This window comes from Pavona decussata, unplaced genomic scaffold (genome assembly GCF_977016875.1).
Source record: "Pavona decussata unplaced genomic scaffold, jaPavDecu1.1 SCAFFOLD_184, whole genome shotgun sequence".
Lineage (NCBI taxonomy): Eukaryota > Metazoa > Cnidaria > Anthozoa > Scleractinia > Agariciidae > Pavona > Pavona decussata.
In genome coordinates, this window is record NW_028145593.1 from 2636781 (window position 1) to 2693582 (window position 56802).

General features: G+C 37.6%; 6 protein-coding genes across 14 annotated transcripts; 5 read left to right on the forward strand and 1 right to left on the reverse strand.

The window, feature by feature from the left end:
• The first annotated feature begins 2160 nt into the window (after positions 1–2160).
• On the forward strand, positions 2161–8346 carry LOC146462954 (uncharacterized). Its single transcript, XM_085085201.1, has 7 exons — positions 2161–2509; positions 2950–2997; positions 3558–3769; positions 4596–4685; positions 5473–5806; positions 6832–7128; positions 8000–8346. Exons 1-7 carry the CDS (start codon positions 2161–2163, stop codon positions 8344–8346), a joined length of 1677 nt encoding a protein of 558 aa, XP_084941327.1.
• Positions 8347–14342: 5996 nt separating this feature from the next.
• Positions 14343–28631, forward strand: LOC146462955 (melatonin receptor type 1C-like). 8 transcript variants are annotated; one of them, XM_085085205.1, is made up of 3 exons: positions 14343–14467; positions 22738–22907; positions 25501–28631. In XM_085085205.1, exon 3 carries the CDS (start codon positions 25525–25527, stop codon positions 26551–26553), a length of 1029 nt encoding a protein of 342 aa, XP_084941331.1. In that variant the 5' UTR covers positions 14343–14467; positions 22738–22907; positions 25501–25524; the 3' UTR covers positions 26554–28631. The 8 variants fall into 8 exon arrangements, with proteins under 8 accessions (XP_084941331.1, XP_084941338.1, XP_084941333.1 ...); XM_085085207.1 differs by lacking the exon at positions 14343–14467 and adding an exon at positions 15754–15933; XM_085085208.1 differs by lacking the exon at positions 14343–14467 and adding an exon at positions 21639–21662.
• Positions 28632–32516: 3885 nt separating this feature from the next.
• LOC146462956 (D(5)-like dopamine receptor) lies at positions 32517–34505 on the forward strand. Its single transcript, XM_085085214.1, has one exon. It carries the CDS (start codon positions 33025–33027, stop codon positions 34048–34050), a length of 1026 nt encoding a protein of 341 aa, XP_084941340.1. The 5' UTR covers positions 32517–33024; the 3' UTR covers positions 34051–34505.
• A 3500-nt stretch (positions 34506–38005) lies between these two features.
• On the reverse strand, positions 38006–39127 carry LOC146462957 (melatonin receptor type 1B-B-like). The gene has a single exon (XM_085085203.1). It carries the CDS (start codon positions 39125–39127, stop codon positions 38006–38008), a length of 1122 nt encoding a protein of 373 aa, XP_084941329.1.
• A 6715-nt stretch (positions 39128–45842) lies between these two features.
• Positions 45843–48421, forward strand: LOC146462958 (G-protein coupled receptor 161-like). Of its 2 annotated transcripts, none has more exons than XM_085085157.1 (2): positions 45843–45906; positions 46599–48421. In XM_085085157.1, exon 2 carries the CDS (start codon positions 46627–46629, stop codon positions 47596–47598), a length of 972 nt encoding a protein of 323 aa, XP_084941283.1. In that variant the 5' UTR covers positions 45843–45906; positions 46599–46626; the 3' UTR covers positions 47599–48421. The 2 variants fall into 2 exon arrangements, with proteins under 2 accessions (XP_084941283.1, XP_084941282.1); XM_085085156.1 differs by lacking the exon at positions 45843–45906 and adding an exon at positions 45988–46444.
• Positions 48422–51871: 3450 nt separating this feature from the next.
• On the forward strand, positions 51872–53722 carry LOC146462959 (melatonin receptor type 1B-like). Its single transcript, XM_085085213.1, has one exon. The coding sequence runs from the start codon at positions 51966–51968 to the stop codon at positions 52980–52982; it is 1017 nt and encodes a 338-aa protein (XP_084941339.1). The 5' UTR covers positions 51872–51965; the 3' UTR covers positions 52983–53722.
• The last annotated feature ends 3080 nt before the right edge of the window (positions 53723–56802 follow it).

The window sequence follows — 56802 nt, forward strand, 5'->3', positions numbered from 1 at the left end:
GCAAACGTCAGATTTGTGTTTGCGTTTCCTCAAAATAATCTGTAAATAGACGAGAATAGTGCAAAATAATTCTCACCTTTGACGCCAACGTAAAACTACTCAACTTCACGTACAAACGGAAAGTGGCGAGCGAGCAAACGTAGGCCTATGGTCAGTCATGCTGTTTGTCGCAAACGTGATCCCAAATTTCCCTAATGTCTTCAATAGATGCATCTAGATCTAATGCCAAAGTTTCTTTTCTTTTACTAATAGCCGTTTTGTAAAGAGTGCAGTTTTGCTTTACGTCGGCAAATACGAGGAGAGAATTGGTTTAGTTTACAAGCTTTATGGCAAGAGCGAAACCTTCTTCGAGATACTTTTTTCGAATTCATATTGACCTTATTTTTAAAACTTTTAGCAGCCTTGATTCCAACTCAAGAGATTTGTTACTTCAGTGTAGTTGTTTGTATTTCTCTGTTCTTCTTCTTCCTTCTTTCTTTCTTTCTTTTCTTTTTTTTTTTTGGGGGGGGGGGGGTAGGGGGTGTAATTTTCCAGCGAAACAAATTTTGAAATTTTAATGTACGCAGTGTAATTGACCCCATATCGTTTATATTGACAAACAATTGCATGTGATATTAATATCTTCATATTTTTATAATATACAGTCACCGATAAACAGCTTTTGTAACAAAACACCCTGCTGTGGTTTCCACGCATTGTTTACAATGATCTGACCTTAGTTTGACTTCGTTTTGACTCATTTTGATGGTTTCAATCTGGAAAGTTTGATGTCTTATCTTAAGTACAAGAAAATAAATATATAGACTTTCTTTAAAGAAAGTAGCAAAAAAAAAAAAAATCGAGTAAAGTCAACTCTAGCCTTGCGGACACCTCGTTATTACGGACATGCCCTAATATGGACAGCAGCTACATCCAGACAAAAATAAATTACAGACGTTTGACTGAAATGAATTTCAAATTTTATTACGGACTCTCGCTATTAAAGACACTAAATCGCGGCCGTCCCGAGGGTGTTCGCAATAAAGGGAGTTGACAGTATCCTGACTTCCAGCTAAACAAATTTTAATTTACTGTGTGCGTTAAAGCAGGGTCCCAAAGCAAACTCGCGGAAAAGTGAAATTAATAATGCCGCCACCGTTTGTATTGTCCACCAGGTTATCTAATTCCTTAAACCAAATATCCTGCTGCGGTTTCCACGCTCTGTTTGCAATGATGCCTGCTTTGTATGAACAGTTTTGAAAGACATAAAAAGCCACGAAAATTGCTCAGAGGTACAGCAGACGGGGCAGAAAAGGATACGGTAAGGATCATTTTTCTTTTCAATCGTTATCGTTACTTTAAACTTTGATATTAAGTTTAGTTAAGTTTACTGACTTTGTTAATATTCTTCTGAAACTGGATAATTGTCCGGGCCCCCCAACAACAAGACTTAAGCCAAATACTTATATGCCTTTTTAATAGTGTCTTACCAAACAATTTAAGGCTTGACAAAAGAGATATTTGTGCAAGCTAGTGCGGTTTGTTCTGTATAAATTCTTTATCATGGATATTATTGGAGTCGAATTCAATTTTGTGTGCTCGAAGATCCGATTGGCTTTCCCAAAATGCTAGGTAGCCTTATATTTCGTACCCTAACCAAGAAAGCTAGCGTTAGCCCTTCGTAAGAGCGATTCACTCTGGCCAAGGCCCCACGCTAGAAACGTCAGCACTCGAAGCTCTTTACGGTGGCCAATTTACTCTTTGTTACAACTCTGTTGATAAACCAATCATTCGTTGGTATTAGAATAGATTGAAGAAGGAAGAAAAACTCATAACAGAAACAAAGCGTGAAACTTATACCTAAAGGTTAAAACTACAAATTGTTTTTGCCGCTTTGGGCATGGATTTCTCAGTACGCTGGCCAAAGGGAGATGAGAAGCTTTATCCAAAACAAGACAAAATCAGAATTTAATAACGAGCTATTGGTCAGGACACTATAAATGCTTCCTGTTTTCGGTCAGTGTGTACACAAAACGGAGGGCTACTGAGCAGGGCAATAGAAAAAATCTATCGATGTGTCCAATATCAATGATTTACTATGCAATCTGAAGATGTAACTAAAAGACAAGGTTTATAAAATTTTATCTCTGTAGTTATTGGTGTGAAAGTTACAGGCCAACCATGCATTCTTCCGTCTTCCTTATAATTCTTGGTGTTGCTGTGCTTAGTACCCATGCCTACGAGGACCCAAAAGGTCTTCACTTTGTAGGCGTCGGTTATAATCTGCTAGAGGGGAACCCAGAGGGTGGTGACGTATCAAACGGAGGTGTCGACCCTGGGCTGCTCTTCACCAGAAAGATCTTCCAACTGACTTGGGACATGAATAAGATTTCTGTTGATAAAAAATACCAAATACCGGATCAGGTCAGCTTCGCGCCTCGCGCGTCCTGTGTGAAATCAAACAAGAAAGACGTCTTCTCTGGTTCCAAGAGTTATCAAGAAAAGCTTAATGTTGATGTGGATGTCAGCGGTGAGTAGAGCTGTCTAACAGAGATAAAAAATATTTTTATGTTAAAGATCTTAATTAGTGTGAAAGGATTGAGGGGGTGGGCAGGGACTAGGCTGGGTCATATGGGTTAAATTTGTTTTTGGATCTCTTCCTCGCTTCGAAAGACGACTTTTGTTCGATTAATCCGCTGTCTTCCCTCCTGAGAACCCAACATTTCCAAATTTCAATTCTTTCAAGAGACTGTTCCCAGTTAGTGATCCAGGCTAAATTCATTGACAGTTAAATAAAGTAATTTCATTTTGAACTGAAATGTGACAAATAGTTCTGTATGAAAATCTAAGGTAAGCGACAAACCGGTTTGGCCCGGTTTGGAGACAGACCTTTGTAACCTTTGTGTTGACGAATGATCCTTGATTTTGCCCCACCTCAAATTTGTAATCTTCTTCTCATTCTTCCCGCAGGAAGCTACAGCTCAATACTGTTGAATGTTGCCTTTACGCAAAGTTCAAGTAAGAAAATTAATTCAACATTGTATTGATTAATCTCATTCAACAAGGTAGGCTGCCTGCCTTACCAATTCTCCCGCATAGATACATCCTCATTAATCGGACTCATCACACGAGACTCCTCGCCAAACCTTTCAACTGAACATATCCTCTTTTGCATTAAGTAAATCACCTATTTTATAAAAAAATGAGCTTATATTTTAATTGCTTTTTTTGCGTGTTTATTTCCTGTTTCTAATTTCTGAGCGTAAATAACTTGAGAAAATTGCTATTATGTAAGTACTGATCTATGATTGATTAAACGAATGAATGAATGAATGAATGATTGAAGGAATGAATAATCTCTATTGATAGAAAAGTTAAAAAGATTAAAAATTAAAAACAGTTAAAAAGACATCGATTGATTGAAAGCTCAGTTCTCAATCTTAGCAAAATAATCATGTCCTCACTTGCTCAAGGAGTTAACTTATTTCATACCAAGGGTTTGTGTTGGAGTACTGTCAATCATTTCCCATATTCTACCCTTGCAATCCAATTAATTTTTATACTGTTCTTGGTGCCAGGATTTGAGCAAATGAAAAAGGAGACATCGAAATATCACAACGTGTTTTATGAAGAGAAGGATGTCTGCAATAAAGGCCGGGCCCGATACCAGCTGGACCTGGCTCCAGTCAAGAAGTTTCCAGTGTCATTGGACTTTGCAGCTGCTGTTTGTGTTTTGCCAGAACAATATGACGAGAAAGCTTATTTTAATTTCATTGAGAGATGGGGAACGGTAAGTGTTTTGAATCTCTTTGTTTGCATGGAAGTAAGCTAGGGAGAAATTAAAGAAATAAGACGATATGTTTGGTTCTGCACGGCCTATTGCAAAACTGAGTGATTGGCTAATACAATTCCAATGTTCTGACCGGTATAGAGACCATGGGCCATTACACTATCTCCCACAAATATCGTAAGTAGGTAATTAAGCAACGACGGCGATAACGACGGCAACAAGAACGCCAAAAAAAAATAGGTAAGGAAAATCAATGATTATCGTTCTGCACAGTCACACGTTATATGTTTTTGTACTTTTCTTTGCCGTCATCAGAAAAATAACAACATGAAATGGCCAAATTCAAGGTTTTGTGAAGAACGGCAGCACACAATGGTGAATTTTTCATTCTCTTCAATTCCTTGCTTGAATGCCGTTTCATCAGTAATTTAGTTCCTGGATATTTCGCCCAAATTGTACAAGTTGAACGAATTGGAATAATCGCGAAGTATTAAAAGTAAAGCGAAGTTATATTTTCAAATGACGTTTTCGATGCCGTTGCCGCTTTCGTTGCTTAAGTTCGCTAGTGTGCCCGCGCGTCAGAAAGAGAAGAAATATCAATACGTCAGCAAGATTTAGCTATATTTCGTGGTTGTTATTAAAAAATATATGAATTCCACTCGTGCCTGTTGTCTACAAGGTGATTATAACCAACTCGGCTCGTTCTTTGTTATCCTCAGCTGAAAGTGAAAATTACAGTATGGATTTACTGCATTCAGTTGCATAAAAATAGTAACAAAACTTACAATATACAGATATGTCATTAAACAATTTTGCTTTCTTGCAGCACATTGTCGTGGAGGTAGACTTGGGAGAGAAAAGTGTTGAGCGCTTCAAGAGTTCAAATACTGAGTTCACCAAGTATGCGATGATGAACGTAAGAACCAAACTGTTTTATTTGCTTAAGTATAACTTGTATGGAATTGAGTAGACTTGGGAGAAAAGAATTGAGAACTTAATTCAAGATTTCAGACAACGAGCTTCATGATTCAAATATACCATGAGAAATTCAAGAAAATAGTTGTGTTTTATTTTCTTGTAATCGTTGTTTGTCGTTTAATAATTGTTCATATAATTGCTAATGAAAGTAGCAACCACCCCGCCCCCCTGCACGCCAGCCGTAGGCTTAACCTTTTCACTCCCATGGGAAATATCGTATTTTTGTAAAACGGCAACTGTGAACGCCTACACCAACTGTAATACACCAATTAAAAGTTTTTATCTGGGGCATTGTATAAATCATTCCAGCTAAGACAAAGGAAGTAACAGAAGAGAATGAAAAGTGTTTAAAACGAGAAAATATAAACCTTAAAATACATCTCACTTCTCGTATACACTGGGCATACCCCTAAACTATAGCTAAATTTGCAGATCTCAGCACATAGTTTGTTGTCAAATGGTGACTTGGTCTTAAAATTGTAAGAGGAAAAAGCTACAAAAAATGGAGGGGTGGTTAGTCATGTCTTATGTAGGAGGGGGATAAGATTTTATGCTTTCATTGTGTAGATCTCTCCAAGATCTGTTTGGTGTCCAAATTTGATACAAATTGACCCAATATTGGACATGTAATGACTATTTGTGCCATATGTCACTCTTGGGAGTGAGAGGGGGTAAGTTAGGATCGCTTTCAGATTACTTATTTTATTTTATTTTTTTTACTTCAGTCAGATAATTCCGTATCTGTGTCTGGAGGTTACTTGGGGTACAAGGCCTCCTTGAAGGTCGACGTTAAAGTGTTCAAAGAATCAATGTCACAGGGAACCAAATTTGGCGAGCACAAGGTAGTCTTCAAATCTGGAGGCCCCGAGTTACCAGAGCCCATTGGACTGAAGCTGGTGCCTATTGACGAGGCTTTTGATGTCAATTTTTACTCAGTCATTAATGCCCATCAGTCGACTCGATGCGCTCACTCTGATTCTCTTCTCAGAACGAGAAAAGCGAACGTTCAGGAGGCATTAAAGGAGTACCCACGTCTTAAGAAAGCTCAAATTCCTGTGGGTAAGTCGAATGGGCCCTTTGCAGCTAACTTTCACATGGTACAAAATCCAGCATGCTGGAGAGGGACAATGCAATGCAACAACGCAATGGGACGCCCAAATCAAAGAAAATTCAACTTTGACTGCATGAAGTTGCTTTGTTTAGAATGTCCCAGTGTGCAACTCTCTCTCTAGCAAGGTGGATTATGTACCATGTAACCGTTAAAGGGCCCATTTGTAACAGGTTTTAACAAGCGTTGATTCAGTGATTTAGGTAACGGACATACTGCAGATATTTGTAGAATCTGATTTTCAGTATGATTACTTAGAATCACCTAGCTTTTGAAATTTATGGTATGGATTGATGGCGATCTCAGCTGGGTTTATAAATTCAAGTTCATAGTCTAAAAACTTTTAAGAATTTGTTTATGCTGCTTGCACTTTCAGCAACTATTTTGGGTACGAAAGCAGCTGTACGCGCCGCAACCACTGAAACTCCAATCAAGTGAGCGGCGAAAATCTTACTTACTCAGCTTTAGAGTGGATTTATTTTCAGATCGAGCACTCGGGGACTAAAACTCGTCGTTGTTAATCATTTTCTAGCTCCTAGAGAGCATGTTCAAACCGCTTCATTGACGATAATATGGGCGCCATACGTTGTCTCTGTTTTAAAAACCAAGATGAAAAAGCCGGGGGATAAGAAAGCGCGTTTATTTTTTTATTAAGTGTGGATTGTGGATGGGAATATCAAGTTTATTGTTTAAAAACCGAATCACTGTGTGCTAATGCAATTCCAAGGATTTGATTGGCTTAGCAGCCGTAGTATGAGTCATTATATCATGCCCGAGAAATAGAGACCATTAAATTACCTTCTGGCTGTTTATGCAAAACGAAATCAGCAAGATCAACCACATTTCTTGATGGAAACAATTATTCAACACGCGCTTGTTGGATATGAGATGATTATAACCAACGAGGCGCGTATCATCTCATATCGAAAACATGCTCGTGGAATAATTGTTAAGTATATTTTTCATATAATTTCAGATCCTGAAGTACGTATACCTCTTACCTGGCCATTGGGTACCTACGGTCTTCCAATGCCAAAGGCGGGATGTCCGAAAGGTACAAAGGTCATTTGGCACGAGGGTACACGTTATCAGGACACCGAAGATGCCTGGGGAAAGAACTATTGGTCCAATCCCTATGATTTGGCTGGAAGGGTTTGGAAAAATGACATGGAACAGAAGTTTTGCATGAAAACCCTGGCCAAGGCGTCCGAATACAGCTTAGCTTGGCCTAAAGGGCAATACTGCATTCTGAAGAAAGGGCCTTGTCCTGAAGGTGAGTTTTTTTTTTGTTGCGATAGTTTTTTTAGCAATAGAAGTAAGAATTTTAAAATTGATAAAAGTTGCAATGTAGCTCGACCAGAACCACCTTATACATCGTATCAACTGAAAATCACGAACATACTGCTGATACCATTAATAGCTTTCCCCGCTTGAAATGGCCGTACTTAAGGATAATAAACGGCACCACAGGAAAGTACTGCTCAGTAGCTTCCATTTGAGTGGCCACACTTTAGGATTTTATTCGCGCACTAAAAGGTTAGAAGTACCTTGCACGGCATAATAGAAAGCACCACTGGAAAGTACTGCTCAGTAGCTTTCATTTGAATGATTACAGTTTAGGACTTCATTCGCGGACTTAAAAGAATTACTGACCTGTAGCTTTCATTTGATTGGTCTTACCTTAGGATCTCATCCACACACTCAAAGGCATAAGGCAGAGCCAAATTGAATAGCATAATAAACAGCCAGGGAAGCTTAAGTGCTGCTTAGTAGCTTTGATTTGAATGGTCACACATAGATTAGAACAACCTTGCACAGCATAATAAACAGTACCACACTAAATTACTGCTTAACAACATTCATTTGAATTGTCGCACTTTAGAACCACATCGAACAGCATAATAAACAGCACAACAGGAAAGTTCTGCTCAGTAGCTTTCATTTGAATGGCCACACTTTAAGATTTCTTCCACAGACTCAAAACGTTAGAATCACATTGTAAAGCATAAATGACACCGCAAGAAAGCTTTCTTAAATAGCTTTCATTTGAATGACCGGACATCCACAAGCCCAGAACCAAAGTGCACCGAGTCGAGAATTCGGTCCGTCAGTAAAACCTTTCAACTTTATAATTTTACATATAGGTTTCAATGCGGGATGGATCAAATGGGACGACCAAAATATAAGGAACGACAACTCCATCAAGGGCCAGATGCCAGATGGTTGGTATGACAAGAACACCAAAATAGATTACTGCTGCCGCCAGGATGGGCACGCTACAAATGCCATCATCCTCCCCACCGAGTCCCCCTTCGTCCTACTGAAGTCAAATACCCATCTGTGTCAGCATGTCAGAGGGATGAAAGTCAGGAGTGAATTCTTCCACTGGGACTGTGAAGATTGGTTCCCAGGAAACAAGGCTGGTGGCTCTAGACCCTACGCTTCTATTGGAAAAAATATCAAACTTGACTACTGCTATTACTATCATTAATGTGCGGCAGTCATAATATGATCACTCATTGGGATTTGCTGAGTTAGAAATGATTTTAAGAAAAGATCATTTGTTGGAGTCAACTGTATTGATTTATATTTAGTGACAATAAAGAAATGTAACCGTTGAAACTAGTTTCTTTGAATTTGTTCATGTGTATGTTGACATGCTCCATTAAGGTAAAATTAAAAGTACATTGGAACTCCGACATAAATAACCCATACATAGCTCCATATGACGAAGATCTTCGTGTATATAACGGACGTTATTATTCAATACATATTTCAAGCCCGTAGGTGTTTTGGGAACAGACTACCCGCGGTCATTTACCGCCTCCACCCCCTCCCCAGTCGCGGAGGCTAAGGGATTGTTTATATACGCATCTGTTTTCGATCGCTCTTACTTCAAAAACGTTTCTTTTTTTAGTTAGCTATGGGCCTTCGTCCATAAAAACGATTCGAAAACGGTAATAAGAAAAAACGCTGTTAAAAAAATTTAAAAAGTTTCCAAAATAGAGATTTACCCTTTGCCTATAGATGGCGAAAACAAATAAAAATGCGGTTTTACAAATGATGACGCACGAACATTAACAAAAGTCACTTGAAAGCAAGCAGCTTTTTCAATCGCTTTTAAACGTTTAAGCTTTCACAGCGAAAGGAAAGAAAGTATATACGTTTAATTGAAAAAAACGAGTTTTAAACATCTCATTTGTTTCCGCGATTGAAGTTGCCTTGCTTGTTAAATTCATAAAGTAAACAATTTTGACGCGAGCTTTATACGATCACAAACGAGCGCAAAAACTCTGTAGGTTAATAGAATATTATAAATACTGCGAGGTTTTCTATGTCTTTTTAGTGTTTCTTCACCTGCCATTCGAATAAATCATCGAGGCAATATTCAAATGCTTTGTTCCACGAAGCTGTCGGCAACCTTGAAGAGAATCTGACACTGACACTGATAATTCGTAAAGAGCATTTCATTGATTATTCATGTTTCCTTCACGAAAGCTTTAATTACCAGGTGTAATTTTTCAACAAAAGTGATAAAACATCCCTTCACGACCTTAAAAGACCGCAGATTAACGATCGATGAAGGAACTAAATTTCAACCAGGAAATCTCTTTTTTGAAAGGTAAGAAATAAGATAATCCCTATCATTAATAAATCGCGTCTTTTCTTTATTTTCCTGTAGGTCGAAAATATCAAGAGAGAATTAAAAATATTTAACTAGCCGATTTTTATTCCTTCAAAGTTTTAAAATATTACCAAATAAAAAGGCTTTTTAAACAGTTCTAAACTCTAGATGTCCTTATTGACAAAAAGAAAAAAAACTAAAAATATATTCACGTTAAACGACGATTTTTACTGAATTAGAATATATTTTTTGCCGTATTGAACGAGTTGTACCCAGCTGTATTTTGATCATTTGTTTGCTTTAAAATTTTTGCGAATAATCAAAAACATTAACGGTGCTACAGCAAAACGAGTAACAAGAAAAGTAAAATGAAGGCGAAAAAACCTCGCGTTTTAAAAGGATTTTTTCTAAAGAGGTAAAACCGTTAACATCCACTAAAATTTTACGTTCTTGAAAAGCCGGTCGACTGAATTCAACAAGGAACGTTTTCTATTTCAGTATATGTCATAGTCATACGAAATTTATACATTGGCGCAACGAATGATTTCCGTACGAAAAATCTGGGCTTCTGCTCGCGTTTCAACATGGACAAAGAACTTAAATATTTAAATAGTACTGCACTGACTTTTCTTTTCTTAATTTTTACATGGGGAACTGCTAGTTAATAGCTTTTATTCGAACAATCAAACTTTGTAGTTTCTCATCCACAAATGCAGACGTTGGAACAACACAAATTACTCTAGCAACTATAGCCTGGCGAAAAAATATCACCGTCTTGCTCAAGATATGGTCGCCAGTTGTCCTTAATTTGTTATATTCTTAGGGACTAAACACTGTAGAACATACTTCATTGTAATCATAGGCTATGGCAGGCTACAGAATCAGGTACAAGAAATAAACTACGCTACCCGCTTGCAACTTGTCAACCTAGAGGTATCTTTTCTTGGTAGAAGAAATGATAATTCATTTTCAACGATTTTGTTGTATAGCACCGAGAACTTGTCGTTTACTTGCATGATTTTTACACCGTTAAATATTTTCCTTTAAATTGACCTGGCTTTGTATTTTCTTTACAAATTGATCTTAATATTCGCATGTTCAATTCCTTGAGTGTATTTCGTGAATAAAACATTTATTTTACAATTAACTCGAGCATATCTTAGATTATTAGTGATTAATTATAATTATCTGTCCTATTTGTTTGGACGAAGACTCGACTAGCACAAGTTAATAGCCTAATGTTAAAGACAGTCGACGTACGGTTGCAGAGGGTCACTGTTCACAATTGGAGGATGTTTATAGAAAAGTTAAAAAATAATTAACTTAAACTTTCGGCGACGCCCTGTCTTTCTCAGAAAGCATTCTATCACAAATGCCGGCCCGTTGTATTTTTATTAAATACTTGTTCAAAAGTGTTTAATTTAGTCGTTAGCCTCTTTGGCGTTAGCAGCTATAGGCCTTCATTAAAAGAAACACGAAAAACGCCATTTAGATTTAAAATAGAGACCTTTAGGTTCTAGCTTGAGTACATAGGACGACTTCGAATTTTTCCAAGAGACAAAGAGCGCGCGCGAGTGAACCAGTGTCCTTTTTGGCGGGAAAGCGAGATAGCCTTCTGGTGGCGAAAACAAGTCATCGAAACGTAAGTGATCTCGTCATTTTGGAGACGCAAAAGGTCTTATAAAGGAAACAAAGGGAGATGTAAAGAATCGACGATAAGAGGACACAGAAAAAATCTGAACCCCAGATGGGATTCGAACCAACGACCCTCCGTGTATTAGATTGGATGCTTTAACCTCTGTGCTACTGAAGACTCGTTGGCGAGCAAGGGTCATTTTTGTGGGTTGGACTTGCGAACCTCATCACGCAGTCACGCAGTCCACCACAAGCAACACATTAAGCTGGCTTCACTGCATCACGCAGTCACATTAACTGCAAGAAATGCCTCTCCTATGAAGAAGCCTCCAACCAACCAACCTATGCCACTGCAGATATAAGTATTATAAAGGAAATAAAGAGAGATGTAAAAAATCAAAACAATTGCGTCAAGTTTGGCGCTCACAAAGAGTAAAATGAAGCTTCCTAGCCTATATCTCTTCTTAGTATTTCGCTTAGAACTTGAAATCAAATCTCGCATTTGCAGTCGTATTCGCAGTAGAATATAAATGTTTCTAATATAAATTCCTTTTAATTTGGCAATGAGAGTAAAGAACAGATTTAAAAAGGAACCGCAAAAACAAATTAACAATGTAAAAGAAAACAAGGGGACTAAAATAAAGGAGGCTTTTCACATTATCTGGGTACGTTAAAAAGATCCGCAACTTTCAACTGAAAATATCCACTTTCTGGAGCAGTCTTATGTCAAAATTTTTACAGTCAAAAGTCACTCTTAATATAACAGTGATTTAAAAGTTTTCACTCACTCAAAGCATGCTACATTAAAGTTGCTGAAATCTTCTGCTTTTTTTTCTGCTAAAATCATCAAAATTATCTATTCCTCTTTAAAACATATCTTTTTAATTGTTTATGGATAAGGGACATACCAGCTCTGCTTTACTACACTGTTTTCGAAAAGAAATCAAGCTAGAGATATCTTAATCGACTTTAGCTCACATTTCTATCTAAACCATACCAATTTTATCATTCAGCTGTACTGCAATACACTTTTATTTATTTATTTATTTATTTATTTATTTATTTATTTTTTATAAGAACAACTAATTTTGGGGCTGAGGCTAAACGTTCTTATTTTTGTTTGGCAATTTGAGCCTGAAAAGTTCTCAAGATGTTCTTGAGTTACCTGTTATAGTATTTCATTAAATCTAAGCGACGTGACCAAGACACGAGTTCTGATTTCTCAACGGCAGTCGAACCTATGACCTTCCGATTACTAGTTCAGATGTTCTACAACTGAACTACAGGAGACTCGTGGGAACTAAACCAAGCCATATACCTACGATTGTAACCGGATAACGGCCAGTTCACTAGATTACACACAGTTTAATATTTTTTCATCTTCCTCCCTGGAAAAGGAAAATCTGTCGCCTTCCTTTGCCCTTTTAATTAAGCGTCAGCGGAATTATTGGCGATAATATGGTAAGAATATAATCAAAAGAGACGACCGATATAAATAATTTACTGTCAAAGATGTGTTTTTTTTGAAGAAGTTTGTATAAAACAATTGACGCAACCAGATGCAAACGACTTCGCAAGCTTTTCGATGATGAACTAAAAATTGCCTTTTATAAAGGTTTGTTTCTGGTAATGGATCGTGACTCTATTGTGTTTCGGCTGATTAACGGTCAAATGATTTAAAGTTTGTATGTTATTGAACCAGCTGAAAATTGGCGAGATCCGTATTACCATAATACTGTCGAAAGCTGCTTGCTACAAAGGCACTGACATTGAGTTAAATTTTTTTTTTTCATACCAAAATTTTAACATGCTTGGTAAAAAATCTCACAAAAAATGTTTGGTTAAATAAGAAGCAGCATTGTTTTGGTCACCAAAATTCACTGAAATCGTATTTTAGAGCGGTCTTGTAGCTAAATTTACACACCTACGTATTGTAAAGAAGAGAGAGCTTAATTTTCTCGTAAAACAAAAAGTTGAGTCATAGGAATATCTGGTAAGTTACTTCTGGTAATTGACTGTTATCCAATGCTAGATTGTTGATATTATAGTTTTCATTGAGATCTGCTTCAAATTTGAAATCTAAGACAAAATATACTGATATTGACCATTAATTAGTGACTAGGACGTTTGTATGCATACAGAACGGTAACATTTAAGATAACAAGAACAAAGAATGGGTCATTGGAAGCAACCCGATTGGTTCGCCGTTATCAGTTTTTCTCTTGCCTGTGCACACAATGCGGGATGTCTAACTTATACAGTGGCCAAAGGCAGCTGTTATCAACCATACCCGAGTGACTACTCTTACAGCATTAAGAGAGCAGCGCATTATTAAGTCGCTTCCAAACTTTGCTTTCATACAGAGTCTCCACTTTAAATCAGAGAAAAAAGGTTAGTGCACTTTGCTGTTATGAATAGGTTAAAGAAAGATAGAATTGTTTGAGCTGTCTCATTGTTTTGAATAACCTCACCACAGCTCCGCTTATTTCTTTACAATCGTATTTTGTTCTATATTATATTAGTTTCGTTGGTTTCGCTTCTTTGTTGGACTCAGAATGTCCTAGAGTTTGTTCAACTGTTTGCCGGCTTGATTGTTTGCACCCAGCTGTTCGCTTCGATGAAATAACGGAAGGCATTACTGACCCAACAAGGAAATTCAGATTGAAGAAAAACGTGCCTTTTCTTTAGCGAAATGAGCATGACCTTGAATTTTCTTAACACTGAAAAACTGTCTTAGTTTTCGAAAGAGCAAATGTGCCGTTTAAAGTACGAAATAACGTCAACTAGAATTTTTGGAAAGCAAGCAACGGCTTTGAAACTCGGCGAATAAGATTCGGCTTCTATTAGCTCAGTTTCGAGAGCACCTGACTTCTGTGCGGTCCGTTGCCGGTTCAAACCCCGGCTGGACCAGCACTCAGGATCTTTAAATAAGTTGCAAACAGTTAATTAGACGTTCTAGTCTTCTCTGGTTAAGGACGATAAGCTGTAGGTCCCGTCTCACAACACTTGTTCCTATTAATCCGTGGGACGTTTAAGAATCCACACGCTATTCGAAAACAATAGCCGGACGTAGTCCCTGGTGTGGTGGTCTATTTTTATCTCTGATTTCACTGCGTTCGACATTCATGCGTGGGTTGGGTGGGTGGGTGAGATCAACATATATGGATTGATTGCAGCTGTCAGTGTCTTCTTTACGTGATGACGTCCGATCTCACCCCGCAGAAGAATCATAAACCGCCATGAGACTAGTTTCAGCTTAAGAATCTGAAGAGATCAACACATTGTATCAGCTTACTCAAATCTGTCTTCAAATGAGCCTTGAAACGTTGTATAGAATACAGGAGACAAAATTGTAAGTCTTTTACTTAAATGTTCCCATTGTACTTGACATGTATTGATTCTTCACTATTTGTGGCTGTTTAGATGTTTGTCCGCTGTATGTCAGCTTGAATTGACTGTTTTAAAACTGGTTGTTTTTGACATGCTTGGCTTGTTTCAGTCGTTTTTCTCTAGCGGCTCAGCTTCACTGTACTGGACTGTAGTAAGACTGTTTGTCTGATTTATTTTCTAAGAAATAAGAGAACAAACGCTGCATTGTAAATTAAGTGGTGAAAGAAAACCACTACATTTTCTGCTAAACATCACTCTAGCAAGGAAGAATGTATCGTTGACCTCGGTGATATTCGAATCCACGACTCCCAGATTTTTTTAATTTTTTAAATTTTTTTTTCAATTTTTATTTTTATTTTTATTTTTATCACTGATGCTCCACCGAGTTACGAGGCGAGATTGGAGGAAGTCGTTGGCAATTTAGATGATAATTCGCTCACTCACCGCAGAGTTAATTCTCAGATTTCTCAGTTGTAGAACCAGCGCTACGCTGCACAACATTTCATCCTTCATTTTCTTACTAGCTTATTTCACTGTTTTCTAAAACTACGTTTATGCGTTATCTATATCATTTCTGCAGCGTTTTTTTAATTGTTTCAACTACTATTTTCCTGTTATTGATCTTTTTTTATTGTTCCCGAACCGAAGAAGTGTTTACATCAGAGTTTAAACATAAAACAATCAACACGCGAGTTTTTCCATTAAAAATCACCAGACTATGTCTATCCATTTCGCATTCTCTTGCATATACAGTACAAGAAGTCTTGGTTTGATTTTGCTCAAATTTTTGTTTTGATTGTTATTTTTTTTCCCGTTTTTTCATTCAAGCTCAGGTAGGAATCGAACTTCCCCTTACAATATCAGTACGTGACCAACCATGAAAGGAAATGATTACCTAATTACAGTCATTTTCAATGTTATAGCAACTATCTTTCATATTTCGACAGGCCATGAAACCAGGCCTTATAAGTCTTAAATGTAAGCACAATTGATTTATTTTGGCGTTCGACGTAGAAAGAACGCACTCCTAACTAACTACGTTTGGAGACGACAGGACGACGTTGCCATGGGGCGACGTTGATTGTTTTTGGGACGTGTATCTGGCATTCCCCGCATATTTTGCAGGGGCGGATGTCATCATCACCAACTTGGCAAAGTAGAGAGAGCCTGGTATCGAGCGAACGCACTCCCTTATCTTTGATTATTACTAGAATGATTGAACTCGACTCTAGGTAATGAAAGAAGGTTTATTTGACTTCAGACTGACGCTGGTGAATATCAAGAAGTCAATCCGAGGTCGATAAAACGACAGTTTTGAAATTTAAGTCTTGCGAACTAAACGGTCGAATTCTACCGGAGGTTACGGAACGGGGTCCCCTTAGAGCCGTCGGTGTAAAAATTACCGGATACAATTATCAGCCATTTTAGGTGAGTAGATGCAGTTAATTTTTCTTGTCTTTTGGCAATAACTAGAAGTTTTTCTGTAGGCGTTGACAATGCTGGATGACCAGAGTTGTGGACGATTTTTTTTTTAAGCTGCTAAGAGGGGTTTTCACATTATACTCGGATTTTTTCCTTTTATGCTTATACTTGGAGCCAACAAAATCTTGCTACTATATATGCTCAAACGACTTCACTTTTACTCTCCATTATGCTCACGTAAAAAGTCAGGATTTTCACTTCTACATTTACATATTTTTCTTTAACACTTTTTTTATATTGAACCATGAGCAATGTCTCGATGTAATCCTCCATCGCTCTGGCTTGGTTAGTATGAAACGAATTGTAATCGGGCGATAATGAGGAACAAGAACTAGAGTACGCCATGTGCACTGCCTAGTGAGGTGCCATGTACACCACACCTGGTAGTTTCCACACTACTGTTCTGTTATCTTATTGTAATGCTCAAAATGATTCAGGCATAATGTGTAAAACCCTTGCCTCTACCAGCGCACTGAGTATAGATATCGCATAGGACAGTCACAAAAATTTTACCGACCGACAAATATATGAGAGCAGTAAGGAAAACACGATGTTGATATTGGAAGTGGCTGAATTGTTAAATGAGAGGATTACTGGACGTTACATTGCGTTAGTATACATCCACTAAATGGAAATTCATTTTGCGACTTTGGAAAGGTGATATTTAGCCACACTTTATAATCACAGTTTTCAAAAATATGTTGAGGCTTTTCCTATGGAACAATCTTTACAAGAAAATATTGTTGTCTCAGTCAATTTAACGTTGTTATGATAAAAAGTGGACACAGAAAGTTCTTACTTCGATACTACACCGAAAATGAAGAGAAATGGAAAAATGCCAGTTCAAATAATGACAGTGTACCCATATCATGATGAGAGATCTTTTTTTCCATCTAGGTACATGAAAAAACGCTGCGAGATAACGAACTTGAAAATGAACCATGTCGTGCTAACAGTAAATTGTTAACCACGCTATGCTAATAAGGCTTGGAAAAATATTGATTATTGAGATGCGAGCTTCCTTAAAATGGCCCCAATGCAAATGTTGATCGTGTGAAAGTAATTAAACCAAAATATTATTTCAAATGGCCAAAAGTATGTGTTTATTTTACGTGATATTCCGCAAACTTTGTGCGTGCGAAAGTAATTTAAAACCCCCAAAGTTACCTCAAACAGCTTAAAGTAAACTTGTTCCACATAATGCTTCCGCAAACATTGATCCAGGTCACGAAAGATGGGACCGCAATGATAAACCTCAACGCAGCTGGTTCAACTCGCTCACAACTAAAAATACGCTTTTTCCTTTCCCCTTTGCAAAAATTACTATCCACCTCGTAAATTTTAACCCCATCTAAACGGATTTTTTTCATCCCTCAGAAGACAAAAATGGTCGATATGAAATGGTTTAAGGGTTGAATCTGCTTGCATGCTGCGATAAAAATCCTCAGAATTTTACATTCGCTAATGTTGTCGAAATACTAGAGTTTATGATTATGTATGTAAAAGTTTCATGCCATCCAATGGATTACTTAATGCTTCCAGAAGTAAAAAATTGGTAGTTTTCATTAAAAAAAAAAGTACGCGAAGGTACATATTGGTTAAAAAAGGTTAGGTTTTTGAAGTTTGGGCAGATTGTGTAAGCTTAATGCCTTTTCTTGTTACTACTCGTAATCAATGCAGGAAAACAGTGGATAATATCAGGCAAATATAGTTCAGTTGGCTTTGATATAAGTAGGGTAAGACATGCAAAGCACAACCAGGTCAGGTAGAGGTTCATTGTAGTTCTCATACGTTATTACAGGCAATTTTCGCCCAAATATACACTCGGGATTTTGAAAGGACGATATTTGTTTAACAATAAATTGTTGCCACATTAAAAAACTTGTCGATTCCTTTTCAACCGGTAGACAGAGAACAATGTTGTTTTTGGTAATCAAATTCTTAAGACTGCAAAATAAAATAAAAAATTCTGTGGTGATCACGTTAAGATTGGTATCAGCAATGGCATTGATCAATAAAAGTGCCTAAAAAATATTTCGACTAATCAGACATCTCAGATTTATAATGGGGACAAAATTTCCCAATATTTTGATTACACAAAACTAAGCTTCACCGAGACCAATGAAAGCGTGAGGAAAATGAAAAAAATAAAGAAAGAACATTAAAATATGAAAATCAAATGCTGATATAAGTTAAGCGGTGACAACCACGGTAACAACGACATTGCAAGAATAAATATCTATAACATTAACAGGATATGGCATATTGAAAAGTAAAAGGACATTTTGCAACGCGTCTGTTCATGGTATTAGGCTCAAATATATTGCCTCTTAAAAATAAATAGCCTTTTTTCTCTTTTGAAATGCTGTCTCGTTTGAATTTATGAGCCGTCAGTAACTAGGATAATTTCAAGGTTGTTGAAAGTGAGTTTCCGGAGATAGCAAAGTTGTGTGATGCGAGAGTGGATGGATCGACATTTTTTCTTTGCTTAAAGCTTTTTCGACTGTATGTCTGTGTACCGTGACTCCAAATCGGACGCTGATTTGTTGTTTGGTTTCACCGATGTACTGTTCGTTGCATTTGGTGAATGGAATCAAGAAGACTGCATCGAAAGTCAGTACGTGCGTGAAGTGGTGATGTTTGCGTGCGATGTCTTTCAGAGTTGAAAGTACATGCGTGATGCGATGTGAAATTACGTGCACATACGTTATGTTATGTCATTTGTTTTTCGCTTTTGACAAGAAGGTCCTCCTTTCGTAGCGTCACATCCTGTGTTACAATGACATACTACATGTGTGTTTAAGGGTAATCTGCGTCATAGGGCATGTGCCTTGGTGCATGCTTCGTAGTTGTTGGCAAGGCCCTTATTGATATCTAAGAAGAGAAACTGAAGTCTGGCTTATCTTCTTAAAGTGGTTACAGTCCCGCACAAAAAAGGTATGGAGCATTTTGGTTCATCCTTGATGGAAAGCTGCCAACCTCACAAGTGACTTAAAGAGGTAAAACCTCCGATAGAAAAATGGTGTGTGAAGCAACGAAAGGTTCTAAACAAAGAAACCGACTATCGTCTAGAATTTCAGCTACACTAAGCTAAATAGTAAAAAAAAAACAATGTATGTACAGAACTAAACTTTAAAGAAGTCAAGAAAAGAGTGATAACAGCTTAATTATTTCAGCAAAAGTTACCAGATAAACTTTCTAGTTAAATGTCATATTCGTTCCCGCAAACGGGTCCTTTTTTCAAATTTAGATTTTGTTGAGAGTTTGATTATGTTAATTTATTAAAAAAAATTAAAAAGTTCCCACCGCATATGATTATTCAGCTCCTTGGTAACCACCTTTCTTGGCAATTAATGTCGTAGTGCAAAACCATCGATGCAATTCTTCCTAACTTTGAAACTCGGCAAAAAATGTTTGGAGGTAAATTGGTTTGTAAAGTAGTTCTTATCTCTGTTATCCTATTGAGACTGCATGGGTTTTGTTTGTCTTCTGGGTTCAGAGAGGGGAAAGTTCTGCAACCCATTCTCTCGCTTATTTTGAGATGAGCAATGGGAAATGATGACTCACGCGATAAAGATTCAGCCTAACCGTTCCCCTTCATAACTTCTAGAGTGCTATGGTATCGTTATGACAATGAAATCTGAAAGGTCGAAAGTACGTCCAAGGCTGGAAATAGTGACGTCACGTCACGCCAGTGTAATTAAGTTCTGATTTCCAAAAGATGGCCACCTTGGGTCCACCATCTTGAATTTCTGCATTTCGCCAAAGCTTTGAAAAGCCAACAATATTGACCAAAGAACCTAATTGACATAAAAGAATGATTACTGTAAGATTTGGTCATTTAAAATTTTGTTCATTGAAAGTATGAATATTCCAATTTCTGGTTTGCCTGCCTAACAAAATTTGGTTGCCGTGGTAACATCAAATTCAATCAACACTGACCTACTGCATCATTCGATCCTTTAAAAATTTAGAACCAGTTTAATCTTTTACACGCCTACGGTATGGAAAAACAGTAAAACGTAGCATAGTCTTACATTCGGCTTCAGTTGGCTTCAAGAATAGTCAACACGAAGGCTGCACCCATCACAGGCGACCCAAGCTCAAGCTGTGTCTTGCGTAATAGCGGTCACGGCGCAAATATAAGAGTTTGTATGGGAATATTTACGTTTGGTTTAGGAGGTACAAATGCTGGAAATTTCTTTATAATAATGACATACCTTGCTTCTTAGGTGTATTGCCAACTGTCTTTTTTGCCATTTAGTGCTGATTTGAGGCCATTTTAGCGAGTTATCACTTCCCTGAGGGGTACCGAATGGTCCCATTTAATTTAAAAGTGCTCGTAAAATTTGGCCTTTGCTCGAATTGCTCGCAAAAATTACACGGGTGCTCGCATGCTCGTGCTCGCAAAAGTTTTGCAAATGCTTGCATGCTCGCATTCTCGTTAACATGTGCTCGATTGCTCGAAATTTCGTTAATCCTCCGTTGTAGTTATTTTTATACATATATAAACGATAAATTAGTTATGATAGGGTTAAAACAAAAAGGTTTAAACATCCTTAACTCTGGCTTTAGTCTTCCTTCAACAGTTCAGCCTGTAACTATTGTTCTGTTTTGGAGGTGTCAGCCAGATTATTAGCTATTACCCCGGGGGGAGTACTCCCCTATATAAGGTATATAGGTATGTGCCGCCCCAAAGGGTATGGTTTTTGAGCCGTTTTGGTCTGAAAACGGGTATAGATTTTGACAATTACGGTCTGAAATCGGGTCGGGTTTTTGGGGCGGGGAACATTTACGAAAGCTTACAAACATATTTTTCTTCTCAGTACGTAACTGGAACGACTAACTGATAGCGAGAAAAAGAAATAGATAAACTATGTCATTCCAGCTTACTTTTACTCCTTGCGTCAACTTCCGTTCGGCACTGATGCATAATTATCAGGTCTGAAAACGGGTATGAATTTTAGAGGTCAGGTCTGAAAACGGGTGTGGGAAATGGCAATTTTAGGTCTGAAATAGGGTCGGGATTTGAAGACGCGGGCGGCACACCCCCACTAAGAATTCCGAGGAGTACCCCCCCGGGGGCTATTACTTGGCGTAAAACAAGGTGTCCTATTAATAAAAGAGAGATTTCGGCTAGCGGAAAATTTACAAAGTACTCGAAGTACTCGCTGCTCGCCATCTGTATTTTTGTTAAGTGCTCGCTGCTCGCAAGAAAAATTGACAACTGCTCGTGGTCGCAAAAATAAACACAATGCTCGCATGCTCGCAAATGCTCGCAAAGACCATTCGATACCCCTTCCTTGGTTTCCCATTCCTAGGAAGTGATAACTCGCTACAATGGCCTCAATTCAGCACAAAATGGCAAAAAGACAGTCGGCAATACATCTTAGAAACAAGGTATGTCATTGGTATTAAGAACTTTCCAGTATTTGTACCTCCTAAACCCGATCATAAATATTCCCATACAAACTCTTATATTTGCGCCGTGTCCGCTATTACGCAAGATGATCATCGCACACAGCTTGAGCTTGGACCGCCTGTGCACCCACGTTAACAAAACTCCCCACAACTTTATAGATTTAGAAAACGAATTGAGAAGAAGTTGTACAATGAGCCTTCTGGAAGATTCAATTTAAAATAACTGACGCCCTCCCTCTTCTTATCGTGATAAAGTAAGTGATCATTGTTTTATCACAGCTAAAAATTACTCGAATTTTAAATTAGGTTCATTTAAATCAAGTTTTCGGCATTGCGTTGACTTTGTTTTGTCTGGCAGTTATTGCCTTGCTATATTTTTCTGTCTATACCGCATGTATAGATAATTAAAAGTGCCACAGTGTAAAATTGTATTCAGCCTCAGGTCGCTTCACGAATAATCAAACGTGAAGGCTTAACAATGCTTCAGCCTTACAAAACGAAGTCGGGCGTGCTGTCTTTAAAACCATTAAAGCTTGTAAACGGTTGAGTACTGTCGTCTCTAAAGTCATCACTTTTGTCTGAATGTTAGTCATTCATTGAGCCTTCTAGAAATGCAAATTTAGAAGGTCTGACGCCAACTTTTCCTATCAAGAGAAAGTATTAATAATAATCATTGCGTTAGCATGGCAAAAAGTCACTGAATTTTAAACGAAATTAAATTTTCTGCCGGCCTTATTGTCTGTTTTCACTTTTCTATATCCGTTCACCAAATGCTCTTTTGGAAGCGAGGCTCTCATGCGGAGATGTTGCCCACACAGACAATTTATTTTGAGAGAATCATTATATTAATTCCGTTGAAAATTATATTGCATTTCTTAGACAAAGAACGTTTACAAAGTGAAATTTAAATTAGAGAAGGAAAGCGCAATAATTAAGATAAGAGGTAAGCCGGGGAAAGGGGAGTCATTCCAATTTTCTTTCCTGTTTCAATTTTGGTTCGAATTTTTTTTTTTTTAGATTCTCGTTAATCTATTGATTGGTATAAATCATTTTTGCTTGCAGAAAGTTTCCGCTACGTTCGTTTGTATTCTTGCAACGAGCGGTTAAATCACTAATATATAACTGAGTGAGCTGAACACGTCGATTTCTTTTTGTTTTCTTAGTGCGATCACACGGGCTTTCAAAATTAGCATCAGTACAAATACTAATCACGCTTCTTAAGTTTAGTGCAATTTACTTTTCTTTAAGATATTTTAACAATTTGAAAGTTGTTGTCATTTTGTTGGCTGATAATTTAAATATTTACCATATGCTTTCTTCTACAAACAGGCAAATTTGCATGGCATCATCCCTTTTTGGTCATTGAACAGCCCTCGAGGTTCACAGATTAATCAGAAAAAACTGCAGCATAAAACGCCCTTTCCAGCTTCTCTGACGATTACAGTCTCGCCCAATTCGACTTATAGTCGATTTGACTTCTCAGTATCAGCAGTTTTCAGGTAAGCTATGGCTAAAAATTCACTTATTTTTCAACGATGGGAGCCTCCACTTCCAACCTTACCATTTATAGCCAGTTAAAAGTGTAACTTATTAATTCGTAAGGGTTATGATGTTTATTATTGGTGGGGCTCTGAAATAAATGTGGTTTACCTTTTATGTAAAACTGTGCGCCAGAATAGATATTTGAAGCCATTTGTGCAAGGATATACGCGATTTCTTACACATTGTAGATGATTGAAAATTAAGATTCATAGACAGTCTGTCGTTTGGACCGCATCCTTCCTTTTAAATTAGGAAATTATTGGCAAACACATAAAATCGAATTGGAACGGAAAATTTTCTTAAAATGTAAAATGTAATAACAAGGAAGTTTGCATGGCATCATATATCTATCCGCCATTGAATAAGTCCATGGGGTTCACACTTTAATCGGTATATACCGCAGCTAAATACACACTTTTCATCTTCCTGGTGATCATGCCCCCATCGACTTATCAGGGGCACCCAACGACAGTTTTCTCTCAGATCCTTTGAAACGCTGTTTTAGGCTATCTGGAGTGCCTTTAAAGCTCTGTAGGTTCATTTTAGGCCACGCTATAATATTTTTATCTGTTCGGTCATTCTAGGGCAACCTGGGTCTTTTCGAAATGACAAGAGCATCTTTGTCCATTTCCCGAAAACTTTAGGTCTTATTTGCTTTCCGAAAATCTTAGCTGACCTTTTTCGGTACCCGAAACGACATTTTTATCAATCCGAAACACTAGGCCTTGAATTTCCCATATCACGAAAGTTGGACGTGAAAATTCCCTTCAGAAAATTGTAGGGGATGAAGGTCCTTCCGAACAGATCATTTACCGAAACGATCCATTGGGTGCCCCTGACTTATATTCGATTTGGCTTCTAGCTACCAGTTGATTTCAAGTGTAAATCACTTATTTATAACATTAATATCTACCACTGCAAACCTTAGCATTAATTTATGTAGGATAGAATAGCAAGTTAGGAAGTCATTGTTAATCTTAGTACACCTTATAATGGTTACTCTAGTTTTGGACTGATATTGCTTTTCTCTTCGATAAAACTATAAGCCGGCAAGGATTAATTTCTTTTAAGTTGTTAATGGTTGTTAAATTAATAACAGTGAGCCACTGGTGTTTCGATAAAGTTTCCCTAAATTAAATTCGAAAGTACGGTCAAATTCAAATGGAAAATTTCCTTAAATGTAAATTTTTCTTTCTTTGGAGAATTGAAAAATTGATGAATTTATGAACGTATTTCTCCGTTTAGATTTTTCTACTTTTTGACAAACTTGGTAAGTTTTTAACATTCGTCTTTGTAACTTTCGACAGCCGACCCTAACACCTGCCATCCACAATATCATTTTACCGCCGAAATCAAATATTCTTTGGAAAGTGGCAAATTTTATTTGATTTTAACAGGAAAGCAACTTGACTTTGTTTGGTACAAATCAACAAATGCACTAAAAAGGAAAAAAAATTGCTGTCCCCCGCCCGCGTGATTAGGACGTGAACACGCTCCGCAAAGCCACCACTTATAGAACACTTACAAATGGCCATCAAGGAAACTTTTTTCAAATGTCACTTTCGGGCGTTTAAAAATGGAATCATTCTGTCATCTCTAATTTAGGAGCTTTCTTCTGGTTTGCCACGATTTTTTCATGAAAGTGAAACGACATATTGTGTCCCTTCCAAAACAAAAAGAATTAATTTTGACATGCTACGAAATTCTGAGGTGTCATTTTATCAAAAATAGCTCCAGTGTTTGATATATATAACAGTCAAATGATCAGGACATTTCTCCAAATTTCGCTTTCGAGCGTTTAAAAATGGAATCATTCATCCTTAAAGGGGAAGTATCACGCAAATTTGCTGTCAAAAATGTTTATCTGTCAGTAGAAACAACGAGATAATTGTCAAGTTTGTTATAGAATTATCACCCCACTGCGATTAGTCGATTAGTCGATTAGTGCCTCTGGCCAGAGACAGAGTAAGCCGGTATGGATCGAAACTTAAAAATGTTAGGGTAATGTTTTTCAAGTTCTCGCATTTTTGTTTCCAAAATGCCCTAGAACAGATCACGAGTTGTTCCTTTCAAGAATTGAGTTGACTTATTCCCTCTCGTCATTCTAATATTATTTGGCAGCTGATTGAAGATCTTATTTCATCATTTTTAACAAAAGATATAAAAACATCCCAATGGATTTAGGAGCTTGCTGCTGGTTTGTTACAACCCTAGTTGAACGTAAAGCGAACTAAGAGAATTAACATAAGATTGACATGCTGCGAAAGTCTGAGGTGTCATTTTATCAAAAATAACTCCAAATTCTCATAACAGTCAAATTCGGATCTTTGATGACCATGTCAAGTCAAACTTGCTCTGCCATCATATGTTCATCATTATTAATTGCTAAAATTTGAAAAGAATTGAACTTTGTTTGCTGCGAATCAGTCTTAGCAAAACAAAGGAAAAGGTGTTAGTTTTTGCAGCGCTAATATTGACATTATCGTCAGCGACGAATGTAATCACGGCCAACACGTACAATACTACTCTTTTTATCTTTTATTCTTCCAGAGAACCGACTGTCGCTTGGTGCCAATGTCTTCATCCACAGAACCGAGGAAGGCTGGAATTGTTGTTCTAGAGTCCGGCAGTCTCATTTTACTAAACTTGGTGTCTTTGGTTGGGAATGCTCTGATCTGCTGGTCTGTTTATCGCAACCGGCATCTCAGGACCACAACCAATCTTTTCATTGTAGCCATAGCAGCATGCGATCTCACCTCCGCCATATTCGTGATGCCATTTACGACTGCTGTGTTGATCACAGGTGAATGGGTTTTTGGAGATGTTTACTGCAACATCCAAGGTTTCTTCACGGTGTTAAACATTTATGCATCTCCATGTCTCATGACTCTCACAGCCTTCAATCGATATATCAGAATTGTGAGGAGCCATGACACTTACCAGAAACTTTTCTCCATGAGAAAATGCACGCTGTGGATCGCCGCTGTTTATTTCGTTGTTGCCGCTTACGTGTTAACTCAAGTTTTCGTGGGGAACCAAAAAATCCAATTCGTTGCCGGATATGCTGTCTGCTCAACAACACATCTCAGAGAGACCGCAAAGATAATTCACTACAGTATAGTCATCCCAGCTTTTGTCGTTGGCCCCATTCTCATAACATCAGTTTGTTACTACAGAATTTTCCGAACCATAAGACGACATACCAAGAATGTTACTCCATCGTTAGGAAGCGGAAGTAATGTTTCATTGAGCATATCAAGCCGGGAGTTACGAATCAGTATTTCCCTCTTCGTCGTGGTTATTGTCTTCGCATTTTGTTGGATACCACTATGGGTCTTGGCCTTGATGTTTCGATTTAAGCTCGTCGGAAATCTTTCCAGGCATGTCACCCTGTTTATAATGTCTCTGGTGTTTGTGTCCTCCACCGTCAACCCATTCATTTATGCCGGCATGAATGGGTCATTTCGGAATGAGTTCCGCCACATTTGCAAGTGTTTGCCGCCATCAAAACAAGAACCCAGTTCGTTTCACTTACGGCAATATAGGAAAAGTGAGACGGACGGACAAAATGAAAAATCTTTCCACACGGCCGTCGAACTTTAAAGAAGCTAACTACTATTAAGTACTCTAAACTACGTGTACTGCTACTTTAAAACTTTAATTTCAAACGGTCACAATTATTGCTGGGTATTCGTCCTGTTCATCTTGGAATGCTCCAAGGGGCTCAGTGTTTTTTTTTTTTTTTTGAAGAACGATTCCGTATTAGAACAAAGCAGATCTTAGCAAGAGTTATGGGATACAAAAAAAAAAAAAGACGCATTTTTCAAGATAATTGAGGAGCTAAAAGATTGGTATGCATTTTAAAGCCTTTGTCGCTTATAGACCATTTTCATGAAGGCGTCATTTTACTACAACTACTAGAATTCATTTCGTTTTCCTTTTGAAATTCAAATTTTGTAATCCCAGTGGAAAGCGAAGAACAATAGCTCAAATAAGCATGAGAAAACAAAAACCAGAAGGATTCTGGTAGTTGTGGCAAAATGACTCCATAGTGAAAATGTCTTATTATCTCTGAATAATACGTGGTTACCAAAATTATTTTTTTTTGTGGTTAAATAGCCCTTGCTGAGACCTGCTTTCTCCGCATCGTTAGTCTGCTATGCAGCCGTTGTAAGAGTCGTCACGCAACGTTTCTCCCAACAGTGGAAAGGCATGTGGTTGGTCGAAGCAGTCGTCAGGAGGGAGAAACGTTGGGTGACGTCCCTCTATGTAGCCATAAACTGTAGTAATACCCTTGTATTTGGAGGTATCGACATGCAGTCCCTCTTTCGTCAACCCAAAAACTATGCTACCTATGTATCGCGCGCAAAACAGTGAAATGCAAGATTTGAGTGGTCATATGTAGATTTTTTTCATATACGGACTCAAAGGTTAAAACAACTTTTTGAAGCAGAATAAACGGTTCCACGGGAAACTGCTGCCCACAATCTTGTATTGTGAAGGGAAATACTTTAGGCTTTCTTGTACAGACTCAAAAAAATTATTGTACAGAAAAAAAAAACAGACCGCAATTTACTTTAGGATTTCATCTATTGACTCAAAACTTATTTAGAACCATACGAATATACAACGACAGAAAAGTGCTTCCCGGAAGTTTCAGTTGAAAGTTTACACTGTAGGAGTTCAAACCAAGGCTGAAAGGTCAATAAGATCTGTATGTACCTTTCAAACGGCTCTATTTTCACTGGACGCTGGTAACCTGCAGATGCACTGTTTTTTGTTGTTGTCGTTATTTTTGGGAGGGGGTTGGGAGCATTGTTCTGTTGTTCGTTCGTTTGCCCTCATGATCGAAAAACCATGTAAGACATTGCAAATGGTGCAGGTCGACCCTGCAAAGTTTTTTTAGGCTATAACAAGCTGCTCAGGGTAACGCGGGTCTTATTCCGGAAGTAAATTACTATAGATCCAGTGACAATGTTAAAAGTTTGTTCTCTATGAAGTACAAATAATCATATTTGTTATTAGTATTATTAAGAATATGAATTGAAATTATTAGTTATTATTAATTCATTATTACTATTTGGAATTAAAATAATTTACTTAGAATATTAGGCGTTGGCCTGCTAAAGAAAGCAAGTGCTGTCAAATATTCGAGGATTTAAACCTATAATAGCGAAAACGAATAAGAAAAAAACAAAAACAAAAAAGGGAGCATAGAAGAACGGTATTGAGTCTAAAATATATGCTAAATAGACGTTAAACTTGTCCAGTACTTAATAGCTGAATTTTTAAACAGTTTGATTCAGAAACGTTCTTATACATTCATGTTGTTTATCATTTTTGTGGTCTAATTTGTAATTCACGATTACTGCTTTTCAGCCTTTTAGGAATCATTAATAGATTATTGTTGTTATTATCGATTCTCTGAAAAAACTGAAAATCCTTCTCTAATTTTAAAATACTACTCAAAATCAACAAGGATTATGTCATCGTTCTAAGCTAATTTTAATATCTGACTTGAGCATGTCATAGCTTCTTTGTGATTATTATAATTTTCTTTAAAAATTATGTATTGTGTTGTTTACAGTTAACCGTAAATAATCATCCACTGCCTATAGCTATTAAGCTTATGCTAGTGATGGTGTGATTAAGTGTAAATAATAAAAAAACAACGCCTTAAACTCTTTGATTTATCCTCAATCAGGTTTCATATGGAAAAGCTTGGAAATGCCGGATACCCCCTTCAGACACTTAGCCAAAACTTGTTCTCCTTTATAACGCTTCATAATATAACATACAAAGGAGAATATCCCCTATTTAAGCGGACAACAGGATTATTCACATTGATATTTTTCGCTGTTGTGCACAAAATATAAACAATAACGTAGGCACTTGACCAATTATGTCCCGTGGTTGTTGATTAATCACCAAAAGATTTTACTGGACCCTGGGCGCCACGTCAGCATATTCCTGTGCCTCTTGTCGTAAGCTTTTGTTGAGGTTTAACAATTATTTGTTCGTTATTCCTAAAAGATACGTCCCTACAAGATAGGTTTACTTCCTGATGTTTGGTAAAGTCAGTTATCTTAACGTCGATGTAACAAATTTTTACCTGTAAAAAGTTTGAATCGAATTTTTACGCACTTATCGTCACCATCTCAAACTGATTTGTTCGTTCTTCGAGAATGTCTTGCCTGTCCCCACTATCTGAACGCCTAGAGCAAGCTAAGGGTTACAGGCTCCACAGTATCTATCTCCCTTTAGTTATTTAACTAGCCATGCAGACAATCACTGAGGCCCTGTTCTGACTAGGTAGCCGTGACCGGTTCTTGGGCACTGGCAACTCTCTGAACACTGCTTTTAAATGGTGTTCGAGCATTTCCATACACTGGTACCAACTACTCCAAGCGACAAGACAAGGTTATTATCTAGTTCCGACAAGTCTTTCCTTTTAGGAGACTCTTTGCTGACGTCATAGTTTACGTTCTGCCTCATTAGCAAACATAAAACAACAAACGTCGGACAAATGGAAACGCATAAACTAAGAAAGCATGTCACTCATGATAGTCAGTACAAATGTTGGTTTGACATGTTTCGTTCATAATAAGTTTGGAAAAATTGGCCTTGAAAAATTATAAAATTTGTTAAGGAATGTACGGCTGGATGGGAAGAGTTACCACCCAGTCAAACATTCTCTGCTTTGTCAGTAAAATCTGGACACATTTAATTAACATACGTTTCTCAAATTAACAAATTGACAGCAGTTCTCTATTGCCTATATTCTTATAGACCAAAAAATACGTCATAAAATTGACAAAACTCAAGCGGAACCACGAGCCACGTGCGAGTGGTTTTACTGCCAAATTTTGAACATTTTATGGCCTAATTTTAAGGTCTATAAGTGACACTACAGACTAAAGAAAACTTCCGTCGATTTGTTTCTTGCAATAAAATGGAAGTATTGCTAGCGGAGTTGGCTTTATTTTTTACGTTGAGAAATAAAGTCTGTATTCTTATAGACAATGGCTACGAGCCAATCAGCGCGTGGCAATCTTGACTGAGTTATTGTGAAAAATGAATTTATCAAGCCACGTTCAAATTCTCAGAAAATGCTAAGTTTGCCAAGTTCTTTCAAATTATGGAGACCATTTATGTCGTTTGCGCTAATATGCTTTTTTTTTATTGTAACTTATTTATTATTTATTTTTATTTATTTATTTATTTATATATTTTTTGTTTACTTATTTGTTTTGAAACTTAAGAATACAAATGGTCAGGAAACCTGAAAGAAACCACGAGGCTTATTACGACTTAGGTTCTCTCACATTACAAGATTGAATGTACTAATATAAATGCAAGTGAAGATAACAATAAAAGAAGGAAAAGAGCACACAAAGAGAAAAATTGAGATAGCAACTGGTAAAAGCTTAATACCTTGTGATAAAGAATTTTTATGGTACTGTACTGAATCTGCTCTTACGTGTGAAAAATAAAAATTGAATTGAATTGAATTGAATTTTTTGGGTTTTTTTTTTATAGGGGCGAGGGATGAGGCGGTAGTCACCTCAAAATTTTAAGGAATTGAAAACTTATGGGCTAAAGCATGCAAATGCACACCCAATGATCTAAGCATGTAAACAAATTAAAGATCCGTCTATTCAAACAAACAAATCATGGTATTCCTACCGCGCCATATGCAAATTCTCTGACCAACCACTATTTAGCGGTCAGCCCCTATTAGGCGATCACTTGCCGTTTCCCTGACGACGGCCGCTGTAGAAACTGATGACCCGTGTACCGTTGGCGATATTTGCATAAGACGACCACTGAGATACCTCATTATAAAAGCAAAATATATCCGCTTTTCAGTCTTAACACATTTTATGAACTATCCGATGGTTAGCCTTTTTGTGAAATACTCAAGGGGAACCAGAGGGGGTCGTTCTTTTTTGAATGGTAATACGAAAGGCTCGGTCGACGCTTACCAGGAAACTTTAGGCGACAGTTTTTGTGAATACAGTCTTACCACGGAACGTTAATTTAAAGTTAATAATGGTACAGAAATCTTAATCAGTCACACTGGAAATGTTAAGGCAAAAGTCATGTTAAGAAAAATTTATTTTTCGAATTAACTTTCAGAAAGAAAACGTTCTTGCAGTTTGAACGAATTTTGTGGGATATTGGCTGGAGAATAATGAATAATTGCGATAAGATCCTTCTGTTTTAATTAACCAAGGTTCGACTGTGTTTTTCTTTGCAGTTTTCATAACCAGTAGGGTGAACGAAGGTGACAATAGTTTTCTTTTGTAGTTTTATGCACATCAGACTGCTAAAACCCAAGACACTAAATTTAAGCTTGTCATTTATGTTTTCTTGGCCTTGGGAATAAACAAACGTGTAAGTTTTTTTTTGCCAGTTGTATCTCGAGTGCAGGTTCAGCAAATTTCGTAAATAAAATGGAGTTAATAAAAGAAGATTTGGACGCCGAGTTGTTTGAACTGGTCGTTTGATCACTGCTAATTTTCTTGCTTCTTTTCTTTCTCAGCAAATGGCTTTATTCAAGCTCAAAAACTAATTTCAATACAAATTATAATGATTTTGCAGAGATGCAAATGGTTAAATAGGTGTTTGAATCATAATTATGTTGTTCCATTGATATTAACCATTTCAGTTCCGTTTTATTTTGAAAGGTGAATAATTTCACAAAATCAAAATTAAAAATCTTACAATGTTCAGAAGTGTCGCCATCTTACTGTATTCCCATAGATATAACTGATCATGACAGCTGTCTTTTCTCAGCAATGTTATAATCTTTTATTCGAAGAAAGTCGGTCTCTAAAAAGCAATTGAAGGTTCGAAAACATGACTTGTATAAAGATAACTTTTTTGTCGCCACATTTGCCCCTTAATCACAAATAGGAAAAAAAGGTATCTTGGTGTTTGCGTTTTGTGATCAAGAACCGCTATTTTTTCATGCGATTTTCGTGAGCCGACCTAAATAAATATGCTTATTCTTGAGTTCCGAATACAATTGTTTCCCAAAGAGTGATCGTAAAATTAATTGGAGCGAAACCATAACGAAAATATCGCACCCTAGGCAGAGCTTATCACCTTACAAAGAAATTAAGATTTAAGTTAGATGCAGTATATTTGGAAGGCTATTTTCGAGTTGATCGCATTCGATCAATGAAATTTCAACAGTGGTACAGTGATTAGTTTTACGAACTGTCATCAGCACGTAAATTAAACATTCCTTGAATAGTGTATTTACTCTAATGCTTTTATTTTCACAAGGGCTTTATATTACATTATTTTAGTCCATCGTTACAGATTCATACAAATTATACCTGCAAAAATTAACCGTAGAAAGGAAATCTAACGATGTATCGCTAAAGTTTTAACAGCGAAATTTTAAGCGACGAAATTTCCGCAATTTATAGCCACAGAGCAAATAGTACTATTAAAATGACATTGGAGTTTTCTGCTTTTAAATCAAACGGATTGCAAAATTAAAGATCTATCTTATTTTTGACGATAAATCTTGTTTGAAATGCTCGTTAGAACAAGGTCCGGCATTTATCTATTAAAATATTTTTTCTTTGCTTAGTTTTTCTCATTGAAATCGTGAATTGCTTTGTGGAAATAGACGGAAGGGGATTTCGACAGCTGCCCCAAATGAAAGAAGACAAAGAGGACAAATGAAAGAGGACAAAGGAAAATAGCGTTGTCAAATGAGCCACTGCAAATGGACATGATGATTGGGTGAAAATAGAATAACCTTTCATTAACGAAGGGCTTCAGGCAGAAAATTAACATATCCCTTGAAGATATTTGCCGTCGGTACAAAACGTGTTTGCTTGATAGCGATCAAGAGAGGGATGTTTGTTGTCACTTCTGAGACACATTTCTGGGCTGCGTGTGTTTCTGGCACCTTGCTCCCTCCAGGTATTTCTTTGCTGTTAAAACTTTACCCTTCTAAATTTGCCGGAAAAATGGGACACAGATGGCGATAAACAAATTGGTACGCTGTAGCTTTGCACTGCCGCTAACTTCGCCGTAAATATCTTGGAAGAAATGGAGAGCAACCACGAGGAGAATATGACCGCCACAAAGGTCACAACGCAAACTGGTGAACATGGCGCTGCAGAGCTTGACCTTACTCCAGCAATTTCGCTCACCATCATAGGCTGCGCTGTTGTGATTTCCAACGCTCTTGTTTGTGTTCTTTTTGCCCGTTTTCGCGCTCTTCGGACAATAACAAACACTTTTATTGTAAGCTTAGCAATAAGCGACCTCATGGTCGCCACAGTGTTCTTGCCGACCTATCTTGCTAGGTTGGCTATAACTCCATACGTAATTGCCTACATACTCTTTGCGTATCTTTTTAACTTCTGCGGAATAACATGGGATCGTTACCAAGCGGTCCTACACCCTCTAGAGTACAGATCCAGAGTAACTCGAGCGATTGTGTACAAGATATTGGCTTTGGTATGGACTATACCACTGCTACTAGCGATTATACCGATATTCTGGGAGTATCGGGAGGATATCAAGATATTAGCTGAACGTATTTACCAAGGATTCTTGGTAAGTATTGTCAGCGTGTGCACCGTGCTGATATGTTGGGCGTACGGCCGGATATTCCGTGAAACAAGGCGACAAGTGAAGATGATGATTGAAATGTCTGAAACCAATTCGCGAATCGAAAGCACTCAACGGAAACAATCGCGAAGAGCATCAAAGAAACGATCCGTGAACATTTCTGCCGAAGTGAAAGTAGCAAAAGTCTTTGCGCTGGTTGGAGGAACATTTGGAGTTTGTTGGCTTCCGTTGATCATAATCAACGTATTTGGGGTGTTCGGCTTCCCTGAATTAATCCCAGACGCCTTTCTGCAAGTTTCACTTTATTCTTTGGTTGGAAATGCATTGGCTGACCCGTTAATTTACTCGTTTTATAAGGCGGATTACAGGCGCGCCTTTTTGAGATTTTGTCATTGTTGTAAAACGGAAGGCCGAAATTCATTAGCTACATCCATAACTAATGATGATGTTTATGCGGAAGACAGTCGCTTTTCCAAAGGAGACGAAAACTTTAATTAAACCTTACACTCACATTAGGAAAATTGCAAATAGAAGTAATATCAATTTTCGTCTCGCAAAAAAAAAATTACGAAGCAAACGGCGCAAATTGATAGATATACCTTCCAACTTGAGATTTGACTGCAAAACGTTAGTTTGTTTTTTCTCAAAGAATGAAAAATAAACACAAAAACTGAGATAATTTTAAATGTTTCAAGTGAATAAAATTACATTTTAAATGGATCCGCGCTTGAGCGTCTTTAGAAACAGTAATACTGTCAAAATATACATTTCGTAGTAGTTACACCCACGCGAAATGTAGTCTGTATTAATTGCGGTTTTAAATTCACTTTAAACTATAAGCCCCTCTAATTTGTGATTTTCCGTTTGCATATGTTAATATGTATCTCAATAGCACTTTTAATTGAGATTCTGCCGATATACAAAGGTTCATTGATTTTCAACACGAAAACTGTTTTACGCCTTGATAAAGAGTGCAGTAAAACTATATTTTTATTACTTTAGCTTTTAAACCATATTTCATCAATAAAAACATTACATCTTGTTCTCACTTTTACCAGTTTTGAGTATTTTGATGCAAACAGCTGTTCTGTCGATATTTGCTGTTGAATGTTCACAGGTTTCTTTCCTTAAAAATGCTTAGAGTGTTTCTTGTTTTTTGTTATGACGGAAATTAATAAACTCTAGTTGAATCCTCGCCCATTCACAATCATTATAACAGAGTATGGGCGCATTAACTAAACAATTAAAACTAAAAATTTGAGTAAATAGTCTTGCTTGTGGCGAAATCCGCTAATTTGGACAAAGAAGGAATAGATTAAAATCTCATGGAGAAGACATGAAATTCCATACCAATCAATTTAATTCAAATTCCAAATCTTGACAAATTATAACGGATACTCTGGCGTGCTACTTTATTGCCAACTACATTTTTGATAGTTGTTCCAATGCGTTATCTATGAAAATAGAGAGGTTAAGAGTGGCTACGGCAAACGCGAGATATGACCACGCGACCATGTTAATCCTACATTTGCCGCTCACTGTTTTTAGTTTCTCTGTTAAATCGAGTAGTTTTGCGTTTGCATCAGAGGCCAGAATTAGTTTACACTATTTTCATCTTTGTACTCTTTATTTCAACAAAACATAAACGGGAATCTCACGTTTGCCGCCGGTTTGCCGTAAACGAAATTCTTAATCTCTCTAATGTCACAATTCGGACGAAAAAACGTTCGAACGATTTCTTGGCACATCTCATGCGTTTGTTCATGAAACACCAGCAAAGAACAAAGCGGAGTATGTACCAATAGTTTTCATTCAGTTTGAGGAAGATGGTAACTTACTGCTCTCTCCAACGTGTGGAGATAACAAATGGATCGAGTCACACTGTCGAGCTTTTTCACAAGCCTTGCTTGTTTTGAAATGGTTTAAATTGCATTAAAATAATATTCCGATTTTACTTGAACAAACATGATCGACTGTAGAATAATTGGACCGTGTGATTTGTTTGGGCATAAAAATTTCTTACTCTTTCTTTTTTTTTTTTTTTTTTTCTGTTTTACTCGTTTGTTTTGTTTTGTTTCTTTTTTTCTTTTTTCTCAGTTTTTTTTTTGTTCAAAGGTATTGTTTGTCCTGAAAGTTTTCCGACTAAAGTATATGGGCTCAACACTGCAAGGAGAGGAGGTGGGGGGGGGGGGGGGGTAGAGCGAACGAGTAGTTTACATTAATGTATGAATGTTTCTGTCAATTGCATCAGGAAATCATGTAAATGAAAGTTTGTCCCAAGACACGTGCCCTTAATGTAGATTTTTGGTCGTGAGTAGCCCTTACAATGTGAGTCTGTGGGTGAAATATGAAAATACTAAAGCTACTCACTTACACTACGACACGACTTTTCTGTACTCGGCTTTGTTATGATGAGCGAGTGTATGAATGAATTTGCATTTAGCTATTCAAACTGAGGGTCCTTAATTAAAGATAACTCTAATGATTGACAGATTTGCGCTCATCAGCGGAATTTTGTGAATGCTACGGCCATGCCCCATGTATTCCTCGAGGTAGCCATGTTGGAATAAGCCTGAATCTAAAAACGTTGTGTGTAAACCAGTGTTTATCCTTCTCCACCGTAGTATTTCAGCAAGGATTTTATATGGTACCAAACGTGGAGCACGAAGTTGAATTCCTCCATCCAAGTAGCGAAGATTAGTACCAAATACTGAACGTATATTGCAGCAATCTACATTGGCGACGGCAGCACATGTGGCAAGGAAAGGGAATTTCCATCGATTTAGAAGAAAAAGGAAGCACCGAAGACCAAACAAATAAAGCGTTAAAGAGTAGAAGATGATAAAAGACGCACCGGATGCATTAAGGCAACCCACCTCCGGAAACATTCTATTTGAGCAGCGGAAATGTTTCAGAAACTGGAACTGAGAAGTTCAAATTGAAGTAACAAACTACAATCGTGAACAAAAGTGTCAAGAAACTGTTAGTCGATCTTCAAATTCGACCGCTACAATGATACGTCAACAACACAGCCCCTTCACAGCTGAAAAACAAAAAACAAAAAACAAAAAAGCTGGGTCATCGTACGCCTTTCAAAGCAACATTGAGTTAGGGGAAGGGGGAGTGAAGGTTTGCTGCTCTCCAGGCGGTCTCTTCTTTAAGGTAGATTGAAATATATGGGCCAAATTCGTATTTTTATTTCGTAACAAGTTTTGTCCACGATTGTAGAAAATTGCGACGGGGATAAGGAAAGCGCGACCAGAGTAGCCACGCTGGCAACAATCATCGGCAACGCTATCGATTTTCAGTCTGTGCAACATGGAACGGAGAAGGTATAACAAAAAAGATTGATGCACTGAAGAAAAATATCAGTTACGAGAGATACAAGTTCTTTCCAACAGCTAAAGAAATAGACGAAACTATCGATGCGATTAATTATATGACTGCATCGAGAAAGCTTGGTGAAAATTATGAATTCGGAACCGTGATATCGAAAATCAAATTGCGCTTCAAGTTGATGTAAAAAAAAAAAAAAACTAAAACAGGGGAACGCGATCTCGAGACACCCGGATCTAACGCCCTCACAAGTTCTAGATGTGGCATCACCTACAGAAAGAAAAAAAAAAGAAGTAACAAAAAAATGATGAAGAACTCATCGGTACAAGGAGTTGGAGAGGGAAATTTCAATTAATCCATCCTTTAGAATAATGCCCTCAGACATTTTCGATTGCAAGAATTGCAGAACAAGGCGTAGCATAACGGAGTGTCCTGCATATGGCAGGATATTACATAATTGTCAGAGACTAATCACTTCCAGAGCATGTGCAGGTCACGGATCAGAGAAAGGAAGGCCGGAGGCTAGTTACAGATGGGGAAGAGCGTGATTTCGAGTCAACCTTGTCTGTAGAAGCCGTCAGTACAGAAGTTGAAATCCAGAATGACGAATGCTATGTCATGTCGCCAGTGCAATGACATATCACCAAGCTGAAGGTAGGGGCTCTCAAGTTAACATCATTCAGCCAACACATGGATGCATACACCTAAAACCAGCCAGCTACTCAGTCAACAGTTCTTGGTACTGCACTGCTGGTGACTGCGGTCCAAGGTGCTCGGAAACAAAAACTGGCATCCTTTGTCGTAAAAGCTAATCAAACAGGATTAATTACTGCACTCAGATTTAGTCACAAGATTTAGGCTTAATCAAAATATTCATGATGGCCGAAGAATATGAAAAACAAACAAGTCCCACTGACCATGAGAAAACATTAAACCATTTCAATAATTGATCATGAAAGTTCTTGAGGAGTGGTACTAGTACTTCCTGGGTTACATGTAGTTCATTGGGAGAAAATGTCTCATGTTGAAGTGGACCCTTCAAAAAAACCTCCTGTGAACAATGATCGTTTTATGACCAAAATACGTTTGTACCGACGACGTCAAGGAAGATACCCCACTATATATGCGAAATATCTTGAAGTTTTTCTGTCCTTAATATTGCACTAATATCACAGTCTTCTCCTGCTGTTGTTCTTAATTCCCTTCCTTCATTTTCGTTAGCGAAAATAATTGTAAGCTCTCGCTTAGTTTCTTTTGTTGCCTCCGGATCTTCCACCCGCCTCAGCCTTTTAAATGATATTACCTTCTTTGCTTCTCGACGTATTTTCGAGTTGAGTGTCAAACAGACGATAGGGTTGATACAACTGCTCCCAAACGCAAATAATATGTAGGTGACATATGCCTCTCTAGGCAGGCTGCCTGTGCCCATTATGGCATTAAGAAAATCTACTGTAATTACGGGAACCCAACAAATGATAAATGCAACTACCAGTACCAGAAGTAGTTTTGTCATTCGTATTTCTTCTAAACTCAAATTACTCGCCTGCCGAGCACGTGAGCGGATTGTGTTTTTCGTTGCAATTGCGTGCTGCTTTACCATGCGAAAAACTTTGTAATAGCAAAACGCGATAAACACCATCGGTAAGACTGTGTAAATAACCAAAAGAAAGACAGTATAAGCTATTTTTCCAAGTTTTCGTTTGGGATCGAATGTCATAAAGCACGCTGCTTTCCCAGGTCGAAAAATGTAAGTCACTAGTCCACTCCAATACGGTGATATGGCCAGGATGAAGGAAAGAAGGCTGATAGTTGCGATCATGGCACCAGAGTTTTTCTTTGTGAACCATTTTCGATAAAGACTTGGTTTTCGGACACAGAAGTATCGATTTATAGCCATCAAGGTGACCATGTGTAAAGAGTTCCACACCAGACAAAGGATAAATATCCCTTGAAAGACGCAAACGCCCTTACTAAACATCCATTTTCCATGGATAAAGATCGATGCTGTAAGAGGCATTATTAAGGACGAAGTCAGAAAATCGGCCACTGACAAACCAACCAAGAACATGTTTGTAACTGTGCGCAGTCCTCGATTCCTGTAGATCACGTAAATAACGAGCAAATTACTGAGAAACGCGGTTGAAGTAATGAATAGAGCTATACCCGATTCCAACACAACGGCTGCCTTGCTCCTGTTTCTCAAATCGTTCAAGAGCCTTTGCAAATTCTCTTCGTCCATTTTTGAAGAAAGTCAACGGGTGGTTAAAATTCGGTTTGGAGGACCCACATAAATCAGTGCTAAGCAGATCCAGCGACTGATACAAAATAATTAACGCAGCCTTATGGTTAGAATTACTTCATTGACCGACAGTCACTGTGTATTAGTTTTCCAATGGTCTTGGATTCAAAAGGCTTCAACTTTTCTTCAAAGGAAAGCGACTGCGGTGGTCAGTGCGTTTAAGTTAAAACAATTGTCAACAACAGCCACTTCAAACGGATGGATTGTTCAAAACCCGACCTTCTTTGAAGAGGATCATGGATGCAGCTGCTTCTGTCGACTGTCGTTTTTATTTTATTTCAATCGGGGACACTGGTGTCACAATAGCATATGTTGAAACTTGTTTGTTTTCATAAAGAAGCATTATAATTGGTCAGAATTTTTTACAGTAAGCTTATTTGATAGGTTATTGCATAACAAAATTACTTAAATTGGTAGAATGCAAATTTGTCGACGTTTTAGACCGATTTAGAAAGCTTTCAAGGTTGTAAAATGCAATTTCAATTATTTACCCTAACCAGTAGTCTTCGGTAACAGAAAGAAAACGTCAAACATTCGGAAATCATCTATAATGTGTGCAAAATCATATAAGCGGCTAATAATAACACCTATTTTCCAGTAAGATTAATTAAAACAAAGCTAAAAACGTATTGAAATTAGGGGAACCGAAAAAATAATGGGTTAGGCCTCAATAACACTATATACACACTGTGATTCTGCGTAGGTGGAAAGTGGAAATATCATCAGCTAGAGTTGATAAAACGAAGGGTTAACAATCGAAAGGTCTTTACGGTGGGCAAATTACTTTGTCGACTCTGTTCATAAAATCGAACATTCGTTTCAATAAAATTTGTCTACTTATGCATTTTTTTTAATTTAAAAGCAAATAAGTATCCTTCATTACCAATTGCCGGGATTGAAAAAGATTTAACAGCGTGTACATTAGCATCTATCAGTTTCTTTTTTTTTTTTTTTTTTTTTTTTTTCACGGAGCAGTACTGGAAAAATATGGTTTATAGTTCTTTCTGAGGTGTCCAGAGTTGTTCGAAAGTCGGTAAAACAAAGCACTGAAATAAAATGCTTATATAGTAAAATATCTAAAACTACTACGTCAGACCTGGGTAAAATTTTTCATAAAAGATAAATGAAAATTTCAAACTCACGTCGTCGTCAAAATCTTATTTCCATAGGAACGGCAAGTTACGTGGACAAAGAAATGTCGCACCAAGTGTTGCTGAGTAATTTTTCCGCAAAGTCACAAAATTATAAACCTCGGCTCTTCGCAACCTTCCAACGAAAAAGCGGATAAGTGCTCAAATTTAGCTTGCGAAATTCAGTGCCTCTTCTCTCCATTCCACGTTAATGATACAAGCCTGAGAACCTCTGCAGTGGAAAATGGCTCCAAAGCACACTTATAAACCGAATACTTACCCACAGGAGCTTGCAGTCCTGGCTAGCCAAACAACAACGGTTAAAATTGGTGAGGCGACAAGAGAACTTGACTCCTTGGTATTTTAGAGCAACAAACGTTTCGAGGTTCGGCAGGAATCCCATACTACTTTGCATATTACCCATGATTCCGTGCGCCGATGAAATATATTATCGTTTTTCTCGTGATGTCATCATTCGAATGAGTCAGAGAGCAGTGAAAATCATGGCGGCTTGTTTTCGAACATAGAGAGAGAATCAAGCATCTTATTTTAAAAATTATCGGCTTCTTTACGTCCATTGTGTGCAAACGATGATTTCGAGATTAGCTTGGCTTATCTAGCGTCTGTAAAGATGATTTGTCGAGAAATTCATGGAGTTTCGTCGACAAAATGAACGGAAGAGGATTTGCGCTGGTGCCACGGACTGTCGATGAGCGCAATGTTGATGATATCTCTAAAATTTCTTAAATTTCGGAGATGGCGATTTTAAGCATGAAGTGGAGCCAAACAAAAGTGATTTCTTCGTTCGAGTTCTGCGTGGTACAAGTTCTTGGCGGCATTCTCGTTTTTCATGAGGCATCGATGATGTCATCGGCTTAAAGACGCAGAATGCCTTTTACCGCTGAAAGAACGACTTTCCATAAGACCTGAAAAGGAAATATAAGATGATTCTAAAATACCGAACAGCAACATCGGAAATCTTTGCAACCAGAATGTGCTTCAAGAACGTCGCTCATACTTTTTTTCTAAAAGCATCTCAAGCTTTCTTGAAGGTCCAATAATTCAAAGACGATTTCGACGATATTAAAGGCGTAGAGCCTTTTTGCGACTTTTGCAATAAAAAGCTACTAGAGAGGTAAAATTAACTTCAACTGAAGTTACAGCCACTGTCACTCTGTTATTGTTTAAAAAGACGCTTTGCTACTAAGGGAATTTTACATAACAAAAGAAAACCACGCATCCGTGTACCGGTTACGCTTCTCGCCTCTTATTGGGCACTCCATGCAATCGCAGGGACTCAATAATTATTTACATACAATTAAATCACCTTTACGCTTGAAAAAACAAAAGAAATTTAGTCCACCTACCTTCCGGAATATTAAAAATCAACCAAAAACGAAGAAGGCCAACCGATTTCCCGTAACTTGCCGCCATTTTGAAACACGAGACGAAATTTCAGCATTGGTGCTGAGACCCTTTTGGTCGCCTGCTTCCAGAAAATTGGCAGAAAGAGTCCAAGGAATACAGTCGGACCTCTATTAAGCGGCCACCCTCCATTAAGCGGCCACTTTCCAAAGTCCCGAATTATTATTTTGTCAGTAAAATGCTGTATTCGATACCTCTATTCAACGGCCAACCTCTATTATAAGCGGCCAGTTTTCAAAGTCCCCCGGGTGGCCGTTTAAAAGAGGTTCGACTGTATAAATCTCTGAAAGCCATTGCGTCCCCCTCAATTGCATACTAAACAACGGGGCGGTAAAATACAAAAGAATACTATACAATATAGTAACTACCCGTGCGAAATGCGTGCCAGATTATCGCCAAAGGAACTTATTTAAGCTCTTAGATAATCCTGTCTCCAGTACGGAAACAGCAATGTGATTTTCATAATCACATAGACCCTATGCAAAAATGACGGTGTTAAAATTAGTATTTTGTCCGTATTCAAAGTAGCCTCGCTAACTTCGTTTTTGAGATCAGAACTCTAAAGAATTTATCATCCCGGGCGAAGTTAGTGAGGCTATTTCGAATATGTACAGAAGAATAATTTAAAAGCAGCATTTTTACATATCGTCTATGTTTTTTGTTTTTGTTTTTATTTATTTATTTATTTTTTTCGTGCGATTTCTTGAAATGACAGTAATTGTGAAACTGACAGTGATGACATGAAGTTTAATTCAATTGCGGATTTGCCGGCTGTACTGCTATTTCAGGATATTACTTCCTTTGCAACTTGTACAGACTAAAATTTAACATAACATAGTCATTAATATTAACTTTAACATCTGCCCCCAGTTGTTCAAAGAGAGGATAATTTTATCCACCGGATAGGTCGCTATGCGCCAGATAAATAGTGTGCCAGAATTTCCTTATATCCCTATAATTATGTGCATAAAGTAGAAGCATCTATCTTATTTCAGTATGAGTTTGTGTGAAAAACTTGCCAAAAGCTTTTGTTGGAGTAAAATTTATGCGCTGGATGGCAACTTATCTACTGGATAAAGTTATCCACTCTTTGAACAACTCAGTGGCGGCCAGGTCTTAAAGGACTCAGAACTCAGCCTAGCTATACATGCACAATGAGGAAATAAAGCGGTTATGTATTTCTTTGTTGTTACAAACGAAATTGTTTTAATATAAATTAAACGTACGCGATAAATACCGCGCGCTAACACTCCCTTAGGATGCGACAAGTGTACTTAGACGTTTCTCGGTTCGCCAACTTCCGGGGAGGAGTTACGACGGAAGCATTACTGACGACATGATGTGTTGTGGTTTTCAGCTAGCAGAAGATATTTACCAGCAAAAAAAAATAATAATAAATAAGGAAACAAGAAATAAATGGTAAACATAGGACTGACGCCTGACACCGTCAATTTTTCATTTCCTTGAAAGGCTGATAACCTTCTGTCACCTCCAAAGTTTTAATTATATCCACTACACTCATCCCTAGGATATGTCTACACTATACCGGATAACTTTTGTGCCGGCACAAAAAAACATATCGGGTAAGGCTTTCACATACAAAACGCGGACTCTGGATCGATTTTTGTCAGTGCCGGAGCCGGCGATGCTGGAGCTGTTCCGGTCTTGAAAGTGAATCGCCATATATCGGATAGGTTTTCGTGACGCTTTCTCGAGTAGTGTGAACGGAGAATTGAACCGAAATAGAAGTCAACAACCAGGAGCGAAGATTGGATCCTAGTGGAAAGTTGGCGGCGGTTTTGGGCCACTTCTGTTCACACCAGGCCGGAGTATTTTTCACAACGGCATAAAATGCTACTTAGCAAAGCGTAGGTTTAGCCTTAAAATTCCAATTATCTTTTGCCGTAAACCGAGATTTATTTACTTGTCTACGACTGTCTACGGTCTGTGAGTAGGGAACAAAAATTAAAGAAAGATTAACAGAAACAAATTAATAACAAAATTGAGGCGGCTTTATTGAGCGATATTGAAGCGTCTGGAATTATCAGTCTTTTTAAAAGAAAAAAAAAATTCTTAACAAAAATGGCGATAATTTTCTAATGCAGATAATAAACTTACTTAAAAAAATTGTTTACATTTCCTTCCACCTAAACAAATGCATAGGTAAATATTTGGTGTTCTCTTTGTCTCAAAAATTTAGCTTTGAAACAATGTTGAATATCCATAATGAAAAAAGCTCAATTGTTATACACAGTAAAGATTGACAGGTATTAGGAGCTGGACTTACTGATATAACACGATTTCTTTATAAAACTATATTCATGGAGAGGAGCTACGCTATTAACCCTTAATTCTAAACAATGTAGTACTTTTAATTCTTCCATTAGACAATTCTTCCTTTTCCTTACAAGGCTTTCCCAGCTAGCCTTTGTAGGGTGAGTGAACTTTGAAGATGTAATCCCTAGGTGATACCATTAAAGCGAAAAGCCGAAAACCATTGGCCAATAACATTCTGTACTACCCAATGCCGCGTAGCATTTGCGTGGTTCTGCGCCTACATTGCATTGGCAGACGAAATCTTACAGTGTGAAATCTCAAATATAATATATTGAGGAATTCATGTCTGCGGTACAGATTCAAGTAAGTTGGTCCTTACTTTATTGCTTAGTACTTATCTGTTACGATTCAGATGGTAATTTTATGTTTATGAACTTGGCCACCGATAATTATCACAAAGATTGCCGGTGGCCGGCTATATAAAGAATATTGCCTTTCATCGAATTGTTAAAAATCATAGGCCTCACGCAACTCCGATCAGTGAATATTTTAAATTCTGCTGAGTGTTTTAAGCTCCAGATATATGTTTACAAAATGGTCATTTTAATTTTTGCGCGGAACTAATAAGATTAACTTTTAAAAACTGTAATTAACGCTTATCTTGAAAGAAAACGGAAAGAACAATAGGTCGTTTGACTTAAACCTGTCGTCACTTCGATAAGAGTCTAATCTTGATCTTAGTTCCACAGCTTAAGTTTTGTGATCATTAAAATAAATCCACTGAGTGGCACTTATCTGTGATGCTAAAGAATTTTCTATTCTTCTAAAGTAGAAAATACTGAGAGAATTCACCGCCTTTTTCAATCTTAACACTTTTTTAAAAAGGTTTTTCTTTAAGGAGAGGCTACTAAGATAGCTTTTCGTTTCATGTTTCTATGGAACCAGATAAAGTAACCTAACGAGAATACCTAGAATACATAATTAGCCTCAAATTCAAATAGTAAAGGGGCGATTATATTTCGGTTACAAAACGGACTACACGCGGGGGTGTAAGTCCCGAATGTGAAGTGTCTAGATTGTCTTAACACACAAACCGTGCGGAGCCTTTACGCTACACACCAGAGTAACTGTTTCACGAATATCAGCATTGCCTCTATGGATGGATGGTTAAGAATAGATTTAAAGTGACCACTCTCACCCGATACGTAGACGTCATCTCAGTTCTCGCGCTTAGTTGATCACGCAGAAAAGATTGCATAAATTTCAAAAGGGAGTTTGTGCTCTGGAGCTTTTTAAGGTAACTTGATTTTGATTGTCCCTGTTGGTAATTAGAAAAGTTCTTCATGAAAACGTACATTCGTGACCATTTCAAGTTGAACGAGATTGTTGTCGCCGGGTTGACAAACCTATGATCAGTATCGGGTTAAAAGGACGGTTTACCAAGGGATGCAGCCTACAATACAATATCATTAAATGATAAAACAAAGTTAGTGCTTGACATGAAAGTGATGATGATGATGCTCACAAATTCATTGGAGTCGTATGGAATACTGAACCGAATCAAATGAAATTGGACAATATTTTAATTTTGGAGGGAGTTAGTAAGATACCTATCCCTACACACATACTTTTGTTCTAATTAATTAAAGTCGCTCGACATTATTGACACTGGTTATTTCAAGCTCAATCTTTTGTCAACAATAGCCCTTGATTTGATCTTTGTTATCTCTTCAAAAACTATTCTTTGAAAAATAAGTAACTATATGAGCCACCTCAATAACAATATTGCATCCAAAAAGATTAAAAACACTTGTGGATAACTATTGACGTCCGCTGTAGATGATGTATTACTCAAAAATGACGGCGGCAGCGATCGTCAGGCGCTAGGTAGGTTATATATTCGTGTTTGTCAAATATGTCAACTTTTCGCCTGTCTCCTTTTCTACTCTCCCTTTTCCATGTAAATTAAGTTCTTGGTTTTTTTTCTTTTTATGCGGCTGACAATTTTGGACCACTGAGAAAGTTCAAGAATTTTGTATTGTGACATAAACGGTTTCACACGTGGGCTCGAGTAATTACGATCAATTTCGCAACATAGATTTGAAATTCATGGCTTTCTTGGATTTCAAAGCTAGATCGTGTATACAATGATCTACACTTTTCTAGAATCGCCAACTATTTCTATTTTGTTTTCAATCGTCAATTGCGTGATCTTGTGACGTAACACTACATGTAACCGTGCACGGTTAATAGGGTTTGTATGGCTTTAATATACACCCAAATGCAGTGACGCGCGTAATAACTTAGGTTAATATCTGGACGCGTCCGCACGCAAATCTGTTCAGGAAAACGTAACCAGCGTCGTTTAAACTCCCGACACCTAATGAGAATGCAATGCGGAAAGAGTAAATGTAAACTTCAACAGGTGGGTGTTGTAATAGGAATTGGGCGTGCTGGCTTGGTCGGATGCACTTCCTCCAAGAAGTGCGATACATGTCATCCTTATGAAGGCGGGCCAATATCTGTTAATAACCGACGTTGCATATTCACAGAATTTGCTTTCTTTCTGACTTTGCTAGGAAAGGAGATCAAGAAACTGAACAAGAAATGGAAAATCGATCCAACGACTCCGTGATGTTTAATTCAAGAGATATACTCACCGTGGCGGTAGAAGGAGGATTAATGCTGCTCATTAATTTCGTCGCTTTTGCGGGCAATTTACTGATTTGTTTGGTCATGTATAACAAGTCAAGGTTCCACACGACGACGAATACTTTCATGTTTGCCTTAGCCATGTGTTACGCTTTTATTGCCTCCCTTGTCATGCCTTTTACGGTTGGCTCGCTAATGACGGGCAAGTGGTTATTTGGACAAGTTCTTTGTGACATTCAAGCGTTCGCCTTCCTCTCTCTAACCTGGGTCTCGCTACTGACGCTCACTGTTATGACGATTAGCCGGTTTTTTCAAGTCACTAATTTGGCCTTCTACAACAAGTGGTTCTCCCTCAACCGTTCCTATGCAATGATCATGGCTGTTTGGATTGTTGTCATCTTAACACTGATCTCTGCAGAAGCATTTGGTACCGCCAGATTTCGATTTTCTCCAAACGATTCGCTCTGTTCCATTTCCTTCGGCGTTCAGAGAGAGTCCCGACACACGACGTATGCAGTGATTACGCTGGCTCTATACTCGACTTTACCAGTTGTATCACTCATTGCCTGGGGTGCCATCCGAAGACATAAGGCTTGTGTCCACCCTTCTGGTCAGTCGAGCGAAAGAAGGAACGATATCGAGATGAGAAAAAGCGCAGAAGAACGAAAAACAAATCGCATGGTATTAGCTCTGATAATCGGGGCCCTGGTGTTCTGGTTACCTGCAGTAGCCATCAATGTGTTGTCATTTCTAATAGGTCTCCCTCGTCAAGCGCATCTCGCAGCCACTTTCTTCTGGTTTGCAGTTCCAGCCTTACATCCAATAATCTATGGAGCCTTACACAGACCGTTTTCAAAGAAGGTGCTAAAGGTGCTGCCGACGTCAAGAAAAAGACAAAATGAAGGTCAAGCTGAAGAGGCCATCTAGCTTCAGTTTGTCCTTTCAAATCAGTGTTCTTTCTTGAGTGATTCCATTTACATTTTATTTGCATGTAGAGGTGCAAGCAGTAGTGAAGACTATCCCGATTGACACTTTCAAGAGTTTCTTTTTTTTTAAAGCTAAAGAACCGTGTAGCATTATCACAACTGTAACTGTAACTGTATATATAAGTTGAGTTGACGTTGTGTTTATATATATTTAAAACTCGACGAAAACTCAGGTTTTGCAACGATCAAAAGCCCCTCTTCGTGACGGTTTAATTTCTTGAGAATTCAGCAGGAGACATTGAGTTACTTAAATGTATAATATTTGGTTATCGATAAAGCTTTTTCTATCGCATTTTGAACGCATCAAAGTGAAGGCAATATGAGTTTTGATAAAACGGTCACAGCGATAGGAGCAAATATTTCTAAATGGTGGCATAAACTTTACTACTAAGCTTTCTTTGTAATATTTGGAACGGATGAGAAGTTTTAGGGTAATAAATCCAAGTGATTGGAGTTAAAGAACACTAAACGTATTCTATGAATACTAATATGCAAGCAATTGAGTTTTCAAAAGTTATAACTGTCTGTTTTGGCCACCAAACGGTTGATTTATATCTGCTAAGACAGGTTTTTCTCGTATTATATCTTCAATAAGAAATATTCATTTCAATGTCAGTTATTCATTTGAATACATACTCACAAAATAGCCTAACGGATATTATGATCCTACATATGTATATTATCTACTAATAAAATGTCATTGTGTATAATATTTAACCAATGTTTTTTCATTGCCTTAAATAAAACAAACTTCTATTTTAAGAGTTCCTGTTGTCGCCATTCGGACGCCTTAAAGGTCAGCATTCACCTATTAGCGGCACTTGTTACTATTCAATTTCAATCGACCGTTTAATTCTATAAACGCTGAGAGCTAATTTCATAAAAAAAAAAAAAAAACAGGCCGAGCTCAATTTAATTAATTTCCCAAGGTAGCTATATTGATAAGCACATTACGTGCTACATCGATATCCTTTCGATATCCTTCACTGATTTAATTGTGTCAAACTCAGTTTTTACGTAATATGTCACTAACGAGGGTAATTGTTTGTTTGGGTTTTCAGATACACTGAAGAAGACTGATTATTATAGAAAGGCACAGTGTTTATCTTTTTCCACTGGTTTGGAAACCCAATGAAACAGAACGCACGTGATTTGGAAAATGCTTCCTTAATAAATTCAATTGAATCCGGTCTTCCATATTTCTTCTATGACATGTGGAATGCAATCATATTACCTGCCAGTCTGATTGCCCGACGGCTATTTCATTTTCATTTTTTTTTTTTTTTTTGTGCGTGTGTATGTTTTCATTGCTAAACAACGTGTTGCTAGAGTTATTTTTGAAGTTATCGCTAAACGAATTTTTGTTTTTGTTTGTTTCACGACTCAATGAATTGCTCGCATTATGTTTTTGGGGGGCTAGTTAAACAAACAGCATTTTGTCAAATCATTTTGTGCAGGCAGTTGTTATAAATTGCTAGAAATTGTTAGTTGCTTGTAAAGAAACTCCTAACTATACAAATAGAAAAAGGAAACCGCGCGGAAACTGAAGAGACAAAGGGTAGCTGTTTTTTAAGGGTTCAAAACAAGGTACAATTCACAGTTCCTGTGAAAGGCTCCAAAAGTATGAACACTAAAAACCGTTGACTGTGTAGAATAATAAAAAAAAAACTTTTTTTGTATATTGTTATTCGCGTTGAATTCAGTGGCATTTTACTTGTTTTATAAACCCTCCCATCTGACAAAAATGGGCGTTCTGGTTATTTGTTGGCATTGTGAATCGTTAATCAGCTTGACCCTAATGCTTGATCAGACATCCGGAATGTTCTCTTTAGTAATAGCGCCTCTATAAGATCCTCATATTTAACTTTTATTCAAAAATTAGAGTTCGCTGATAACTATTAATTCAACCTCTCTTGGTAAGTCGGTAACAAATATGAAGTACGATCGGAGTAATTTATTTTTTTTTTTTAACAATATTCTTATAACGTTTCGCACTCCGGGCTGTGCTCAAAACCTAGTGGCGAGATCACGAATTTTGCAAGACTTGCACCTATTAATTCTGGAGAATACAGATCATTCAAAACCACCCAATTCGCTAGTTATAAACGGTGACAGTCACGTGTATAACTATGTAGCACACAGTACACAGTTACTAATAAAGAGTCTCCAATGCATCAAATATAGGGGGGTTACCTTCGGATAAATTTTCTTCTACATGAATAAGTGCTTGGATGATCATTAATTTTACAATGAATAAGTTCTTCCTTCCTTTTGCTTTTTCATTTTTTTCTTTTTTTGCCTTTTTTGCCTGCTATCTAGAACCTAAGTTAGCCAGGGAGCTAACAAGATAACCAAATGGTTCATTTAGCTTCCTTGCTTGCACACTATTTTAACTAATAATTAATTTAAATCTATGTATTACCACTACAAGATTGCAAGAATCAACTATGTACATTAAAAAAAAGCACAAATAAAGAATATTAAAAAAATTAAAAATTATTATTACAGATAATATTAGGGGTGCTGACTGCTCTGAGATACAAAATTGCATGATACACAATCGTACATAATAGCCGTTTTTATACTAGAGGACGCATTATCCGTCTGGACGAACTTGGGCAAACATTCGTTGTTTGCCTGGTTATTCGTCTCTAGTATAAAGACGAGCACAAGACGCATTATGCGTTCTCTAGTATAAAAATGACCATTTTTTTTCCAGATTGAGAGCGATGGGTTGATCATCTCTAAAACAAAATCTATTTTACCAACAAATTTTGTTCTGGATTCCATGCAATAGCCCTCAGTAAGATTTGCTTTGTACTTAGTTTGGATTAGGAAGCATGGTCCTTTAAAAAAGTGAGTTTTAGAATGTATAAATTATTAAAGGCCATGTGTGTCGTATTAATGTCCTTAGGTGTTATTTTATTAGCTTTATTGAGTCAAATTTTGAGTCCTGCTGTTGATAACCAATTTGAATCTGTTACTTTTATGAATTCCATTTTTTTTCTTCGTTTGAGTCTGAAACGATTATCTGAGTTTTCAACTAAGTTCTTTCTAGATTACAATAGTCAACCCTTAAGACTTCCTTCCCCCCCTCCCCCCCCCCCCATAGTCATAGTCATAAATCCAACAAGACGCGAGTATCTAGATCAACCTTTGTTATCCACAACTTGAGCGCACTACCAAAAGGAGGCACCGTCATTAATTTCAGTTGAGCCGAACTTGCTCACTTTTTTCCAAACCTTACTTATCGAAATCGACACAAATTCCCTGTAATTAAATTTTGGACACTTTTAGGTTAAAGTCTATTCCAATATTTGTGTGCAATTTTTAGAATGGTCTTGCTTCCTTTCAAACATTAATTACTTAATGTTGGAGATATATGTTGAATTAATGTCGCAGTGGGTTCCTCGATTAAAGAGATTAGCATTTTGAGTGCTGCAGCTGTTAAAAGCCAATTCGAATCTACAACATTTATGGAGGGAACGCCATTTTTTCCACACTTTATCTATTGAAATCACCACAAATTTCTTGTAATTACTTTGGACATTTTTAAGTTAAAGTCTATTCCATGATTTGCGTGCGACTTTTACAGTGATCTTGCTTCCTGTGAAATATCAATTACTTCACAAGTAACGAACCTAATTATGTCAATTGTTGGAGATATATGTTGAACTAATGTCGTGACTGGGTTGCTTGGTTAAAAAGATTAGCCTTACTGGGTCACATTTTGAGTGCTGCTGATAAAAAATAAGGTGAATCTGCACAATTATAAATTCGAATTTACTTGTTTAAACCTGAAAAAAATTATGCCAATATTCATGGGGAGCCTCTGCAGGTAAAAGAAAAAAACTGACAGTAAGAAATGCATTTTGAAGATGCTAACTCCACCAACATAGCGAAATAATAGACAAATCACAGACATAAAGGAATAAATCTAGTTTCCTTGTGCTTTTACTCCTTACTCAGGACATTTCGTTTACAAAAGTGGAAACAGGAGTTTGCACCTTACAGCAGATGTTCAAACAATTATTGTAGAGTGGCAACATTTGCATGAAAGCGATACTCTTGAGATCACGTCTTACAGTCTAATATTTCCTACTCAACCGTAATTGCTAATTATTAGAGGTTTCAGGAAGGATGTTAAAATTCTCGAAACAATAGACGGTTCGTATTTCATTGACCAACTGTCACAGATTAACTGAAGGCCGGCTTTTCCCTCGCTCTTTTGTAAAATTCACTCAGCCGACTCTGCGGGATCGTCGGAAATTATTCTTCTAAACCTTCCGTAGACCGTCCGGAGTGATAATGGAAACTGACTCGCTCTATCTTCCCCATCGAAGTTTAGTTCAAGTCATTTTTGAATCGGCAGTTTCCATTGTATTAACTATCGTGGGTTTCACAGGCAACTTAATGGTCATCCTCGCTGTTTACAGAAACAGAAGCCTTCGAACAACAACAAACCTGTACATAATCTCCTTGGCGGTGAGTGACTTGTCTTGTGCAGCCATAGAGATGCCCTTGACCTCGGCAACATTGATAACTGGTCAGTGGATTTTTGGTGGGGCAATTTGCCAAGTGGCAGCTTTTGTGGATGTTTTTGTGACATACGTTTCGCCAGCAACAATTGGCCTTACGGCTTTTAACCGGTATGCCAGAATTGTTAAACCAAACCAGTACAGCAAGATATTTTCGCCAAGACGTTCAAAATTGTACCTTTCCCTGGTATGGCTCTCGTTGTTCATTTATATCACCGTGGCAAGAGCATCTGGCTGGCAAGATTTTGTCTTCAATCCGGGATATGCAACCTGTATTATAGGACACTTAGCTGAATTCAGAAAACAGATTCATTACATCGTCTTGGGTTTGCTCTGCTTTCTTATCCCACTGGCTATTTCATCATTTAGCTATTTCAAGGTTTTCCAAAAAATCCATCGACACAACTTGATGATCACCCCTCACTTGCAAAAGTCGTTAACACGAGCAAAGATAACACTGAACGAAATCAAAATGAGCAAATCCCTGTTTTTCGTTTTGGCAAGCATTTTCATTTGCTGGGTGCCATTCTGGGTGATTCTCGTCACAGAACGGTTTACTCTGGTATCGATCTCTAGAGACGTGCAAATGTTGGCAGTTCTTTTTCTGTTTCTGAGCTCGGCAATTAATCCATTTATATATACTTGCACTAACCGTGCTTTCAGAAGGGAGTTCTTTAAGATATTTTTCGGATGGAAACGAAAGAAAAAACACGTGAAGTCAGAAAATGCACAGAGTCCAGCAGTTAACGAATTGATTGTCATCCCTTTAGAACTACACAATGTCTAAAAAATGCGTTCAAAACTACATCTGAGCACGGCAAAAATTCCTACATTTGCAGTATTTTTTTATGTCAAGCAGTAAAACCGTAAAATCTAATTCATTTTAGTGACTACTGCAATAAAGGATTTTATTCAGACTACAAAGTTTGGGGACATTACATGATCCAATATGTGACTGTAAGGATGAAGGGAATTAATCCACCATTTCACGAAATGAAACGAGAAATATTACCTTATATCCGAATGCAAATTTGGTAATAAAAAACAAACACCATCAAAGAAAGGTGACGCTTTCAAAAAACAGTAATAAGTCAGAAAAACAGGAACTTGAAAAGTCCTGATTACAATGACTAACAAAAATTCATAGGCAGTTTTCTTTTTTGTAAAATAGGATTAAATGAGAAGCGACGAGGTACAGTTGTTAAAGGCGAGGACTAAGGTTTGAGTCTTCTCTGAGCACTAGCTGGATTTTTTTTCATGGTAGCCTCTGTTTAAATCCTCGGCCACACTTTGTAAATAGCCAACTGGTCAGCCTTCCTGCAAGTTGGAGTTTTTAAGGAGTTCTGTTTGTTTAAGAGATTTGTCTGTAATTACACGGCCTTACAAGTTTAGAAAATTACGTCAGTCAACTGCAGTTATATAGCCACAACAGGCTCAAAGAAAGAGGGCAAGTGTGCATGTGACTACTGCAGTAATAGCTCATTAAAGGGGAAGTATCATTGGGTTTTTTGGTAACTTTTGTTAAAAATGACGACATTCTTTCCTTCAATCAGACCTTCAATCAGCTGCGAAATAATTCTAGAATGACGAGGGGGAAGAAATCAACTCAATTCTTGAAAGGAACAACTCGTGATCTGTTCTAGAGCATTTTGGAAACAAAAAACTTGAAAAAACATTAGCCTAACATTGTTCAAGTTTCAATCCATACCGGAATACGCTGTCTCTGGCCAGAGGCACTAATCGACAGTTTAATTGCATTGGGGTGATAATTTGTTACAAACTTGACAATTATTTATTTGTTTCTTCTGACAGACAAACAATTTTGGGTTTTGAAATAACAGCAAATTTGCGTGACACTTCCCCTTTAATGTGACCACATGGCTTATAGTGCTACCATGTGGTCATTTAAAGGGGCAGTGTCACCTGTTTTTAGTCTCACTATGAAGGGCCAAAAACACATTTGTATGGATACAAACGGTAAAATAATTTATAAATTTTGTTGACAACGACCCTACTAGTACACCAAAACTGGTTGCATTCATCTTATGCTGCGCTTGATTAGGATGAAAATGCTTGCAACTTGAAAAAATTGGCCAATAATTCCAAGTTCATTCTGAGTATTTTGGAAAAATTGCTAAGCATTGATTACAGTTTATTCGTCCTCGGGGAAAGAATTTCATAGTATTTTAATTTCCTGTCAGTGCTCTAAGAGTAATGTCATGTCCGAAAAGAAGTTCTCAGTCAAACATTTGAGCAGTTTAGACCATCATACATCATTCAGCGTCCCTTTATGAGATTAAGGGAGCTTAAGCAACGACGACGGCGACGGCAACGACAACGCCGCGAAACAATAGGTCTAATGAGCAAAAACAATCGCTCTGCACGTGCGTTTTACATTTTGGTACATTTCTTTGCCTTCCTCTGCAAAACAACAACGTGAAATGACCACATTTAAGGTTTTGTGGAGAACGTGAACGCAGGACGGTGAATTTTTCATTTTCTTTCTTAACTTGTACGCCACTCTTACCAATTTGGTTCCTGGATAGTTCGCCATTTTTGCAAAAGTTGAGCGAGTTGAAATAATCGCGAAGTAGCACAAATGAAATAAAGAGATATTTTTAAGTGACGTTTTCGTTAACGTTGTCGTCGTCGTTGCTTACGCTCCCTAACAATTGACGACGGCCGCTTTTTTTAAGGAAGGTTTATGAATGGTGTAGTTGAGTTCTGAAACTCAGTTCAAGCAAAGGTGGGAAATCATCAAATGCGCATTAAATAAATTCAGAGTTACTTTACTCTTTGGCGTTCAACCAACATTACACAATTCCGATTTATAAGAAGTCAATAAATATTTAGCCAACATTTCACAATCTCAGTTAACAGTATTCAGATCAGCTAGGTTTCGGTTCTAACACATTTCACATTACACATATCACCTCACTGCTGCTCATATTTCGACATACAGGCAAAATTTCGTAACACCTTTGAAAGTTGTTAGCTTAGGTCAGTTGTAAACACGTTCATCGAACAGGTCGGAGCATCACCTGATTGTTACTGGGTTTTATCAGCCATCAGTAGATAGCGCATTCAGCGAAAATTTTCAAAATCTTAGTTTGACAGTTAGGAAGACTTTTAACCAAAATTTCATGACCACAACTACTGTTATTCGATATGTCTCATAACATCATGAAAAATTAAAGTACCAGTTACAGTGGAACCCCGATTTTACGATCGTCGATCTAACGATATTCCCGATTTAACGATCATTTTCTGTGTCCCGGCAAAAGTTATTTATAAATCGGGAGTTCGTTTACAACGATACCCCGATTTAACGATATGATTTTGCTGAACCCTACTCAGACTGCTCAACCCGTGTTGGATTGACCGTATTCCGAAAAAAAAAAAAAAAAAAGACTAAAAGAATAGACTCTTGATTTTTAATAAAAATTTTAAAGGCACATGATCTTCACCACTCATTTCGTATCCCGACAATCATTACAGTAAGCATTTTACGGAACCTTTTCATTTTACCCGAATACGTCCAATTGAACCTACCCCAAGTACAACTTAAGCTTCGTTCCAAGTCTGGCAGCTAAAGTTTCAACCGCTGAAGCTTGCATTTAATGCAGAAGGGAATTCGAACCCTGAAGTAAGATAGCATCTGCCAGATAACCATTCTAAATGCTCGGCTGGTCCAAGCATAAATAAAAGGATTTATGGTAGCGCTTAAAAATACAAGAAATGTAGAAAGCAATTCGACCTTTTCGGGTAAAAGGCCTGGATAAAACCGCTTCAGCAAGGCAATGATCCACATAGGGACCCAACAGATGGCAAAGCCAACAACCACTCTTGAGAGAGACTTGGTGATCTTAATCTCGTGGATAGAAATACCAACATGTGATCTATTCCGATGCAAAGACGGGACGATGTCTAGATTGTGCTTACGGATCTTTTTGTAAACGTGGTAGTATGAAAACATGGCGACGGAGAAAGGTAGAACGAAGAAGAACAGAAGAATCACGCAATAGTGTAAAAGGATTCTTTCACCAGACATGTGCAACACTGTACAAGTTGCAAAACCAGGGACGAATGCAAATTGCTGCCACCCAGTACTTCGAGAAATGATGATGTAGGACAGCAGCAATGTCCAGACAATGCCAAAGATCAGTTTAGATCGACGGCTGGAGAATATGACGTTGTAGTAATCTGTTTTAACTATCCGAACGTATCTGTTCAATGCGGCAAGTCCCATGGTCGCTGGAGACATATAAACGACGATGTAGTCGACAAACGCTTGGAATTCACAGACTTCTCGTGAGAAGATCCACTTTCTGGTGACTAAAGAAGCTGAAGTGAGTGGCATTTGGAAAACAGCGCAGAGAAGATCAGAGAATGCCAATGAAACAGCGTAAAGATTTGTTGTGGTCCGCAGCCCAGGGGCTGTTAACAGCGCTAGGCAGATCATCGAGTTTCCCAGGAGGCTAACAACGTTCATAAAAATAAATATGCTCGATTCGAATACCGTTGTACATAGTGGCTGGCTTTCAAGTTAGTTCCAAGGACATTTTCAGCTGAGTTGAATGGAAAGCTTCGTGCGTATGAGAGAACTA

Bases quoted from the DNA above. Each gene is read 5' to 3' on its own strand.
- LOC146462954 (XM_085085201.1), top strand. From the start codon at position 2,161: ATGCATTCTTCCGTCTTCCTTATAATTCTTGGTGTTGCTGTGCTTAGT. The intron at 3,770-4,595 runs GTAAGTGTTTTG...GCTTTCTTGCAG, and splicing joins TCATTGAGAGATGGGGAACG to CACATTGTCGTGGAGGTAGA. The intron at 7,129-7,999 runs GTGAGTTTTTTT...TTTTACATATAG, and splicing joins GAAAGGGCCTTGTCCTGAAG to GTTTCAATGCGGGATGGATC.
- LOC146462955 (XM_085085205.1), top strand. From the start codon at position 25,525: ATGTCTTCATCCACAGAACCGAGGAAGGCTGGAATTGTTGTTCTAGAG.
- LOC146462956 (XM_085085214.1), top strand. From the start codon at position 33,025: ATGGAGAGCAACCACGAGGAGAATATGACCGCCACAAAGGTCACAACG.
- LOC146462957 (XM_085085203.1), bottom strand. From the start codon at position 39,127: ATGGACGAAGAGAATTTGCAAAGGCTCTTGAACGATTTGAGAAACAGG.
- LOC146462958 (XM_085085157.1), top strand. From the start codon at position 46,627: ATGGAAAATCGATCCAACGACTCCGTGATGTTTAATTCAAGAGATATA.
- LOC146462959 (XM_085085213.1), top strand. From the start codon at position 51,966: ATGGAAACTGACTCGCTCTATCTTCCCCATCGAAGTTTAGTTCAAGTC.